Source organism: Acartia tonsa, chromosome 15 (assembly GCF_053477335.1).
Source record: "Acartia tonsa isolate MP-2025a chromosome 15, ASM5347733v1, whole genome shotgun sequence".
NCBI lineage: Eukaryota > Metazoa > Arthropoda > Copepoda > Calanoida > Acartiidae > Acartia > Acartia tonsa.
In genome coordinates, this window is record NC_137274.1 from 27,785,214 (window position 1) to 27,840,107 (window position 54,894).

General features: G+C 35.8%; 2 protein-coding genes across 2 annotated transcripts; both read left to right on the plus strand.

The window, feature by feature from the left end:
- The first annotated feature begins 6,211 nt into the window (after window positions 1-6,211).
- Window positions 6,212-29,942, plus strand: LOC145307054 (uncharacterized). The gene is made up of 8 exons (XM_080149394.1): window positions 6,212-6,325; window positions 25,651-25,734; window positions 26,376-26,453; window positions 27,629-27,703; window positions 28,377-28,436; window positions 28,610-28,644; window positions 29,555-29,690; window positions 29,841-29,942. Exons 1-8 carry the CDS (start codon window positions 6,212-6,214, stop codon window positions 29,940-29,942), a joined length of 684 nt encoding a protein of 227 aa, XP_080005520.1.
- Window positions 29,943-30,320: 378 nt separating this feature from the next.
- Window positions 30,321-36,097, plus strand: LOC145306766 (uncharacterized). Its single transcript, XM_080149061.1, has 4 exons — window positions 30,321-30,393; window positions 30,477-30,592; window positions 34,954-35,016; window positions 35,512-36,097. Exons 1-4 carry the CDS (start codon window positions 30,366-30,368, stop codon window positions 35,830-35,832), a joined length of 528 nt encoding a protein of 175 aa, XP_080005187.1. The 5' UTR covers window positions 30,321-30,365; the 3' UTR covers window positions 35,833-36,097.
- The last annotated feature ends 18,797 nt before the right edge of the window (window positions 36,098-54,894 follow it).

A 54,894-nucleotide genomic window follows, 5' to 3' on the forward strand; every position in this document is an offset into this window, starting at 1 on the left:
ACATTCTATACTTTCTTAAACAAGAACTATTATTTTATAAGTAGTGCAGCAATACCAAGCTATACCTTCCAATACAAGAATAATTAGAATATAAGTAGGGCAACATAACAACTTAACAAGCATACTTTCTTAAACAAGAATATTAATCCTAATAAATTGGGGGTTTTACTATCTGTTTTACTATCTGTTTGACAGTCTATCTAAATGTCTGTTAATATGTTTGTCTATATTTACATCTGTCTGTTTGACTGTCTGTCCATCTGTCTGTTTATCTTTCTGTGAAAGGTAAATAAATATTTTTTTTAATGTTTAGAAAAAAAGGCATCAAGTTTTCAACTCCACCAATTTAAAATATTTTTTCAATGCTCTCATGTCATTTTGTCTGGTCTTTGGGACATCTCAAAATTTGTCTGTCTGTTTGTTAGTTTGTTCATTATGTTTATTAGGGTGGGTTCATATTGGCAATTTATCTGACACCAAAGCAGGAACTTACACTTAATTTATATAACTACAATACACCTCTGGATGAATTTGATTCATCTTAAGTCTAAAAACTGTTGGTTACCACACATTCAATTGTATAGCTATTTGTGAATTGTCATAAGCTCTAGTTTTTGGATATGTAAGAACTATTCCTGAGCTAAGTTTAGTATAGGAGCTACATGGTAAAATGTTCCACCCTACTCAAAACTTTTCAACTTTTTTCTCACATTTTCAATGTAGCTCCTAAACTACAAATAGCTGAAAAAACTGGTATTCAAGGCTCAATAATAATCAAAATGTTTTAAAGTTTTCTTTAAAAAGTTTTACCCTAAATTAAAATACTTTTCTTGAAATTTATTCAGGTTTATTAACAAACAGGCATTGGAATATTATTTGTTTCTATATTTGATGTATTTTATTAGTATTTATTGTTATTAAATGTTGATAAAAATTCTTGAATGTTAAATTGGAAATTGTTAAGAAATATTTCTATGTAATCCTATTTAGTACATTTGAATATATTTTGTTTGTCTGTAATTATTTTTCATTAGATTACTTCAGTGAAGAACACAAACTTATCACCTGAAAAATAATAGGGGGCATTTAGAATCACTTTAAAAATAGATTGTTGTTTTTTTTAATTCAGTCTGTTGTTAAAGTGGTTTTGCTGGAACTCCTATAGACTTCATTTAATCAGAAACATCAAATTAATTTGTATCAACTTGAATAAATTTTCATCAGAGTCTTTTGTATTATAAACAAATATATAAAATAATTTTTAAAAATGTTTGAGCAAGTTTATGTGAGGTTTTAGTAGCTCAAAAGAAAGGTAAGTAAACATAAGATAGCTGGTGTTCAAGTACATATTTCACAGTAAAAAGGTTGAATTAAAGAAAGCATAAAATAAATAAATGGATGATTTAAGTAAGCAATCAACCCCAAAAATGTCTTATTTAAGTAAGGGTTTTGCAACAAAAATGGATGATTTAAGTAAGCAATCAACCCTAAAAATGGCTTAATTAAGTAAGGATTTTGCAACAAAAATGGATGATTTAAGTAAGTACTCAACCCCAAAAATGGCTTATTTAAGTAAGGGTTTTGCAACAAAAATGGATGATTTAAGTAAGCAATCAACCCCAAAAATGGCTTAATTTAGTAAGGATTTTGCAACAAAAATGGATGATTTAAGTAAGTACTCAACCCCAAAAATGGCTTATTTAAGTAAGGATTTTGTAGCAAAAATGGATGATTTAAGTAAGCAATCAACCCCAAAAATGGCTTAATTAAGTAAGGATTTTGCAACCAAAATGGATGATTTTAGTAAGTAATCAACCACAAAAATGTCTTATTTAAGTAAGAGTTTTGCAACAAAAATGGATGATTTAAGTAAGCAATCAACCCCAAAAATGGCTTAATTAAGTTAGGATTTTGCAACAAAAATGGATGATTTAAGTAAGTACTCAACCCCAAAAATGGCTTAATTAAGTAAGGATTTTGCAACAAAAATGGATGATTTAAGTAAGTAATCAACCCCAAAAATGGCTTAATTAAGTAAGGATTTTGCAACAAAAATGGATGATTTAAGTAAGTAATCAACCCCAAAAATGGCTTATTTAAGTAAGGATTTTGTAGCAAAAATGGATGATTTAAGTAAGCAATCAACCCCAAAAATGGCTTATTTAAGTAAGGATTTTGCAACAAAAATGGATGATTTAAGTAAGTACTCAACCCCAAAAATGGCTTAATTAAGTAAGGATTTTGCAACAAAAATGGATGATTTAAGTAAGTAATCAACCCCAAAAATGGCTTAATTAAGTAAGGATTTTGCAACAAAAATGGATGATTTAAGTAAGTAATCAACCCCAAAAATGGCTTATTTAAGTAAGGATTTTGTAGCAAAAATGGATGATTTAAGTAAGCAATCAACCCCAAAAATGGCTTATTTAAGTAAGGATTTTGCAACAAAAATGGATGATTTAAGTAAGTAATCAACCCCAAAAATGGCTTATTTAAGTAAGGGTTTTGCAGCAAAAATGGAGGATTTAAGAAAGCAATCAACCCCAAAAATGGCTTGTTTAAGTAAGGATTTTGTAGCAAAAATGGAAGATATAAGTAGGACATTAATCACAAAAATGGCTTGTTTAAGTAAGGATTTTGTAGCAAAAATGGAAGATATAAGTAAGCAATCAACTACAAATATAGCCTAAATGGCTGAGAAGGGATTAAATTTTTAGGAAAAATAATCCGGATTAAAATCTTAATCTGTAAGACATTTACGTCAAAAGCGTCCGATTTGGCTGATTCTTATCAGCCACCCTTATTTTTGGGGATTTTTAGGGGTTTATAGGGCAATAATAGTTCTTCAAGTAAGCAATTAACCTACGAAAATGGCTCGTTAGTCCGATATTTCCGATTTAAGTAAGCCACTTTTGTTGTAAAGTGCGGACTTTCCCGATGTGAGCACGTCCTACTTAAATCTGACAAAAATGCTTATATAAGCACAAAAAAAGGTAAATTGCTGAGACAGAGATTACTAGGGAATATTTGTTGAAATTTTTATATCGTACTTGAGGGGGGGGGGGGTTGAAACTGCCCCCCCCCCCCCCCTTCTAAATATTTTTCTTCGACCATTGTAAAACTTTTCTGTAAGAGAGAGTGGACAAGGGTCTGATTATTACACTAGTCCCCAAAGTTTTCTTATTCATTAGCTTTGCAACTTTGGGGACTTTTATTAAATTTAGATTGGTTGCTTTATCAAGTTAAGTTTCCAAACGTTTCAACCACTAATTGTAATCTACAGAAGGGGTAATTATGTGTATTAACATTGGGTATGCTCATCAATGTATCCGCTGTTGTCTTATCCCTTTAGATTCTTGCCGTAACTTGTGGGACAATAAATACAACCATTTATGGGATCTTAAAGGACAGATAGATGGAGAGAGAGAGAGAGAGAGAGAAAAAAAGAAAGAAAGAGAGAGAGAGAGAAAGAGTGAGAGAAAGAGAGAGAGAGAAAGAGTGAGAGAAAGAGAGAGAAGGAGAGAGAGAAGTAAGCGAGAGAGAGGGAGAATGACAAAGTACGATAGAAAGAAAGAAAGAGAGAGAGAGAGAGAGACAGAAAGAGAGAGAGAGAGAGAGAAAGACAGAAAGAGAGAGAGAGACAGAAAGAGAGAGAGAGACAGAAAGTGAGAGATAGGGAGCGGGAAGCGATTAAGAGACAGAAAGAAAGAGAAAGTATGATAGAGAGAGATAAAGAGAGAGATAGAAGGAGAGAGATAGAGAGAGAGACAGAAAGAGAGAGAGAGAGAGAGAGAGAGAAAAGATTATGAATTAAAAATTATAATTGATAAGAATTCTACTTCCTTACATATCATACTTATCCTTATGATAAAAGATGTCTGCATGTCTGTTTGTACCGAAAGATCTCGCTAACAGGGTAGTCTCTCATAGGTCCCAGGAAGGTTTATAACTATTTTGGGGAAGGGTACCACCACCCTCCCGAGAGAAATCGCCCGTATACATTCACCCCCCACCAAAAAAAAAAGAAGCCCACCCTCCCAACATTTTTACTTTTTCTTTTAAATCTTAAGTAATAAATTGGGTTATCTAATTCGACTCTCCCCTCCTCAAATGCCCCTAGAGGCCTCTAGGGGGCGTATCCGCAAGTAATGAAATAAACTAGCGACGATTAAGCCCAATAACAATCATTTTTAAAAACGAGGTTTTTCTATAATTTGGGTTTAAACCTTCCGGGGACCTGTGAAAGCTACCCTGTAAAGGAGAACCCAATTGGTTCAGCGGTTAGCGAGATCTTTTGGTACAGACACACAGACAGAGAAACAAACACACATCCTGTTACTTTATTATGAGGATATTTATAGCTAGAAAATATTGAAACCAAGTAGTACAGGAAGTATGTGTTATCAATTTTAATACATTTTAATTTAGGCTCTTAATATACAGTTGATAAATTAAATTGTTAATATATACATTTCGAAAACATTTATTATACATAGTAATTGAAAAAATATAAAAACAAGGATGACAACATCCATAAAAGCGAAGCTCTGAAATGGAAGGACAATGAACAAGATTGTCTGAACTGAATTAGCAGAATATTAATGCATCAGTACAAACAATATTGTAAGTAAATTTGTTGCAAAACTGCATAAATAGATGATACTGTTTAAGGACATACTTACATTTTTGGGACTTGTTTATAGAGATGCTTCGCTAATATTGTACCTTGTTGTACTAGGAATCAGTTTTCAAAAAATCAGAAGAATCGGATTATTTTGACATACAAAGATTTGTTGTCAAAAAAGTTAAAATCGACATGTTTAAAATGTACGTACGGACATTCTGGTATTGATTATAGAGTTGCTACGCTTTCTAAATTTTACCTAACTACTACAGGAATCATCATGCAAAGTTTGGAATCGATATGACGTTTCTAACCTGTTTAAATTAACGAAAAGAGCTAACTGTGACGGACGGACCGACCCTAATTATAGAAAAGCTTCGCTTTTATAAAAGTTTACATATCCAGTGGGATTACATTATATGCAACATATCTAGAGTGTGAGAGTGGACATTGGACAATGGGCTGTTTATTACAATAGTCCCAAACGTTTTATGAGAAGGGGTAATCTTGGAGATGTCCATCAATTTATCGGCCATTGTCTTATCCCTTTAGATCCCTGAATATTTGGGAAAATTTGCTGCCTCCCTTAAAAAAATGCCTAAACTAGTCCCTGGAATGTTTATTAACTGGTGTAAGACTGCCACAAGTTGACGCAATAACAAAAATTTGAACTGAATAAGCAGAATACAAATATACAAGTCTAACAAAATTGTAAGTAAATTTGTTGCAATAGAAATTGGTATTCCAAAAATCAGATGAATAAGATAATTATATCATAACTTTTTTTTTAAAGTAAAAATCATCAAGTTTTAAATGGAAGTAAGACTTTCTGGTAACGATTATACAGTTGCCACACTTCCTAAATCATATCTAATTGTTATAGAAATCTTCATGCAATCATAGGACAATTCTAAAATGCTTGAATTAACAAAGTGGGCTGACCTTTCCGGACGTACGGACAGATCGAACCTAATTATAAAAAAGCTTATATAAAAAGTTCTAGACATCTAATAATGACATTGTAGGGACTTTTAGGGGGGGGGGGGGTGATTTCCTCTCTCCCGCCCTCTCATTTTAAATGACCCTAGTGGCCTCTAGCTGTGTAGCCACTAGTGAAATATATACATTACTAGCGGATGCGCCCCTAGAATCTAAGGTATATTGAAGGGTTAAAAAATGGCCTAAAACCATACCGAGACTTATTTGTAAAACAAAATAGCCTAAAACCATCTCAGGACCTATAAGAAGCTTCATTGTAAAGGAGAACCAGATCGGGTGTGCAGTTACCGAGATCCTTCGCTACAAAGAAAAAAGCTTACTACTTTATATAATAGGATTACATAATGAATACATAATATAAATTTATATCCATAGCGCTTATCAGTATGGCTAAAGTTGATTTTGCACAAGTTCTACATATTGGGTGTTAGCAGCCTTTAGAGTTCATAGATTTTATGAGATAATCCTTACCAGGAACATTTCAATGTAAACTGCACTAGATATTCTTCCATAACAAACTAATTAGAACTTAATTTTTATTCCTCTCAACTCTTTCATAGTAAAATAAAAGTTTAAGAAAAGTTTAAGATGGATAAGGATCCAGGTGATCCAAAACCCAAGTTTTCTGCTTGGATAGAAGATGCCACAGTGCAGTTAGATAACCTGGTTGTGGAAGCAGAAGAGAAATTCAGATATCTTCAGGTATGAGTAATCAAAGTTATTTTAAACCTGTGATCATCGCTTTACATGTAGCGCATTTGCTTATCGCCAGGGAGGTGCTAGGTTTGAATCTTGGTCCGACACTGCATAATAACCAAAGATGTTAAAAATGGTTCCTACTTCTGCTATGTCAGGTGTGCAACAAGTTGGAGAAGGGACAGGCACAACTCATTACCATGCACATTAGGACTTCTCAGACATTGGTCTTGCAGTCAAAGGGTTGGTTGACTGTTAAATGTTACTTAACCTAATATCCACCAGTGGGTGTTAGAGTATTGCATCCCATTACAAGCAGATGAATCAATAAAGAATCCTACCCCAATTAGGTAATAATAAATCAAAGCTATTTTGATATATATATTTCATATATCAATAAATAGGTGTAATGGTGTAATTTATGCATATGTTGCTCAGGAAGGACAATCACAACAAGGATGACAACATCCATAAAAGTGAAGCTCTGAAATGAAAGGACTAACAAACATTACACTTGTACAGTGTCAGAACTGAGTTAGCAGAATATTAATGTTAATTAACATTGTAAGTAAATTTGTTGCAAAACTGCATTAATCGATGATACTGTTTAAGGCCATACTTACATTTTTAGGACTTGTTTATAGAGATTCTTTGCTTTAATTATTATACCTTATTGTCCTAAAAATCATTGTTCCGAAAATCAATACAATACGAAAATATTTCATACAAAATAAATGTTGTAATAAGATGGGACAATTCTAACATGCAAAGAGAGCTTACTGTTATCTATGGCTGCAGGGGCGTCCAAGCTTTTTTTATTTGGGGGGAGGGGTTAAAATTTTTCAATGGGGGGTTAATTTAATAATGTAAAAAGGTACTAACAAACAACAAGGATTACAACATACATAAGTAGCGAATCTGTTTGATCAAAGTGGGTTATTGAGCAGATGTGGACAAAGATATTACAAACAAAAAATTAATGAAACCTTTTGGAGCCTAACCAACAGACAGACGGAATTAGAATAGAGGCTGAGAGGAATGTACACAGAAAAACTCAGACATCTACCTTAATTAGATGAGATGTCCCTGACATATGGACATACGGACAGACACACATTTTAAATTGTTGAGTAGCTTGGCTATATGGCATGTCTTAAAGACTATAGTCAACCTAAATTCTGAAATGTATGTAAAATCCGTCAATATTTTAGGATTAACCAACATGTTTCAAATTGACATAAGTTTGTCATTTTTCAACCTTTTTTCACATTTTAAGTTGCTAAAATTATCTTCATTACCTAAGGTTTTTGATTTTTGAAAAATCATTAATGAAAATGGAATTTAAAGCATATTTTTTTTTAATTTTAGATGAAATTTTAACTTATTAAATTGTTTTTGGGCCGGAAATGGCCGGAAACCGGTGAAAAGACCGGATTTTAAACATTTGAGGAATTCAGATCACATATTAAAGCAAAAATCAATATTGGGGCGTACCCAGGAGGGGGCTTGATATACAGATACCACCTAAAAACCGGAAAAAATGTTTTTTTTTACATAAAAATCACGGCCGGTTTTGACGGATCCGGCTCAAGAGAGAGAGAGAGAGAAAAAGAGAGAGAGAGAGAGAGAGAGAGAGAGAGAAAGAGAGAGAGAGAGAGAGAGAGAGAGAAAGAGAGAGAGAAGCAAGCGAGAGAGATAGGAGAGTGACAAAGTACGATAGAGAGAGACAGAGAGAGAGAGAGTCAGAAGAGAGAGAGAGAGAGAGAGAGAGAGAGAGAGAGAGAGAGAGAGAGAGAGAGAGAGAAGTAAGCGAGAGAGATAGGAGAGTGACAAAGTACAATAGAGAGAGAGAGAGAGAGAGAAAGAGAGAGAGAAGCAAGCGAGAGAGATAGGAAAGTGACAAAGTACGATAGAGAGAGACAGAGAGAGAGAGAGTCAGAAAGAGAGAGAGAGAGAGAGAGAGAAGTAAGCGAGAGAGATAGGAGAGTGACAAAGTACAATAGAGAGAGAGAGAGAGAGAGAGAAGGAGAAGGAGAGAATTAGAGAGAGAGAAAATAGATAGAGAGAGAGAGAAAAAAAATTTTATGAATAAAATTGATAAGAATTCTACTTCCTTACATATCTTACTAATAATTATAATAAAGTAACAGGATGTCTGTCTGTTTGTATTTATTTTTAAAAGCGAAGCTTTTCTATAATTAGGGTCGGTCCGTCCGTACTTGCGTCCGTCCGTAATGGATAGCTTTTTTCGTTAATTTAGGCATGTTAGAATTGTCCTACTCGATTTCAAATTTTGCATTGTGATTCCTGTAGTAGTTAGGTACGATTTAAAGCGTAGCAACTCTAAAATCGTTACCAGAATGTCCTTACGTCCATTTCAAATATGTTGATTTTAAATCTTTTTTTGAATTCTGATTCCTATTACAACAAGGTACAATGTCCAAAAAATATAAGTATTGCTTCTATTATAGAATTGCATCTTGTTGTAATGGGAATCAGTTTTCCAAAAATAATATGAATAGGATTAATTAAACATTTGTGAAAAAAATATAAATAACTTTCTGGTAAAAGTTATGGAGTTGATGCGCTTTCTAAGTCTTACCTAACTTTTATTGAAATCATCATGCAAAGTTTAAAATCAATATACCAATTCTAACCTGTTTAAATTAACGAAAAGAGCCGTGGCGGATGGACGGGCTGACCCTAATTATAGAAAAGCTTCGGTTTTAAGAACACTTTTTTACAGTTTGATAAGGATTTATAAAAAATTAGTATAATACATTTTGTTATCAATTTTTAATAGTTATTTATCGCATCGTATTGTAGACAGCTTTCTGCGGATATTAAAAAAATGCAATTATTAAAACCAGTTTTGTCAGCCCCGAGATATCAAGCTAAAAAATGGGTACTTGCTTACATGTGGTAGACTGGAGCACCGAAAACCCCCCCCCCCCGCTTAGTTTTGACAAAAATCAAAAATAAGGGGGGGGTAGTTTTTAATTTTGCGCAAAATTAAAACCTTTTACTGGCCAAAGTCAATAAATAAGGAAATTATGCCCCAAAAAATGAATATCCCTGTAATAAGGTTTCCCCTCTGGTTTACTGGATTTACTTGATTTACCTCACTCAACTTTCTGGCGCGTTGTACAGTGAAAAAACTACCCCCCCCTTATTTTTGATTTTCTTCAAAATTAAGGGGGGGGGTTAAAAACTACCCCCCCCTTATTTTTGATTTTTGTCAAAACTAAGCGGGGGGTTAAAAAACTACCCCCCCCTTATTTTTGATTTTTGTCAAAACTAAGCGGGGGGGGGGGGTTTTCGGTGCTCCGGTCTTCACATGTAAGCAAGCACCAAAAAATGGTTTTAATTTTATGATTATAAATTTTTACATCCGCGGAAAGCTGGATATAATATGATGCTATGCATAATTTTTCAGTATGGCTGAGAACCGGTTCCTATCCACCGGATATTAATCGGTTTCAAAGCTATACTGAGCTGGATCTTTAAATCATTTTAGTTGTGAGCCAGATCGGGGTGCACTGAATTCCAGCCAATCACAGTGCGGCATTTCGTAAAATGCTGTGATCTCATTGGTGAAAAGTTGGCTCACCCCGATCCAGCTTTGGAATATTTATTAATTAATGTGAAAAAGTTAGAAGAAAAAATAGTAAGAAGCCAAGGTGTCTGGTTTTGATCCAAAGTAGAACGCTGTCTGTTTGTCTGTCTGTATAAAGCCTAAGATCTCGCAAAAGGATTGCTTTTTTCGGTAGCGAAGCAATTTATAACTCACAAGGTCTGTCCGTTCATCAGTCAGTCCATAACGCTATGGAGTAAATGAGATTTATTCAGCCGCTATTAAAGCTAAACCTCTGCAAAAAAATGTTCCATCGATAAACTATTTTATGTATGTTGTAAATGTAATAAATACAGACAGATAGTGTGAGGGATCCTAAGATTTATAGAACAATCATTACATTTTGGCCAATGCAATTATATTGAAGTTCCAGTATGGTTAGGTTATAGGCTAGAGAGCCGAGCGCTGCGGCCAGAGTTCATAGTTCTGTCGGAGGGGGTATGGGGGGGGAGGGGGAGGGTGGTACACAAGTTTTCAAAATTGAAAAAAAAATTCTAAGAGGATATTACCCATTTTTCTTTCTAATATCCACGAAAAGCTGTCTATGATACGATGCGATAAATAACTATTAAGTATCTTTATCTTTTAAAATAAACAAATTGAATAAAGCTGTTTCTAAGATAAGTGTCGCATCACAGTGTATACACTAACAATACTAGTTCTTATCTTATTGTGAAACTATAGTGTTAAACTTTATAGAAACAACCACTTCTCGGGATGTACTGAATTTTAGTTTCCGAAAGTGTACCTAGCTTCCGCCTCCTATCTCAATATTTACTTCTAGCTTCAAACGTCCAAAAAAATATAAAAATTTGAAAAATTAAAATTATGAATGTATAATGTATAAATCGTATATACATTCAAATTTTTCCCTTTGACCAGAGTAGCTGAAAATAGCGTTTGCAATAATTGGGTTATCTGCTGTACAATTTCGGAAATTAGGCAAGAAATAGGCAATACATTTTCAGCACATCCTTCTCGGACACTCAGGGATCTTTAGGGATAAGACAATGGAAGATAAATTGATATACATCCCCAATGAGGATAAACAAAATTATCCCCTCTGTAAATAGAAATCATTTGTAGGTTTTAACCAAGTAAAATGAAAAAATGTCTCCAAAGCTTTTGAGCTAACAAATATGATAACTTTGGCTATGAATGTAATTTACAGTCCAATGTCCCCTCCCTCCCTGCAGGCACTAGTGTTCTGATAAATATTAAATGTGGGAATGTTTATTAGTAGCAAACTTTCAAAATATTTTTTTCCCATTGTTATGAGCATCTTTTATGTCGCCATCATACAATATAAAACAAGGTTTCGTGTTTATTTTCTAAATAAATCTATTCTTGATATTAAAAAAATACACTTTAAATCTACTTGTACACATTCCCATCCAGGATTTTTAATGCTTCGCTACTTATGGATGTTGTCATCCTTGTTTAAATTAAATTAAAAGTATAAAAATATTGTCTTTTTAAAAGCGAAGCTTTTATATAATTAGGGTTGGTCAGTCCGTCCGTATAACAGTCCGTCCGTATGTCAGTCTGTCCGTCAGTCCATCCGGAACGGGTAGCTTTTTTTGTTAATTTAGGCATGTTCAAATTGTCCTATCGATTTCAAACTTTGCATGGTGATTCCTGTAGTAGTTAGGTACGATTTAGAAAGCGTAGCAACTCTATAATCGTAGCCAGAATGTCCGTACGTCTATTTTAAACATGTTGTTTTTTTTTAAACTTTTCAACGACAATTTTTTATGTGATAAAATCATTTTTCGATTACTGATTCCAATTACTATAAGGTACAATATTTTGGGCGAAGCATCTCTATAATCAAGTCCTAAAAATGTCAGTATGTCCTTAAACAGAAATCTGTATTTAAGAAATTTTGCAACAAATTTACACATAATTTTGTCAAAACTTATAGATTCTTATTTTGTATATTCAGTTCTGACTCTCTACAAGAGTTAATGTTCTTCTGTCATAACGTTTCCGCTTTTATGAATGTTGTCTTCCTTGTTATGTGTGTATATGAACGCTTATTTTAAGGAAAAAGATAAGAATTTTTTACAAAAAATAAATAGTTTAATTCTTATCACTTTAATGTAGCAGTTCAAGTTTTTTGTTGTTGTGAAAAGTATATTTTATTATCATAAAACAGTGAATATAATTATAAATAATAAGCATAAATATAAGTTCTATTTAACAAGGATGACAACATCCATAAAAGCGAAGCACTGAAACGGTATGACATACGAACATTAACTCTTGTAGAGTGTCAAAACTGAATATACAAAATAACAAGGATGACAACATCCACAAAAGCGAAGCACTGAAACGTTAGGACAAACGGACATTAACTCTTGTAGAGTGTCAAAACTGAATGTACAAAATAACAAGGATGACAACATCCATAAAAGCTGAGCACTGAAACGGTAGGACAAACGGACATTAACACTTGTAGAGTGTCAAAACTGACAAAATTATGCGTAAATTTGTTGCAAAACTTCTTAAATACAGAATACTGTATAACCCTTACAGATCGGGCCCCAATTCCCACCTTAATAGATTGGGGGGGGGGGGGTCTTAATAGATCTCGGCTCCTGTTACAGTTAGAGACATAAAAATTTTTTCTGGTGGTTCATGTGTATTTTTAGCTTTAGCCAGCCGCTAAATGTTACAACAGCTGTAGAGCGGCCAATTTTGCAGCTAGGATGACCAAATTTTAGGACCAACTTTTATTTTTCATAACAAAAAAATTACTTTTTCTGATCATCGCCGAAAAACGGCAAATAACGGAAACCGCCATTTTCGGCTGTTACGGCGGTAAAACGGCGGTTGGCGGCGCAAATTAATATTTTTATCTGTTTATTGTTGCTCAAGGATTTACCAAAAAAATTTATAGGTCTCTAGCTGTAATAGAAGCCACGATATTAATGATATATGTCTGTAGTAAAAGCCGGACAAAAATCGGTCATAAAGTCGGTCAGGGAGCGGTCAAACGGCCATAACACCACTTTTCTCAGAAGGTCATTGATATCTAAGTATTCACGAAAAAAAATTTTAGGTTTCTACCTTATACACATAAGTCATAATGTAGAAATTAAGATTTATTTAGAATTTTTTCTAAATTTGGTGCCACCTAACCGACTTTGACCGGACGCCACGACCGACACAGACCAGATATCCTTATAAGATCAACTCTTGCCGACGTATAATTACTAAACTTAAAAAGTCATGAAGTCACAACTCTCTATCTTACCTACAAAAAAATGACTTTGAAAAAACAAGAGGGGGGGGGGTCAATATGACCCCCCACCCCGATCTGTAAGGGTTAAGGACAAACTAAAATTTTAGGGCTCGATTTATGAGATGCCTTGCTTATATTATTATACCTTATTGTAATAGGAATCAGTACTCTAAAAATCAATCGGATAATTAGATCATATAAAAATTTGTTAATACATGTTTAAAATGGACGTACGGCCATTCTGGTAATGATTATAGAGTTGCTACGCTTTTTAAACTACTAAAGGAATCACGATGCAAAGTTTGAAATCGATAGGACAATTCTAACTTGCCTAAATTAACAAAAAAAGCTATCTGTCTTGGATGGATGGACATACAGACAGACGGACGGACGAACGGACCGACCCTAATTATAGAAAAGCTCCGCTTTTAAAAATTATCTGTTAGATAGTTGACCTACCAAAATGAACAATTTTGACTAAATCAGCTGTTTTTAGGGACTTAATTAGATTTTATTTGAACTAAGAGCAATATTTTTCAAAACGGTTTTCAGATTCGTAATCAGCATTTCAATGCGGTAATTTTGATATGCAACATGACTGTGTTTGAAGGAATCAAAATTTTTGGTTTTATAGGGGGGTGGGTACTTTTTATACCCCCCACGTGCCGGCAGCCAAAAGAGCCAAGTCACGTTTGAAACTTGAATGGGGCTTATCATACATATAATATAGGACTTCCACAACTTATGATAACAGTAAAATCTAAAAAAAGGGAGAAATGGGCCCACCCTAATAGACATGCTATGCTAATTTTATATTTTATTTTGTTCTATATCAATATTTCACAACAAGGATGACAAAATCCATAAAATCAGAAGGAAGGACAAACGAACAATAATTTTTGTAGAATGTCAGAGCCTACTAAGAATATTTTTTATAAGTCTAAACAAAATTGTACATTAATTTGTTGCAAAATAATGTAATTATAGGATACAGTAAAAGGACATACTCTCATTTTTAGAATTTGATTATAAAGTTGCCTTGCTTTAAATACTTTACCATGTTGTCCTAAGAATCATTATTCCAAAAATCAGATGAATAGGATAATTATACAACACACAAAAAATGTTATAAAAGATGTAATAACATTCTAGTAAAGATTATAGAGTTGCTACACTTTCTAAATAGTTCCTAACTGTTATAGGAATCATCATGCAAGTTTGAAATTGAATCTGTTACACAAATAGAGCTAACCGTTATGTACATTCCAACGGACCAACCCCAATTATAGAAAAGCTTCACTTTTAAATACAAATTACCTATATGGGGGTGGGAGAACAAACATAGTTTCAAAATGAAGGGTGAGCCAAAAAAATGCGTAGATTTTAAAATTAAAATTGCACAGCTTGCGTTAACGGTAGAAAAAAGGTATGCATAACATTAGAACCACTATAAACTCTAGTTTTTGGAAATATATAGACGATTCCTGTGGTACCCATCGTTTAAGAGCTACGTGTTAAAATGTCCCAACTGACTTAAAACTTGTCCTGCGAGTAAACCATTAAAGGTTTAAGTAAAGGGTTTGCAAAAAAATGCATACAATTTAAAATTTTAATAGTAGAAAAATATTATGCATACCGTTAGAATCGCTATAAGCTCTAGTGTTTGGAAATATAAGATCTATTCCTGTTCTATGTATAATTTATGAGATACGTGGTAGAATGTCCAAACTGACTTAAAATGCAACAGTTTCAATTTTCAACTTTTCTCATATTTTTTACGCATTTTTTTGCTCACCCTTTAATAATTTTTCTAAAATAGTTATGCGATTTTTGTATCAATATTTGGGGTTGTTTGTTTGTCCTTTAAGGTATCTTCAATTGCACCATAATTTTTTGTAAGGTTACATAAGGTTAAAATGAAAAAAAATCCTGAAATTTGATTTTAAAAAAAATTTATGCCATTTTAGTATTTATTTTTTAAAAAAATATGCAGCAAACAATCTTTTACATTTACATTTTTAAATCCAACTTTTGATTTTTATAAATAAAAAATATGTACAATTTTCCCCTCAATAACATGGTTGGATTGTTCCAATGTTTGTGAAGTGTACTGAGTTCGAGTGGCGGATTCACTAAGACCTAGTTCTGTAGAGAAGCTTCACTTCAACCAAATAACATAGGGTACAATTATATTTTGTAATCCGCAAGGGATTACAGACGTTCGCCCATACAGTGCGGCTACAGTGCGGCTACAGTGCGGCTACAACTGCAATGGATAGTTAATAAACATACAAATCATAATATAACAAGGATAACAACATCCATAAAAAAAAGCGAAGCACTGAAACGGTAGGACAAACGGACACTAACACTTGTATAGTGTAAGAACTGAATAATCAGAATATAAATGTATAAGAGTCGAAGCAAAATTGTAAGTAAATTTGTTGAAAAACTGCTTCATACAGAATAATGTTTATGGACATACTTACATTTGTAGGATTTGATTCTAGAGTTGCTTCGCTTATAATATTGTTCTTTGTTGTCCCAGGAATCAATACACCAAAAATTAGATCAAACGGATAATTAGATCACATAAAACATTGTTGTTAAAAAAGTAGAAAAATCAACATGTTTAAAATGGACGTACGGACATTCTGGTAATGATTATAGGGTTGCTATGCTTTCTAAATCGTACCTCACTACTATAGGAATCATCATGCAAATGTTTGAAATCGATAGGGCAATTCTAACTAGGGTTGGGTCAGATATACGGCCATTTTCAATATCCGGCTGGATACCGGATATTGAAACTATCCGGCCGGATATCCGGCTATATAATCTTTTATATTTTTTAACAAAAATCTCTGTTTTTTTAAATCTTAAATGGCTGTAATTTTCTTATTATTGAAGCTAAAAGAACAATTTTTTCTGAATATGTTTATCTTTATGTTTTTTGTTTATATTATAAATCTCAAAACATAAGTTTTGGCGGTGGCAGCAGAACTTGACAGCTGCCAGCCGCAAACCGACGGTTGGCAGGTAAACGGCAACGGATTTTATGAAATTGTAATATGCCATGAAGATATATAAAAAATTTGAAATCTTCAAGTAAAAAATTGCGGTCACAGGAACCGTTTAAAGATTTCTGGCGACCTGGAGGTTCAGTACTTGCAGGATTTTACCTGAAACCTGATATCGACTTGAATACCTATATTATATATGAGGATGTACGACTATGGGATATTTTAGTATTAGATAACATGAAATGCTTTGTTTAAGTAAAAAAATATTTTTACTTTTTACCTGAATGACCTTACCAGACTTGCTGGCATCCTGTGCCCGCCAGTAAGGAGGTATTAAAAAAATTTCAACTCTCAGTTATGTGTCATATCCAAGTTTCGAAAGTATCTCAGTTATAGCCCTCTACCTTTTATACACAGTAAATGGGATAGAAAAAAACAGAGGGGGGGGGGGGGCAGGCATTCAACGCCACCTCCCCGCCCATCCTCTAACCGTTAGGGGTTGATATTACAGATTGAGGGTATTAATAGTTAATTAGATTTATTTGCTAAGAAGAAAGATCATTTTATAGTTACTTAATTTTTAAGTTTTAACCTTAATTTTATCCTATTATATAAACAGTAAGCTTTTTTGTCTGTAGCGAAGGATCTCGCTAACCGCTGAACCGATATGGTTCTCCTTTAGTGTGAAGCTTCTTATAGGTCCCAGGGTGGTTTTAGGCTGTTTAATTTTTATAAAAAAAAGTCGTTGTAAAGTTTTAGGTTATTTTTCTTCACTTTCATGTCACTTCTAATATCCCTAGATACTAGGGACGCAGCCGCTAGTATAATATAAAACACCAGTTTATGAAGAAATTTTTTTTGCGGGTATAGTCCCTTTCGTGGCAACGCCCCTTAAGGAGCGATTATTTGTTTTTTTTCACAGTAGCTTTCCTCCTTTTTCTAGCCCCTCGCAGGGGACTCTAACCTTGCAGGGCCAATTGCCTAACCCTGCGGGGCAATCACTTAACCAAATATAACCTAACCTAGCCTAAAATAACCTATTAAAAGGAATTTTAAAAATACAACGAATCGCCCCTTAAGGTGCGTTGCCACGAAAGGGACTATATCCTTTTTTGATACTTTAATATGTAGTAATTTGGCCGGATATCCGGTAATTTGGCCGGATAACCGGATATTTGACGGATATCCGGCCAACGCCGGATATCCGGCCGGATACCGGATATCCGGCATTTGAAATCAGCCGGATATCCGGTATCTGGCCAAAAAAATATCCGGCCCAACCCTAATTCTAACATGCCTAAATTAACGAATAAAAGCTATCTATCTCGGACGGACGGACGGTCCGACCCCTAATTATAGAAAAGCTTCTCTTTAAATTACAATAACATAGCAGGGTGTGGAGTGTGAGCCTCTATCCCTGCCATGTAGGCAACACATGGAGAACTTCCCCACGGCGGCAGCCAATATCATTTTCCCTTACATCTAGCAGCAAACATAATTACATCTAGCAGCAAACATAATTACATCTAGCAGCAAACATAATTACATCTAGCAGCAAACATAATTACATCTAGCAGCAAACATAATTACATCTAGCAACAAACATAATTACATCTAGCAGCAAACATAATTACAAATCAGAATTAGATAAACAGGTTTAACAGATCTATATATATGTATTCATTTGACAAGGCCTAAAGAGCGTAGCCCCTCTATACCTACGAGGTCTGTCATTACTACATTTACATGTTTATTTTACATGCAAACACAAACAATCCTAAATTAATTACATATTTACACATTATATGTTACTAGCGGTTTCGCCCCTAGCCTCTAGGGGCTTTGCCCCAAGAGGTTTGATCAAACCAATTTTTTGTAGGTGTGGTAATACGACACCCAGACGGACAGGCCGTTTGCAGAGTTGCTTCGCTGTGACTTATGATAACAAACCCCCTGCACTAATCCTATTATATCACCATCTATCTCATGACCGCTGTTGACCCCGCACCCAGCGGTCAAACTAGCCTGCCTAAATGTGGGGAGGGGACTCAAACATGCAACTATCACGAGTCCCTCACGCGCTTATATAATCGGGAGGCGTTGCCTCCCCTTTTACCACCGCTGCCCCCACAGCCTGTCTACCGTCGGGAGCTAAGCCCTAGCGCCCCACACCCCCTTCAAACCTAACCATTGTTATATTTTGTTGTATATATATAGTAAACATAACTTGTAAATATTATTCAGTTTAAATATATAATTTCTGTATGATTGAATCCTGCTTGTTTGTTTGGTAGAATACTTAAAGGCTAGGGCTCGTTGAATCCGAACTCGTTACCCCGTGGGCCGAGAACGCTCGGCTTACCAGAACTTGGTGTCAGCGTGTTTCAATCGAGCCTTACAGAAACTAGCCTATTCTACCTCTGATTGGACCCTTTGGCAAGTAAGGGGACAATCAGCCGCCAACTGACCCGTGAGACGGCCTTTTTAGGTCGAATTTCCATCATTTTGAACGCAATATGTGGGCCTCTGGCCTACGGCAAGCAGATTTAGCCTGCTAAAAGCGCCAGTTAAGACGCTTTTTCCGTGTCGTGTAGGAGTAGCGCTAGGTGCGCAGCCACGGCAATCGGATAATTTAGCTCAGACGGCTACAGAACTGAGTCTAAATTGGCAAGTGTAGCTGGGACAAGCCCCAGGACACCCAGGCCAAACCTACGAGACAGACAGCTGGGTGCTGGTCTCCCTAAGAAGGCAATGTGTGGCTGCGAAGCTTCAGCACACAAGTAAGCCCTACCACTGCGACGGATAGCAGATTTTGAGCCACAGGCACGGCAGGACGGGACATTCCCTGCCGCTGCCTCCCAGGATTCGAACCCGAGGCGCTGCAGGACGGGCCATTCCCTGCCGCCATTTTCGGGATTCGAACCAGCGGCGCTGTAGGACGGGTCATTCCCTACCGCCGTCACCCCTCTGAACCTTGCAGGACGGACATTCCCTGCTGCCAGTGCTTCCAGAATCGCACCTAGAGCTCCTAGTGATAACAGCACATAAGTGTGTATAAATGTCAACCAAGTGATAAGAATAAATATAAAATTGTTGACCAAGTGATAATTAATAAGCTCTAGTGATTCGAAGCTACAGTCTAAGCCACCATGGTAAGCGATACCACCATAGCTGCGGTTCGGCCACCACCAAAGTTTCTGCCAACCCCAGCCGAACGAGAGGCCCCCTTGTCTCAAGGGCAGGACCTCCACTTCCCCTGCCATGTCAGGGTGAGGTTTCCTACCCCTGACCCTGCCCAGCATGTACAGGTTGATGCCATGATTGATTCTGGCAACCGTGTACCAGGGTCTGCTGTAATTTCTGAACACCTCATGCACGCGATGGGCGTGCAACGTATGTTGATTCCGGACAACACCCAGATCCTGACTGCTAATGAGGAAGGTCAGCCCCTCCAGGTAATAGGAAAGTTAAAAGAGTTATATATGGCAGTCTCACACACTCTTATCCTCCATCTATACCACGTGACTGTGGTCCGGAACCTCTCACACCCTCTGAACCTAGGAGGGTATTTTCTCAAGGAGTTCGGAACTAGGCTCTGTTTCGACATGCAACCACCTTGCTTGTGGGTGCGTGGGGAGTTTATCCCACTCCGTGGCGTCCCCATTGACCGGGAGACAGCCGAGAGAGAGCTAAGCTATGAGGGGCCCCTGCCAGGCCCTCTGCCTGAGCAGCCGCGTGTGGTTGAGAAAGGCACACACTGGGTGGACGCTGAGCTCAACGCACACAAGGGAGCTAACCTGCTAGCCATGGGGTTGCCCCCAGTGCCCAAGGTGCCGAGGGAGAGCCTGCCAACAACGTTTCCTGAGATTGCCAGCCCTCCAGAACCAATCTTCTCCGCCGACACCTTTATCAACGGCCAGCCGTGTCCACCTGGCCCCCTCTACCTGGGACCTCCAGCCAGTCCACCAGCCAAGCCCGAGTCCAGACCCGTCAAGTCGCGGTCTGATGTACCCGGAGCCACACTCAACTCTCAGGCCCCAGCCTCTCCCGACGCCATGCCCGTCAAGTCGCGGCCGGACGTCCACGGAGCCAAAGCTGGACCCAGCACTTTGGCCTCTCCCAGCGCCGAGCCCGTCAAATCGTGGCCGGACGCCCTCGGAGCCACACCTGGCTCCGACACGTCAGCCCCTCCAGAAGCCGAGCCCGTCAAGTCGCGGCCGGTGGGTCCCGGAGCCAAGGCTGACCCCGCACCAGCCACGTATAGGCTAAGCGCTGTCACCCCAACTGATGGCCAGCCACCCCAGCTCCGCACAGCCAAGCGGGTGGTCCTGCCTGGCCGCGGGGTTATGGCGGTCCCTGTTGAGCTAGTAGGCCATCGCACCAAGGATGCCATTCAACTAGCTGCCCCAGAACAGAGGTTTGGGGAGGATCTTGTTATTCCAGAGGGCCTGTATGCCCACAGGCCTGGCTCTGCCACTGTGTTTAGAGTACTGGTGGTCAATGAGGGGGAGGTGCCCCTCTTGCTGGATGCTGGCCTCCCAGTGGCAGGGGAGCTGGTCAAACCTGACATTCTAGAGGTCTCTGATACGCCTCCCCCGCGTCTCCACTCGTTCCAAGAACCTGCTGAGCCTATAGACATGCAGGAGTTGTGGGAGGCCCTGGAGATGGAAGATAATGAGTTCCTACGCAAGGACCCCTTGCTCAAGAAGGAGGTCTGGACTATGTTGTCAGAGTACAGGGACGTCTTCTCCAATTCTACCCCCGGCTGCACAGATGTGGTTGAGTTGCAGCTGCGCCTCAAGCCAGGGACCCAGCCGATCCGCCAGAGATTTAGGGATCTGAACCCGCGGCAAGAGGCTGAACTGGAGAAACAACTGGACACCTGGCTACAGGAGGGAGTTATAGAGCCGTCAGACTCCGCCTGGAGCAGCCCCCTGGTGCCCATCAAGAAGAAGGACGGGAGCACCCGCTGGGCCGTCGACTACAGAGCCCTCAACAAGTGTCTGGAGCTGGACAGCTACCCCCTGCCTAGGATCCAGCAGTTGGTGGAACGAGCTGGCGGGCACCGTGTCTACAGTGCTTTAGACGCGGTGGCCGCATACTACACCATCCGTGTGTCCGAGGACAGCCGGCCCTGCACCGCCTTCACCACTCCCAGGGGCTTGTATCAATGGAAAAGGATGCCCTTTGGCCTGGCTACGGCACCGTCTGTCTATTCCAGGTTTATTGCAGGGGTCCTAAACCCACTAGGCACAGCCAACCTCCAGTCATACCTTGACGACGTCCTGACCTTCCACCAGGATACCTGGGCCCACCTGGCCAGGCTCCGAGAGGTCTTGGAAGCCCACCGCAGGGGAGGGATCCGCCTCAAGCCAGCCAAGACCAAGCTGTTCCGATCCAAGGTGGATTATCTGGGCCACACCCTCAGCCGTGAGGGGATAGCCATGCAAGAGGACTATATTGACCGTATCTTGGACTGGCCAGCCCCTAGCACCCCCAAGGATTTGCTGGCGTTGCTGGGGTTCTTTGGATACTACCGCCTGTTCATCCCAGAGTATGCAGACCTCACCTACGAGATGAATCGGCAGAAGACGGCCAAGGCCCTAACCTGGACGCCTGAGATGGAAGCCCAGCTGCTGCAACTCAAGGACAAGTTCCGCAAGGCCCCCATCCGAGCGCCGCCCAGGTTTGATTTGCCAGCGGTGTTCCAGCTCACCACAGATTTCAGCAGCCGCGCCATCTCTGCCATACTGAGTCAATGCCAGGAGGGCAAGGAGAGGCTAATTGCCGCCGTGGGGCGCAAGACAACCGACCCTGAGACGCGCTACCCGTCCTGGAAGGGAGAGATGGCCGCCATTATGTATGGGATCCGAAAATTCCACGGCATCTTGTCCTACCGCAGCTTCCAGATCAACACTGATTCCTCTGCCTTGCTACAGATGAAATCACTGAACACATCCACAGGGATGGTGGCCCGCTGGCAGGAGGAGCTAGCGGCCTTAGAATTTACCGTCTGCCACAGGCCTGGCACCCAGAATACCAACGCCGACGCCCTCAGCCGCCGGGAAGATGCCAACATGCCAACGGCTAGCGCCGAAGAATTAGCAGAGCAGGCTGAGTATATCCACAACCTTTGCCAGCTAGGGGAGTCCGCAGCTAGCCGGCCTCCTGCCGCCCGACTGGATCCAGCTAGAGTATTGGAGGCCCAGACACAGGACCCCCTCCTGCTCCGTGTCCGCCAATGGGTGGATGATGGCAAAGCCCCAACCAAGGCTGAGCTGCGTGGCAAGGAACGAGACGAGCAGCAGTACGCCAGCCGCTTCCCAGCCCTGGGGCTTGACGAGCATGGCTGCCTCACCACCACTGACCAGACTCTGACAGGAGAGAGGACAAGATACCTGCTGCCTTCGGCCCTCCAGCAGGACGCGTTCTTTCTAGCCCATGGGACCCCCATGGCTGGGCACTTTGGGATGGACGCAACTATCGCCCGCGTTGCCATGCACTTCTGGTGGCCCAACCTGGCCCGTGACGTCCGCCTGATGGTACAAACCTGCCCTGAGTGTGTCCAGAAAGTCACCAAGGAGAGGCTGAAGCAGGGGATCCACGTGCCCTCCCGCCAGGGGTATCCACAGCAAGTCCTATTCATCGACCTGGTGGGGCCACTGCCAGAGACCCCAGCTGGGAACCGCTACATCCTCACCTGCCAAGATGGATTCAGCCGGTTTGTCAGCCTCTACGCCATCCCCAACAAGCGCACCCTCACGGTGGCTGAAGCCCTGTTGCACCGCCACCTGGCCACGTTCGGATGCCCCCTGAAGATCCATTCCGACAATGGAATGGAATTTACCGGCCAGGTATTCCAGGAACTGGCCTCCAGGCTTGAGATTGGCCTGACGCATCCACCACCCTACAACCCGCAGTCCAACCGAGTGGAGAGGTTTCATAGGACGCTCAACACAGGCATGCGCCTGTTCCTAGACAGAGACGATAACAACTGGGAGCCACACCTGCCTGCCATCGCCTTTGCCTACAACACCAAGGCCTGCAGATCCACTGGCGTGACTCCGTTCCTGGCCTTCTTTGGGAGAGAGGCCAAACTTCCGGTGGACATGGTACTACGGCTGCCAGAGACCGAATACACTTCAGTTCCAGCCAACGTCCAAGCCCTCTTGCAGCGCTACTATGCAGTGTATGATGCCATCCAGCAGAAGGAGGAGGGAGCCATCAGGAGGAGCGCGGCAGCTTACGAAGGCACGGCCAAGTATGAGGTTGGAGACTTGGTCTGGTACCTGGCCCCCCGCCTGGTGCCAGGGAAGGCAGCCAAGTTTACCAAGAGATGGACTGGCCCCTGGAAAGTAGTGAGGAAAGCTACAGAAGTCCATTATGTCATTAAACCTGCCTCTCCAGTAGCCAGGATCTCAGAAGTTACCGCGCATGTAGGCCGACTGCGCAAATACACTGGAGATGTGACTGCCCACCAGATTCCAGCAGACATCCAAGTTGACATGGACGGCGACGAGGATGCCACCGAGCTGCCAGTTGGAGCGGCGGCGCCCGCAGCTAGCAACCCAGGAGAGCTCCCGGTGCACCAGCCAGCCGCAGCCGCCCCACAGCCTAGCGGCCAAGATCATGACCCAGTAGAGGAGAACCTGCAGGAGCAGCCCAACGAACCACCGCCGCCGCCGCCCGCTCCAGAGCCACTCAGAGATGCCATCTGGAACCCTGACGCGGACATGGAGAACCTGCCAGCCAGCAGCGAGCCTGTAGGAGAAGAGCCAGCCACTGCAATGGAAGAGGCCGCCCCAGAAGAAGAAGAAGAAGCCATGTGCCCCCTGCTGATGACAGCCATCCCCATCCGGGTAGGAGCTAGGAGACCCAGCAACCTGAATCAAGCAGGCGCCCCCATGGAGTTCTATGCACCCTTTGCCATCACCATTCCACCCTTAGGGACCACCAGAGTCTGCCTAGGCCTCCGTGTCCAGCTACCAGCCGCGACGGAACTGATCCTGCAGACGAGGCAAAATTTCCAGCGGCGAGGCTTGGCCGTCGCCAACCCACGCCTAGAAGCCAACCAGGAGCTGACAATGCTGATCACCAACCACAGTCAGACCGAGCAACGAGTGTCCCAGGGAGCCTGTGTAGCCCGAGCTGTCCTCCATCGAGCTGTGCCCCAAGAACTGCCTGTCCGGCGCAGGCATAGGCTGTCGTATCCCCAGGTTCAAGGCCTGGTGGCTCAGGAGCCACGCAACCCTTGAAGGGGAGGTTGTGGTAATACGACACCCAGACGGACAGGCCGTTTGCAGAGTTGCTTCGCTGTGACTTATGATAACAAACCCCCTGCACTAATCCTATTATATCACCATCTATCTCATGACCGCTGTTGACCCCGCACCCAGCGGTCAAACTAGCCTGCCTAAATGTGGGGAGGGGACTCAAACATGCAACTATCACGAGTCCCTCACGCGCTTATATAATCGGGAGGCGTTGCCTCCCCTTTTACCACCGCTGCCCCCACAGCCTGTCTACCGTCGGGAGCTAAGCCCTAGCGCCCCACACCCCCTTCAAACCTAACCATTGTTATATTTTGTTGTATATATATAGTAAACATAACTTGTAAATATTATTCAGTTTAAATATATAATTTCTGTATGATTGAATCCTGCTTGTTTGTTTGGTAGAATACTTAAAGGCTAGGGCTCGTTGAATCCGAACTCGTTACCCCGTGGGCCGAGAACGCTCGGCTTACCAGATAGGTATTTAGATTTGAAAGAATAAATCTAAAAAAAAAATTTATGGGGGGGGGAGTCGACCGCACTATTTGAATTTTATTTTTAAAATTAAATTTTTTTTTTTTGGAGGGGGGTTGGGGGTGTCCCACCCCCCAAGAAAATAGTTATAAACCTTTCCGGGACCTATGAGAAGCTACCCTGTAAAGGAGAACCTGATCGGTTCAGCGGTTAGCGAGATCCTTCGCTACAAACAAACAAACAGACATACAGACATCGTTCTACTTTGAGATAATGGGAAGGAATTGTAAGTAATTGATAATCCTAATGAATCTACAAAATATTAACAAGCAAATCTTTATCCAGAGGAGCATAGCTACTCTATAATTTAGTCTGACCCGCAACATATGTCTGAGATGCCTAGAATAATTATTTCTCGCATCATATCATAAACAGCTTTTAGCGGAAATAAAATATACAATTAAAAGATTAAAACTTGTTTTAATCTTGTAACTAAACTGGATATAATACAATGTTAGACCTAAATTTTTTTGGATGGCTGAGAACCGGTTCTAATTTACCAGACATTAATCGGTTTTGATTGAAACAGAATGTTGTTTAAAGGCCGCAAGGTTGTGATCAAACAGCCTGAATTGTACAGAAATCCTACTATTTTTTATGATGAATATTAATATTTGCAGATGGATAAGGATCCTGGTGGATCCACTCAGATGATGCCAGTGATACTGGAGCTAAAAGAAAGATTAGCTGGGAAATCTGTACAGGTAAACAATCAAACAACGATGACAATAGTCATAGAAGCTAAGCTCCTAAATCAGACTGTAGGACAAACAAACAGAAACAGTGTCAGAACTTAATAATCAGAGTATAAATTTATAGGACTTAATTATTGAGATACCTTGCTTATTATAGTGTACCTTGTTGTTATAGGAATCATCATTCCAAAAATCAAAAATTTTAAAAATTGGAAGATTTTCTTTTAAAATTTGGAACTTTTTTTATTTTTGCTAGTAGATTTTTTTAAATAAGTCCTATTTATAGTATATTATTTTTCGCGGTATTTTGCGGTTTTTTTTGCAGTTTTGTTACATTCACAGTTTTTTTATTTTTTGCGGTTTTTGTAATTTTGTGGTTTTGTAATATTCGCGGTTTTGTATCCACTCCCTTTAGCTCCAATAGGATCTGAGATATTAAGGTGGGGCATTGAAAGCCTCTCCCCCCCCCCCCCCCACCACCCCGACGGATAAAATAAAGGTGCGGCAAGTGGCCTGACTTTGGCATCTCGGGGCTAAAAAAAACTGGTTTTAATCTTATAATTGTACATTTTATATCCGCGGAAAGCCGTTTATAATACGATACGAGAAATAACTATTATAGCATTTTTCTTATGTTTTTTATTTTATAGGAAAGAAAAGAATCAGACACTGAAGATATTGGACATGAAATTGAAACTGTTGAAAGAAACTCTGTTTATGTGGAAGATGTAAGTTCTGCTTTTTAAGTTTAAAAAATGACAAAAATAACATATTTATGTTACTAATATATAAAGAATAGAGGGTGAAGGTTCAACTTTGAAAAAAAAATATTTTTATTTACTTCCCTTTATAGTTAGGTTAGGTTTGAAAAACCTTTTGTGTGCTTTAGAGTTTAATTGGTAAAACAAAAATTCTTGAAGTGCAGAAACTAAAAAAATGGCATGTTCTAATTTGAACTATAACTATAGAGCTACAGATTGGATTGGAATTGGAAAAGGGTCTATGGGCTTTGGTTATGTATACCATTGATCCCCTTTAGCCCCTATAGGCCCATTGGGTCACTTGAGGAGGAGGGAGTTGAATTTGATAACTAAATTTTTTATTTTAGATTTGAAAAGAAAACAGAAAAACATCTTGTTACTTTATTTAAGAATTTGATGTGTTTCTTGAAAGGTGGAAAAATTCCAAACCAACTTAAAAGAAAAAATACACCCCCCCAAAAAATTTTTTTTTATAATTTTTTTGTAATTTATTGCAAAACCAATTTGTCTTCACTTTTCTGATAATATAGTTGTCTTGTGGTGGTTTTAAGCTAATTTATTAGGTGAAGGGACACCCTCAACCCCCCCCCCCCCAAACAAAAAAAATCTTCAATCCAAATAATTTTGTTTTGTATAGAAAAAGAGACACCTTCACCACATCATTGGGCAAAAAAAATTTACCACCCAAAATATTGAGGCCTTTTGTAATTTTAAAATTGGTATTTGTGGTAAAAGTTGTGGCACATACAGGTATTAAGTAAAATTTACAGTTGTCGTAAAATAGTTATCATATACTATGCTGGTTATAACATGTATAAAAACAATTTGGAAGGGAGTTCCCTTCTTGTCTTGGGTCAAAGATGCTAGTAAATATTTTGAGTAGGGGAAATGCCTTCGACCATACAAATGCGCAGCTCATTACCTTACACAGTTAGGAAGTTCTCAGACAAAGGTAGTGCAATCAAAGGGTTATTGCCTATTGGAAGTTACTTAACCTTATATCCAGTATCACATCTCATTACATTGAAATGATGCTCTGAATTCTCTAGATGATCACTTAAAAATATAATGAGAATCCCGCCCTTACATGGTGAGTTGGTGCTTCTATATTTCATATTTTATTTAACTTGATCTGTTATTAGTTGGAGAACCATGGTGAAATAAACAATGTTTCTGCAGCATTCAGTACTGCAGAGGAGCAAGATACATTTTTGAAGGTATTATTATCTATAATAGATAAAGATCTAATTTCATTTATTGAAACTTAAAAATATTTTTATTTAACATTTGTACATCAACCATGTTTTTTAATGAAAAACTGATTTGTGTTTCATACAAAAATATGCTTAAAGGAAGCCTGTAAGAAATACACCTCTCTAACTGCTGAAAGATTGTCACAAGTAGACCCAATATCCAAAATGTCAAGCCTTCAGATTCAATAACTAAAAAGTTAGAGGCATGATCAAAATGACTATTTTAGTTATGTGAAAAGTTTTAAAGTTTCCCATTGCTCATGATAGAAATTTCAAATTTACTATGAAAATGGGTATTTCATTGAAATATGTATTTAGTTACAGGCAACCTAACTTTCTGTTGAAAATAAGCTTTTGATTTTGGTTCAAGGCAGCGTAATTTAACATTGAAATTTGACAAAGAGCAATGGAAAACTTTCAAGATTTACATACACTTTAAATTTTATTTTAAAATGCCTATAACTTTTTTTTGTTATTTAAGCTAAAGACTTCAAATTTATGGTACTGTGTCTACCTGTGGCAGTCTTTGAGCAGTTAGATCTGTGTATTTCTTGCAGGCTTCCTTTAATGTAGGGAAAGTGTAAATCTTGAGAAAACTTGATTTTTAGCTTATATAGTTATAATGTTCACATTTTAGAAAGATAAAAAATCTAGCAGCTCAGATTGTGGAACTGAAGATGGTAATGATGTTGATATGGTAAATATTTTTTTTGTTCCCTAACATATCCTAAAAATTAATACTTTTTATACTCCATGTAAAAATGCTTTTAAATTATTTAGCAACCTTAAATCTAATATTATGCATGCAATCAATAAAAACTATAAATTTCAATAACAATTAATTTCCTTAATTGTTTATAATTATTTTAGGCTAAGGAAGGATTCCTCACAAAAAGATGTCCATGGTAAGCATTTATAAAAACAAAACAAGAATTTTTTTTGTAATGTTGGGTTGTTTCTGTCTGTACTTTATTAATGTATTTACTATTTATGAGTTTATATAAAAGGACTAAATTTAATTTTATTTTCCTAACTTTGTTATAAACATGAATTTATTTTTTTGGTTATTTAATTTTTCTTAAATTTTTCCATGCTATGTAGAAAAAACATTCAAATTTATTCAATGATATTATGATAAGTATTTCACAAAATGAGTTCTTTCATTAAAATATTGTTGTCAAAACTATATAATCTTTAATTTTGCTTTCTTTTTAAATCTTTCTATCTCCTTCTTCTTTGAATCTTTTTAAAATTTTCTCTGAATGTTTATCTTGTAATTTTAAACAGCTGCTAAGAAATTATTTTTTTTGTATTGCTACTGAAACTGTTTTTAACCTTTTTTTAAAAAGCTATATCAAAAATATACTATGACACCAGTAGAATCATACTGAAGAGCTAAAAATATGAATAGGCCTCAAAATCACTATTTTGGGGGATTTTAAAGTTTATTTTTTACTATGGACTGAGACAGTTTTTACAGACCAGCAGGTTTTTTTTTATTTTGGGGTAAAATTCTTTGCTTTCATAGTGTTTAGAATCATGAATATTGTATTCTAGTATAGAGTAAAATTTCTTTTGATTTCATCTATAAAAATTCATAAAAAAAAATTAATCATTTATATATACATCAATGTATTACCATAAACATGTTTATGTTCTATTACCCATTTTAAAAAAAAATTGGCTGTAAAGGGTTAAATATGTAAGATAGGTTAAAAACAATTTAATTTATTATTGTCAAGAAGTTTTATTAATTTTGTTAGTGGGCTTAACTTATTATACTACAGGAAAAGAAATCTTTGTAAATAATTTTAGTTTTCTGAAGCTATGGCAATTGTTGACTGGGGCAAATTTGATGTTCTTGCTTCTTGATGTATGTTTGCCTGCCTGGGATTTCACAAATGACCTCATGATTACCACCAAGTACTGGATGAAGGCTAGTTTTGAGTGGGTAAAATCTTTTAATAAAATTATATCATGATGAAATGAAATATTATCTAAAGATGTGTACCTGCTAAATCTGAATCTAAACAAAAAAAACATTATATATATGTAAATATTTGAAATTGCAATATTCAAATATCTTTTTTGTTCGTTTTAGAATGAATATGTAGAGTATACTCAGCAGACAGGAAACAATCAAATTATAATTTTTTCATATTTCAGCCAAATTTATAATTTTTTTGTAACTCAGTTTCTATAACTTATGTTGGTCCATTAGTCCATTCTCAGAGTGGGTTAAACTATTTTGTCATCAAATAATGAATTAGTAAAAATAATTTCATTAGAGGCTCTTTTATCTCTTGCCTGAAAATCCCCTTAGAAATCAAACCAAAAACACCTAAGATATGTGAAATAAGTTGTAAAATAAAACAAAACCAGCTTATAGCAGTTCTACATTAATGTTGTATGCTTAAACATGCTACATAATAAATGCCAAATGGAAATATTATTTAATATTTAACCTAATTATATCTAACCTATTAATAATAAGAATTTTTTTACTTCCCTCATCTTTTATATTGCCAGAGACAATATTAAAAAAAAACAATTGTATAATTTGTTTACTTGACAAACAGAAGTTGCCAACTACACATACAAATATACAAAGTTTGGAAAAGAGCAGATGAATTCAGTTGGGTTTATTGTATCAGGTTCTTATCGTTTTTTATCTACAAACTTTATTTTACTTTATACAAATTTTGAAATTATTGTTATTAACTTATATCTTTTTTAGTTGTCATACTAGTCCTACCCAGCATTGCAATGATGATTGATCTTGTGTCGAAGAGAAAATGGAGTTTCAAAGACTTATTATTGGCATTTTTTTATCAGCTTGTGATGTTGTACAAGGTATATATGACTGAGAAACTTAAAATTTATTATGTCAATATTAAACTTGCAAATTCAAGGTTATTAATTTACTATATTGCATAACTAAACTTAATGCATGTGTTTTAAATGTGTTTTAATATTATATTAGAGAAAAATATTTGATGATTAAAAATATTCTGTCTATTATGTACACTAGCCTGTCCCAGATTTGAAAATTTTGTTAAAATTCTGACCACCAGCTAAAATATGGTTGATTTGTGCAAAAAAATGACCCTTGCAAAATATTTTTTTTCTGTAATTTTAAGGCCCACCTTATGGAGGTTAAATCATCATTCCTCAGTACTATGGCTTTATGGGGCTCCCATGAAACGCCTTGAGGAGTAGAATCAGGACACTTTGTCCTTTTTAAAATATCTCATTCCTAGCCTTAGAAATGACTAAAAAACCACCATCCATTTTTTTAGAGTTTATTGAGAATTGTCCAATGTTTAGAGATTTTTTTATTTTTTTTTGATCTTTTCTCAGGCTAGGAATGAGACATTTTATTTTTGAAACTGACAAAAGTTCCTGATTCTACTCCTCAAGGCCTTTCCTGGGAGCACTATGAAGACACAGTTTTGATGCAATGAATTTTTGACCTCCATTAGGAATGGCCTAAAAATTTCAAAGTGTTTGTACCATTGCAATTTTTGCATTACAGAAAAAATATTTTGCATGCATCATTTTTTTTTGCATAAATCAACCATATTTTGGCTGGGGGCAAAAATTTTAACATAATTTTTTGAAATCTGGGATAGGCTAATGTACACAATTGAAAGTACCAATGTCTTTTGAAATATAAATATGTTCTTTTGCTTTTTTGCTCTGAGTTCTAACAGACTTGATTATTTAGATAATTAAAACTTGCATTTTTTAAATTTTCTCAAAATCCATTGAAATAGGATTCAATCATGAAATGCAGTTGAAACATTAAAGTAATATAGAGTGATAAATAGTTATGAAACCATTTTCCCTTTTTAAAGACCCATGACGTTGCAGAAGGTTGTTTTTAGCTAGAAATTTTGCTTTCTCACTTAGCTGCTAGAAAGCTCATAAGCTGTCATTGGAATAAGATTTGAAGGAACTTTACTAATTAATCAAAACCACCATATATTTTGGTATAAGGATTTAGGGGACCTTTATTATTAATTAAAGTCATGTGACCTAATGTACAAGAGTTAAAACAATGAAATCAAAAGATTTTAGTGTAAAACTATTTGTAAATAAGAGTATAAAAATAAGATATTGTTATCAACAACAAAAAATAAATGTTTTGCCTAGTTTTTGTAAAAATTTAGAGCATATTTATCATTTAAAATCAATGCTATCTTTTCAAGAGTGTTTCCATTAATTTAATTGTGTTTTGTAAGCAAAACCTGTTTTTTATTATTTGTACTGTGTATTTTTATTTGAATATTTAATTCAAAGATAGCAATTTAAAAAAAAATAACCGAAGATGAATGTCGGAATTTTCTTACTAAACATATTAATGTATATATAATTAGAATAGTAAGACCTTGAAAATAAGCAAAAAAATATTATATGATAATTATCAGTAAATCTAACAGAATATAAACATAATTATTAAAAAGCTAGCTTCAAAAAATAATAATACATTTTTTATTCAAATATTATAGTACATTCTAACAAGGATGATGATATCAAGTTTAGCAACATTTAACAAATATGTCTTTCAAAAATCAGTTGATTTATTGCATGAAATATTGAAAATGTATATAGCAGTTTACAGATTTTTATGATTTTCAGGAATTTAAAATAATTACATTCGTTTGGTAACTGTAAAAGCTGAGTATAGCATGTATAGTGTCATAGATGAGCTACAATTTGAAATAATTTACATATATTTATTAGGATGTAAAATCCTTTTATAAAAGGCAAATACATATTGATTTTAATTACAAATTCATTGAAAAAAAATCCAGACTGTCAGATAGACAGACAAAATGAATTATAAAGTAGCTTCGCTACTAAATATGACATATACACAGACATGCGCACTGGTTCAGTTTACATTGCTATGGACAGTTAAAATATTTAGGAAAGTTGTAAGGAAGAAAGTTATCTATGTAGTACTAAGACAAAGATTTAAAAGCCTCCTAAAAAAAAGATATATATTTTTAAAAACAAATTAAATCTATAGTGCTGTTAACATGAACTTTAATATTGTTATTATAAAAGATGGAAATAATTATCCAGATTTTTACGATTTTATAATTTTTTTGTATTTTAAAGTTAGTATGTTTTTCAACCTATTTTTTAAAAAATACACTATTCTAAGACATGAAGATAAATTTCGATTTTAGCAATCATTTTCAATTCATTTTGTCTAAAAAAATGTAGGTATGAGACAACTGAAAAAGTTTGAAAAAAAAGATTAAAACATTAGTTTTTTAAATAGGAGGAGTAGGGAATAATTCTTGGCCTTGTTTGAGTTATTGAGCGGGGCATAGTTTTTATTAAAGGAATTTTTGGGATGGTTAAGAAATAGGCGGAGTTTTAGATAGGTGAGTTTGGTTGAAGGCGAAGACAGAAAAAAACTGGGAGGAGATGAAAAAGTGGGGGGGGGGTTGGAAAAAGGTTGTGGATTTATTTTTGTCCTTGGTTGTGCAATTGCATGGGTGGAGATTTGGATTTTGAAATCTGTTAAAAAAATGGGTGGAGTTATTCCTGAGATGGGAAAAATGTTGATCTTTATGATAACCTGCTTTGTTTGGGTTTTAGGATGGAGGAAGAAATGGTGTTCTTTTTAAATAACCAAAAAAGTGAAAAAATGTGTACATTTTATTGATGAAACATGAAATGAAAACTACTTGGTATAAAATGTTGACTTATTTGAGATTTTTGGAAGTATAATTTGATGATGCAAACAATTGATTTGTGTTTAAGGATAAACTAAATATCAAAGAAGCTTAATCCTTTGAAATGTTAAATGTGTTTTAAAAGGTTTTTCTTGACAACGCCAAAATTATTTTTTTTTTACTTTATTAATTTTAATATATATGCATTATCTATAAAGGACAAACACAAATACATAATAAATTTTATAGTTAGGGTATTGTTTCTAAAAATGAAAAACTCTGTATAAAACTCAGCCATTTTAGAAACTAAGCTGTCAAATTTCTTGAGCAATGGGATTGTGTTGGTGTAGGTCTTTGCAATAGTTCTATATAGTCATGTACCCTTGCTCCCTCTATTCTCTAACTTTATTGTTGAAACTCGCATTAGTCAAATTTCAACTCAAAAGTTATAAATTTTGTGAAATTTCTCATGAGAGGCTGTTATGAAAAAAAGTGGAATGTATATGGAGATGTGATAAAGAAAAGGGGAAGGTTTTTCAATTCTTAATTCTTTATTTATATATTTACTCAAAAATCACAAAAAGAGTGGACATTTTACAATAATGTTTTCTTATTCCTTGGTGTAATATTTTTGAAGACTTTTTTAGAATTTTAACTTGATTCATTCAGTTGAGTGCTCAAATGTTTCAACCAATAATTATAATTTACAGGAGAGTTAATTTTGAGTATAATCTTTTGGGATATACATCCATTTATCAGCCATTGTCTTATCCCTTTCAATCCCTGATGATACCCATTTTACAACATCCCATACCTCAATAATAACAAAAGATTTATTGCTCTAGATGGTCATTCAGAAAACTAATTGTACAAATAAGAAAGAATTTTTTAGCTGACGAAGATATTGTCATGATTTGGTTGAAAACTGCCTACACTATTTTCCTCATTGGTATAATTAAGGAATTGTTCATCTAAACCTATTATGTTTATTGTCACCTCCACATTTCCTAACCCCTACTTTGCTATTTTGGGGATATTGGGATTTTGAATGTTCTTTTAAAACAGCAAAATAATTTATACACAAAGGTTTAATATTGAAGTTAAATAATCTAATTATATGTGCATAGAAACGTTTTAATTATCTCAGCTGTATTAAAATTGAATTGACATGTATTTTTAACACAAAATTGAAATTGTAAAAACACTTTTATCTACCCCTTTCAAGGGGTATGGCGGATTTCTCTTGAATTTGCTTGAAATTTGACACATTTTTAAACACTAAAAAGGATTTATTTTTGTAAAAAACTTGCATGTGTCAGACGCTTGTTGAAACACAAAAGTATTTTTGAATTAAAACTCAAAAATTGCTAGAACTTGAATGAAGCAAGTGAAATACATGATTGAAAACAGGATGCAATAAAAATCTAGATATTACTCAATGTTCCATGTTTTTTATTGTAAACAATAGTATGGTCTTACAATTTTTGTTACAATATTCTAAAAGAAAATATATCTATTTAGGGATTTCGGTGTTTTTTGAAGCCACAGGATGTTGAACAAAAGAAAAAATACCTAACAGATAAGGTAACTCTATTCAGTACAAAAAGAATTGTCAAATATCTTCAAAAAGCATATTAAGTATGGATATTTATCTATATATGATAACTGATCAGTAAAATAGATATCTTGATTCATGATAAACTAAGAAATGATTAGATTTTTATTATTTATGTAAAACAAATATTATGATGCTTAGTTGTCATACTATAAATCTTCAAATACAAAAATAAGCCTTATAAAAAACCTAACTACTGTTAAAATATTATGCCATAATCAGAAAATTTTAGATTTTGAGCTCTAATTTTAGATAAAATAGGAGTTACAATTTTAACCTCCTCCCATACCAAAATAAAATTCTGATAGAGGCAGACATAGCTAATTAATTATAAACGTTAAAAAAATAAATTGTTTTTAAATTTTTTGTTATTGAATTCAATAACAATTTATTTTCTTAACATTTATAATTAATAAGCTATGTGTGAATAGAATATATTATCAATATAATCTTTTTTATTTTAGATGTATGAAGTATGCATTGAATCAACAATGCAACTCTTTCTTCAAACTGGAATACTTTTGTTCAATGTTTTCCTTACAACTCCTGGCACTTATGAATTCCAGGATGACAGCAGTTATATCCTGGATATCATCAGCATCACCACATCCATATTTTCACTTCTCTGGGGCCTCAGCAGCTTCAAGATAAATGTGACTCAGAAAGAGCAAAGGATATTTGACAAGTTTGTACTAATGGTTAGGAGCTCAGTAGATATTATTGCAAGGTATGATCACTTTACCTTAAAATATTATCATCACTTATTTACTTCTATCCCTTTTTAGTGTGTTAAATATATGCATCAATAATCATAATGTCAGTCAGTAAGTAAAAAGACACTTACAGAAATGACAAACCATTAGTCCTTTGTTTTCTAAGGTTTCCAAATAAATGGATCAAAGAAGAAAAATTTATTTTGACACTTAATTAAGAGAAGGGGGAAATGAAACTCATCTTGTAAACACAAATATAATTACAATACAATAAAAGATGATTATGATTCTTTGGGATAATCCTACTTTAAGAGTGGAGATACCCGGTATCATATAAATTAACCCCCCCCCCCTGGGGGTATCTTCAATTTTGACACCTGGTAAGTGTCAAAATGGATATCCCCCGTATGCAACATTTTGGACATCTGATATATGTCAAAACGGACACCCCCCTCTATATTGACCCCCCCCCCCATATGTGTCGGTTTTGACACCCAGTAATTGTCAAAACCAACACATACAAGGGGGGGGGGTGTCCGTTTTGACATTTACCAGATGTCAAAACCGACACATACGGGGGGGGGGGGTCAATATAGAGGGGGGTCAAAATGGACCCTATCAATATTTACCCTTTCATTGGGAGGTGTCCTTGTAGGTCCTTCATCGCGCGAATTTCCTCTCGACTAATATTCATCTTTAACCTCAAATCTATTTCAAAGAGGGGAAAGGGTTGGCTAGGAGTGGTTAATACCTTGTTTAGGACTAGATAGAAGTAGCAGGAGGCTCTGATCACATATAAAAGATGATTAAAATGATAAAAGTATAGGATAAAATAGTTTGGCCTTTGTTTATAAGTGTTTGTTATGTGTTTTTAATGCCTGTATGGTCATATTGTTATTTGACAAGTCTAAGTTTCCTTAAAACTTGGAGACATCTATGTGTGGATTTTTAAACTAAACAGATATTTTAACTTTTTCTTGATTTTACTCCCAATAGATGTAAGTCCCTAGATAGAGAATTAATACAGACCAATAGGTTAATAAAAAAACGTAATTTTTAACATTTTTTTGACTATACTTTTAAAGTAATGTAATGGCTATAGAATAACGGCCTTTTTTGCCGTTTTCAACGTTGTTTTAACGTTAAAATTGTCAAATTTAATGCTATTTTTAAGCTAATTTAATAGGTACAGATAAAAATCAGTTTTGAGAGAGTTTATAATGCTGTTTTCTTATCGTTTTTAGTGCCTTTTTTACGAAAGCAATAACTTTTTTCGTATTGCTTTGATATTAATAATATTTTTTGTGTGTACTAGGAACTACTTAAACTAACTATGTTTAAAAACTACCGAGTTAGGGCCATTCAAAGGGGGATCGTGATTTGAGGAGATATTTTTAGTGTCATTTAGTACCTACGGACAAACATCGCATAATTGAAGGATTTTAAAGTTAAAAATCGAGCACAAAGCATACAATAGCGGCGATTCTCATTTGTTTGAGGAATCTACACAAAAATTTTCAGACTCCTATCTTTATTTTAAGTGGTTTTTTTTGCAAAAAAAGTTAACGTTAATTTTGTTGAAATTTAATTGATACGAAATTTAAATGTAAATAACCTACGGACAAACATCGCATAATTAAAGGGTTTTAAAGTTAAAAATCGAGCACGAAGCATAAAAGAGCGGCGATTCTAATTTGTTTAAGGAATCTACACAAAAAATTCAGACTCCTATATTTATTTCAAGATAAAAATGGCTTAAATATCCGCTAGATTAGAATCGGTTCTCAGCCATACTGAAATGCATCATATTACAGACAATTTTCTCTTGATTAATAAATCTGTAATGAGTAAGGCTAATTATATTAACAGGACTAATTGGTACCCAAACTTTTATAACCATTAGTAACCATTGGACTGTAAGTTACATTTGATACCCAAAGTTTTATAACCATTAGTAAACATTGGACTTTAAATTATATTGGGTACCCAAAGTATTATAACAATTTGTAAACATTGGACTGTATATTACACTTGGTACCCAAAGTTTTATAACCATTAGTAAACATTTCACTGTAAACTACACCTGGTACTCAAAGTTTTATAACTGATATCTTTACACCTAGTCTCATACAGGACTTACTCTAAATATTGTTTTATTTAGATATTAATTTTGATACAAAATTGTTTTTTTTTCTTTGTTAAATATATAATATAAAAAATTCTTTTATTGATTGATTGCTATTCTTTTATTGATTGATAGTTTATTTTGACCTAAAATATCTACAAAGACGACATTTTTCACACAACCTCTCCAAATCACACAAATCCGATGATAATACTTTTTGGACGGAACAGGGGTATAGGCGTTTAAACTGTTTTTAACCTATTTTTGAATGGATGGTCAAAAATATACTAGGATACCTATAGAATCAGACTGCAGAGCCCAAATTTGAATTAAGTCCCCAATAAACTTTTTTTGGGGGATTTAAAGGTTAATTTTTAATGTTGCTCTGGTGATTTTGACTAGAGCAAAAAGTCTTTTTTACTCGGGGTAATATTGTTGCTTTTAGAACAATTTATACAGGGCGTTTAAAAAAAAACTGCGTTTTCCAAATTTGGGAAACAACCATTAGGAGTACAAAAAAAATAATTATATGTCAATATTCTCTATAAAAATATGCATCAAAATTGTTACAGGTGTTTTTTAATATCTCTGAAAATAACGGCGCATTTTAAAGCATAAATATTTCAAAAGATGCATATGATGCTTTTTTCTGGTAGAATTTTGTGCCTTAAAGTTGGTTTTCAAAAATTTATTCACTTGAAAACAACATCTTAAAGAAAGCCTGCAAGAAATACCACGCTTTAACTGCTGAAAGACTGCCACAAGTAGACCCAATACCCCAAATTTGAAGCCTTCAGCTTCTATAACTAAAAAGTTCTAGGCATTTCAAAATGACATTTTATATACAATGATAATTTTAAAAGAATCTCAATGCTAATGTTAGAAATTTTGAAATTAAACTACGTGGCCTAGAAACAAAATTATAAGCTTATTTTTGCCATAAATTTCGGTTGCCAGTAACTAATTATATTTTTACAATAAAAATACCCATTTTTATAGTCAAAATCATTAAAAGAAATTAAGTTTAACTTGCGTTGCACCGAGTGTACTGTAGCCAATCAGAAGGCTGAATCAGCTTAGCAACCAATCACAGCTGAGCTTGTTTTAGTTTTTCCCTTTGTTTCCGCTATGATTTTTGTTCACAAATGCAATTTAAATCGAATTTTTTTCATAGATTTTGACTATGAAATGTGGTGTTTTTATTGTAAATATGTAATCAGTTACCGGCAATCTAAATTTCTGACAAAGATAAGGTTATAATTTAATGTCTAGGCAACGTAATTTAATATTGTTTTTTCTTTTATGAGCATTGTAAATCTTTCAAAATTTTCATTGTACATGAAATGCTATTTTGAAATGCCTAGAACTTTTTTGTTATTGAAGCTGAAGGTTTTAAATTTGGGGTATTGGGTCTACTTGTGGCAGTCTTTCAGTAGTTAAAGCGTGGTATTTCTTGCAGGCGTCCTTTAATACGGCCAATACAATTTTCTACCAATTACACTAAAATTTCATTTAAAATTCCCTCACTGAAAACAAATATTCAGTTTTTCTTTTTGTATACTTAAGAAACATGACCTTAAAAATTGCTCATGTTCGTAAATCCCCACCCCTTATTTATTCCTATTATCCTTTAATTTCATTGACAGGTTAAGATATCAACTCATAACTTATCCATAATTTGTAATTAAATGCTTTAATAAAAAAAATTCAAACTTCAATAACTTTTTTGTCTTTAGAGATTTTTTAGTGAAATAAAAAAGAGTTTTTTTTTTATTTTTACTATAACCTACATTATTAAAAAAGATTCTTTTACTGCAAATGCATCACAATCAAGAAATGTGAAAAAATGACAAATTGCAGTTTCTTAAAAATGCTTTTGTGAGGAGCTAAAAGGCATTTCACCTTTAAAACTTATTAGGGTACTTTTCTTATACCTTTTTCTAAATTAATATTGAAATTCTACGATTTTTTTTATACATAATAGAAGAGTTATTTTAATTTTTCTTGCACAACATTTTTCACATAAAGCATTTTTGGAAACTATGTACCTATCATAGAGGCCGTATTTTTAGAGATAATGAAAAACACCTGTTATAAATTTGATGTACTTTTTTACAGAGAATAAGGACATATAATCGTTTTTTCTGAATTCCTTCTGGTTGTGTCAGAAAAACGGAAAACGCAGTTTTTTCTGAAACTCCGTGTATAATTCACTTTATATTGATACAATAAAAAAACATTACTCTGTTCAACGGAAATATTTTTTTTTCTAAAACAATTAATTTCATTGAAAAATCTAACATATACAATAAAACATATAATTCTGAAGTCTGAACCAATAACAAGTCTTCTTCCATTTCAATTCTTTACATTTCAAAAAAAAAGTGTTTTCACAAAGTGACTTATTTCCAATGTAGTTAAATAATTTTTATTTTATTAAAATGAAAAGAATAAAAACCATACACATAAAGGATACATACTTTTAAAAGATATTTAAAAAAATAAGTTTGAATAATCTTATATTATATCATATTTGTATATGTGACAAAAATAAATTTGTTATATTGCATAAACATTTGTTGTCATCTTACAGCATCTTTCACAATTTTAACCCGTTACAGCCAATTTTTATGTGTTTTAAATAAGTGATAGAAAACAAACATGATAATGTTAATTCATTGATATGTTGTAAAGAATTAACTTTTTAATGAATTAATTTAGATAAAATCAAAAGGCCTAATTTTACTCTATACCAGAATACAATATTTAGGAAACAAAACACTCTAAAAGCTATGAATTTTAACCAAATAAAAAAAGAACTTTTGCTCTGATCAAAAAGGACCACAGCAACAGTAAAAATTAATTTTTAAATCCCCCCCAAAAAGTTTATTGGGGACTTAATTCAAATTTAGGCTCTGCAGTTTGATTCTGCTGGTGTCATAGTATATTTTTTATACAGTATGACCCTCAAAAAAGTATTTTTTAGCATCTGCAGCCCTTATTTCTCAATGAATCATTAAAAAATGTATATGTCCTTGTTCTCTAAAGATTTCCACATAAGTAAATATACAAATTTAAATTTTACCTCCATTAACACCGGAGATTTTTAGAGCCAAAGTTTTGAAAAAGTGACTGAGAAAAAGAATTTTTTTTGTTTCTCATAATTATTGGATACACAAAGAAAAACAAGTTAACTAATTATTTCTTTTTTATTACTCCAAAAAATATCAATTTTTTATGGCAAAAAATACTACTAAATGAATTGATTATTTGCAAATTTTAGGTTATTTATGTACCCTTATTTATGAAAAGAATAAATTATGACAGTTGCTCCGACATCTCAATCATTTAATAGAGGGTTGATTAAGCTTTTAATACTAAAAATTCATTATGTTGAAATTTTATTTTCTTTATAACTTTTTTGTTATTAAAGTTAGGATTATGAAACAAAAACAATTTTCCTGCTTTATTCATAAAGATTTGCTTGGTTTTTTAATTTAAAACAATTTTGCCTAATAAGTAAGTTTTTCAAAACATCATTAAACTAAAAAAAATCAAAAAATATGTGTAAAAAAATGCTTTTTTCTCAAAAACTAATTTTTTTATTTCGTTTTTTGTATAAAGTTTCTGCTAGTAACAAAAATAAAAGGTTTTCTACCTTAATTTTGCTAAAAAAGTCGTTTCATGTTAACAGTTTCTTTTTCCTCAGTCAATTTTTCAAAACTTTAGCTCTAAAAATCTCTGGTGTTAATGGAGGTAAAAAAAATATTTTTATATCTACTTATGTGGAAATCTATAGAGAACAAGAACATATACATTTAATGATAATTCATTGAGAAATAAGGGCTGTAGATGCTCAAAAATACTTTTTCAAGGGTCATACTGTATATGTTTTAAAAATAGGTTAAAAACAGTTTAAAGAAACCATGCCAGAAATATAACGCTTTAACGCTGAAAGACTGCCACGAGTAGACCCAATACCCAAAATTTGAAGCATCCAGCTTCAAAAACAAAAAAGTTATAGACATTTCAAAATCTTATTTGTGGTACAATTGACAATTTTGAAAGTTTTTCATTGCTAATAATATAATTTTCATTATTAAAATAGGTTGCCTAGAAAGAAAATTATAAGCTTATTTTTCGCAGAAACTTAGGATGCCAGTAACTTATAACATTTTTACAAAAAAAGCACTATTCTTTATAGTCAAAACCATTAAAAAAAATTCAGTTTAATTTACATTGTATTGAGAGTACTGTAGCGTTAGAATACCAGCCTCTAGGATTTCCAGCCAATCAGAAGCCTGAGTGCGCACAAAGTCCGCTGAACAACCAATAACAGCTGAGCATCTGTATTTCTTACAAAATTTAATATTGAAATTTTCTTTTAGTCCATTGAAAATCTTTCAAAATTTTCATTGTACTAAAAAAATCATTTTGAAATGTCTGTAACTTTTTTGTTATTGAAGCTGGAGGCTTCAAACTTTGGGTATTGGATCTACTCATGGCAGGCTTTAAGCAGTTAAAGCAGGGTATTTCTTGCAGGGTTCCTTTAAGAACATATCCGTCCTTCTTATTATTGAAACTTCAATTCATTAATTTAAATTGAGGGGGGACTCAACCAACAACCTCCCCCCACATACTACTCTGGGGTAAAAGAAGCGTTAATTTTTGACCCCCTATCTTTAAATTTGCACCCGGTATGCTTGAGTTTAGACCCCCTATGTATTGTTTATTACCTTCTGCATGTTTTATATTTTCAAAAGAAAAAAAACATTTGAAATTAGTCCATAAACAAAAAAGTTAGGTTTTTAGGGAGGTTAGGGGTCCTCCCCCCCCCCCACACAACTATTAATTTTGACCCCCTATCTTTGAATTTGCACCCGGTATGCCTGAGTTTAGACCCCCTATGTATTGTTTATTACCTTTTGCTTGTTTTTAGGGAGGTTGGGGGTCCCTCCCCACCCTCACAACTATTAATTTTGACCCCCTATCTTCGAATTTGCACCCTGTATGCCTGAGTTTAGACCCCCTATGTATTGTTTATTACCTTTTGCTTGTTTTATCCTTTCAAAAGGAAAAAAAAACTTTTGAAATTAGTCCATAAACAAAAAAGTTAGGTTTTTAGGGTAATTGGGGGTCCCTACCCCCCATTACAACTATTAATTTTGACCCCCTATCTTTAAATTTGCACCCGGTATGCTTGAGTTTAGACCCCCTATGTATTGTTTATTACCTTTTGCTTGTTTTATCCTTTCAAAAGGAAAAAAAACTTTTGAAATTAGTCCATAAACAAAAAAGTTAGGTTTTTAGGGTGGTTTGGGGTCCCTGGGTCCCTACCCCCCATTACAACTATTAATTTTGACCCCCTATCTTTAAATTTGCACCCGGTATGCTTGAGTTTAGACCCCCTATGTATTGTTTTATTACCTTTTGCTTGTTTTATCCTTTCAAAAGGAAAAAAAACTTTTGAAATTAGTCCATAAACAAAAAAGTTAGGTTTTTAGGGTGGTTGGGGGTCCCTACCCCCCATTACAACTATTAATTTTGACCCCCTATCTTTAAATTTGCACCCGGTAATCTTGAGTTTAGACCCCCTATGTATTGTTTTATTACCTTTTGCTTGTTTTATCCTTTCAAAAGGAAAAAAAACTTTTGAAATTAGTCCATAAACAAAAAAGTTAGGTTTTTAGGGTGGTTGGGGGTCCCTACCCCCCATTACAACTATCATTTTTGACCCCCTATCTTTAAATTTGCACCCGGTATGCTTGAGTTTAGACCCCCTATGTATTGTTTATTACCTTTTGCTTGTTTTATCCTTTCAAAAGGAAAAAAAAATTTTGAAATTAGTCCATAAACAAAAAAGTTAGGTTTTTAGGGTGGTTTGGGGTCCCTACCCCCCATTACAACTATTAATTTTGACCCCCTATCTTTAAATTTGCACCCTGTATAATTGAGTTTAGACCCCCTATGTATTGTTTATTACCTTTTGCTTGTTTTATCCTTTCAAAAGGAAAAAAAACATTTGAAATTAGTCCATAAACAAAAAAGTTAGGTTTTTTGGGAGGTTGGGGGTCCCTCCCCCCCTAACAACTATTAATTTTGACCCCCTATCTTTGAACTTGCACCCTGTATGCCTGAGTTTAGAGCCCCTATGTATTGTTTATTACCTTTTGCTTATTTTATCCTTTCAAAAGGAAAAAAAAAATTTGAAATTAGTCCATAAACAAAAAAGTTAGGTTTTTAGGGAGGTTGGGGGTCCCTTCCCCCCCCCCCCCCCCCACCCGACCTCACAACTATTGATTTGACCCCCTATCTTTAAATTTGCACCTGGTATGCTTGAGTTTAGACCCCTCTATGTATTGTTCATTATCCATTTGCCTGTCTTATCCTTTCAAAAGCAAAGAAACTGGGGTGACCAAATTAATACATACCGGGTGTCAAAATTGATACATACAGGGTGTCCAAATTGTTGCATACCGGGGGGGGGGGGGTATATGTTTGACCCTTTATCTTTTTACCCCCTGTATCTTTAATTTTGTACCCTGTATGCTTCATATTGGACCAACTATGTATTGTTCATTACCTATTTGTCTATTTTAAGCCAAAAAAATTGGGGTGAGCAAATTGATACATACGGGGTCCAAATTGATGCATACCGGGTGTCAAAATAGATGCATACCTGGGGGGGGGTATTTGTTTGACCATCTATCTTAATTTTGTTGTGTCCAAATTGATGCATACCAGGTGTCCAAATTGATGCATATGGGGTGTCAAAATTGTTGCATACTGGGGGGGGGGGGGTTATATGTTTGACCCTTTATCTTTTTACCCCCTATCTTTAATTTTGTACCCTGTATGCTTTATTTTTGACCCACTATGTATTGTTCATTACCCATTTGTCTGTTTTAAGCAAAAAAAAATTGGGGTGACCAAATTAATATATACCGGGTCAAAATTGATGCGTACCGGGTGTCAAACTAGATGCATACCGGGGGGGGGGGGGGGGGTATTTGTTTGACCATCTATCTTAATTTTGTTGGTGTCCAAATTGATGCATACCAGGTGTCCAAATTGATGCATATGGGGTGTCAAAATTGTTGCATACCGGGGGGGGGGGGGGTTATATGTTTAACCCTTTTTCTTTTTACCCCCTATCTTTAATTTTGTACCATGTATGCTTTATTTTTGACCCACTATGTATTGTTCATTACCCATTTGTCTGTTTTAAGCAAAAAAAATTGGGGTGACCAAATTAATATATACCGGGTCAAAATTGATGCATACAGGGGGGGGGGGTATATGTTTGACCCTTTATCTTTTTACCCCCTGGAGGCTTCAAACTTTGGGTATTGGATCTACTCATGGCAGGCTTTAAGCAGTTAAAGCAGGGTATTTCTTGCAGGGTTTCTTTAAGAACATATCCGTCCTTCTTATTATTAAAACTTCAATTCATTAATTTAAATTTTGAGGGGGGACTCAACCAACAACCTCCCCCCACATACTACTCTGGGGTAAAAGAAGCGTTAATTTTTGACCCCCTATCTTTAAATTTGCACCCGGTATGCTTGAGTTTAGACCCCCTATGTATTGTTTATTACCTTTTGCATGTTTTATATTTTCAAAAGAAAAAAAACATTTGAAATTAGTCCATAAACAAAAAAGTTAGGTTTTTAGGGAGGTTAGGGGTCCTCCCCCCCCCACACAACTATTAATTTTGGCCCCTATCTTTGAATTTGCACCCTGTATGCCTGAGTTTAGACCCCCTATGTATTGTTTATTACCTTTTGCTTGTTTTATCCTTTCAAAAGGAAAAAAAAAAATTGAAATTAGTCCATAAACAAAAAAGTTAGGTTTTTAGGGTGGTTGGGGGTCCCTACTCCCCATTACAACTATTAATTTTGACCCCCTATCTTTAAATTTGCAACCAGTATGCTTTAGTTTAGACCCCCTATGTATTGTTTATTACCTTTTGCTTGTTTTATCCTTTCAAAAGAAAAAAAAAACATTTGAAATTAGTCCATAAACAAAAAAGTTAGGTTTTTAGGGTAATTGGGGGTCCCTACCCCCTATCTTAAAATTTGTACCCGGTATGCTTGAGTTTAGACCCCCTATGTATTGTTTATTACCTTTTGCTTGTTTTATCCTTTCAAAAGGAAAAAAAAACTTTTGAAATTAGTCCATAAACAAAAAAGTTAGGTTTTTAGGGTGGTTGGGGGTCCCTACTCCCCATTACAACTATTAATTTTGACCCCCTATCTTTAAATTTGCACCCGGTATGCTTGAGTTTAGACCCCCTATGTATTGTTTATTACCTTTTGCTTGTTTTATCCTTTCAAAAGGAAAAAAAAACTTTTAAAATTAGTCTATAAACAAAAAAGTTAGGTTTTTAGGGTAATTGGGGGTCCCTACCCCCCATTACAACTATTAATTTTGACCCCCTATCTTTAAATTTGCACCCGGTATGCTTGAGTTTAGACCCCCTATGTATTGTTATTACCTTTTGCTTGTTTTATCCTTTCAAAAGGAAAAAAAACATTTGAAATTAGTCCATAAACAAAAAAGTTAGGTTTTTAGGGAGGTTGGGGGTCCCTCCCCACCCTCACAACTACTAATTTTGACCCCCTATCTTTGAATTTGCACCCGGTATGCCTGAGTTTAGACCCCCTATGTATTGTTTATTACCTTTTGCTGGTTTTATCCTTTCAAAAGGAAAAAAAAACTTTTGAAATTAGTCCATAAGCAAAAAAGTTAGGTTTTTAGGGTAATTGGGGGTCCCTACCCCCCATTACAACTATTAATTTTGACCCCCTATCTTTAAATTTGCACCCGGTATGCCTGAGTTTAGACCCCCTATGTATTGTTTATTACCTTTTGCTTGTTTTATCCTTTCAAAAGGAAAAAAAACTTTTGAAATTAGTCCATAAACAAAAAAGTTAGGTTTTTAGGGTGGTTTGGGGTCCCTACCCCCCATTACAACTATTAATTTTGACCCCCTATCTTTAAATTTGCACCCGGTATGCTTGAGTTTAGACCCCCTATGTATTGTTTTATTACCTTTTGCTTGTTTTATCCTTTCAAAAGGAAAAAAAACTTTTGAAATTAGTCCATAAACAAAAAAGTTAGGTTTTTAGGGTGGTTGGGGGTCCCTACCCCCCATTACAACTATTAATTTTGACCCCCTATCTTTAAATTTGCACCCGGTAATCTTGAGTTTAGACCCCCTATGTATTGTTTTATTACCTTTTGCTTGTTTTATCCTTTCAAAAGGAAAAAAAACTTTTGAAATTAGTCCATAAACAAAAAAGTTAGGTTTTTAGGGTGGTTGGGGGTCCCTACCCCCCATTACAACTATCAATTTTGACCCCCTATCTTTAAATTTGCACCCAGTATGCTTGAGTTTAGACCCCCTATGTATTGTTTATTACCTTTTGCTTGTTTTATCCTTTCAAAAGGAAAAAAAAAATTTGAAATTAGTCCATAAACAAAAAAGTTAGGTTTTTAGGGTAATTTGGGGTCCCTACCCCCCATTACAACTATTAATTTTGACCCCCTATCTTTAAATTTGCACCCGGTATGCTTGAGTTTAGACCCCCTATGTATTGTTTATTACCTTTTGCTTGTTTTATCCTTTCAAAAGGAAAAAAAAACATTTGATATTAGTCCATAAACAAAAAAGTTAGGTTTTTAGGGAGGTTGGGGGTCCTTCCCCCCCCTAACAACTATTAATTTTGACCCCCTATCTTTGAACTTGCACCCTGTATGCCTGAGTTTAGAGTCCCTATGTATTGTTTATTACCTTTTGCTTATTTTATCCTTTCAAAAGGAAAAAAAAATTTTGAAATTAGTCCATAAACAAAAAAGTTAGGTTTTTAGGGAGGTTGGGGGTCCCTTCCCCACCCCCCCCACCCAACCTCACAACTATTGATTTGACCCCCTATCTTTAAATTTGCACCTGGTATGCTTGAGTTTAGACCCCTCTATGTATTGTTCATTATTCATTTGCCTGTCTTATCCTTTCAAAAGCAAAGAAACTGGGGTGACCAAATTAATACATATCGGGTGTCAAAATTGATACATACAGGGTGTCCAAATTGTTGCATACCGGGGGGGGGGGGGGGGGGGTATATGTTTGACCCTTTATCTTTTTACCCCCTGTATCTTTATTTTTGTACCCTGTATGCTTTATATTGGACCCACTATGTATTGTTCATTACCTATTTGTCTATTTTAAGCCAAAAAAATTGGGGTGAGCAAATTGATACATACGGGGTCCAAATTGATGCATACCGGGTGTCAAAATAGATGCATACCTGGGGGGGGGGGGGGTATTTGTTTGACCATCTATCTTAATTTTGTTGTGTCCAAATTGATGCATACCAGGTATCCAAATTGATGCATATGGGGTGTCAAAATTGTTGCATACCGGGGGGGGGGGGGGGGGTTATATGTTTGACCCTTTATCTTTTTACCCCCTATCTTTAATTTTGTACCCTGTATGCTTTATTTTTGACCCACTATGTATTGTTCATTACCCATTTGTCTGTTTTAAGCAAAAAAAAATTGGGGTGACCAAATTAATACATACCTGGTCAAAATTGATGCATACCGGGTGTCAAAATAGATGCATACCGGGGGGGGGGGGGGGGTATTTTTTTGACCATCTATCTTAATTTTGTTGGTGTCCAAATTGATGCATACCAGGTGTCCAAATTGATGCATATGGGGTGTCAAAATTGTTGCATACCGGGGGGGGGGGGGGTTATATGTTTAACCCTTTTTCTTTTTACCCCCTATCTTTAATTTTGTACCATGTATGCTTTATTTTTGACCCACTATGTCACTATGTATTGTTCATTACCCATTTGTCTGTTTTAAGCAAAAAAAATTGGGGTGACCAAATTAATATATACCGGGTCAAAATTGATGCATACTGGGGGGGGGGGGTATATGTTTGACCCTTTATCTTTTTACCCCCTGGAGGCTTCAAACTTTGGGTATTGGATCTACTCATGGCAGGGTTTAAGCAGTTAAAGCAGGGTATTTCTTGCAGGGTTCCTTTAAGAACATATCCGTCCTTCTTATTATTGAAACTTCAATTCATTAATTTAAATTTTGAGGGGGGACTCAACCAACAACCTCCCCCCACATACTACTCTGGGGTAAAAGAAGCGTTAATTTTTGACCCCCTATCTTTAAATTTGCACCCGGTATGCTTGAGTTTAGACCCCCTATGTATTGTTTATTACCTTTTGCATGTTTTATATTTTCAAAAGAAAAAAAACATTTGAAATTAGTCCATAAACAAAAAAGTTAGGTTTTTAGGGAGGTTAGGGGTCCTCCCCCCCCCACACAACTATTAATTTTGACCCCCTATCTTTGAATTTGCACCCGGTATGCCTGAGTTTAGACCCCCTATGTATTGTTTATTACCTTTTGCTTGTTTTATCCTTTCAAAAGGAAAAAAAAAAATTTGAAATTAGTCCATAAACAAAAAAGTTAGGTTTTTAGGGTGGTTGGGGGTCCCTACTCCCCATTACAACTATTAATTTTGACCCCCTATCTTTAAATTTGCAACCAGTATGCTTGAGTTTAGACCCCCTATGTATTGTTTATTACCTTTTGCTTGTTTTATCCTTTCAAAAGAAAAAAAAAACATTTGAAATTAGTCCATAAACAAAAAAGTTAGGTTTTTAAGGTAATTGGGGGTCCCTACCCCCTATCTTTAAATTTGCACCCGGTATGCTTGAGTTTAGACCCCCTATGTATTGTATATTACCTTTTGCTTGTTTTATCCTTTCAAAAGGAAAAAAAACTTTTGAAATTAGTCCATAAACAAAAAAGTTAGGTTTTTAGGGTGGTTGGGGGTCCCTACTCCCCATTACAACTATTAATTTTGACCCCCTATCTTTAAATTTGCACCCGGTATGCTTGAGTTTAGACCCCCTATGTATTGTTTATTACCTTTTGCTTGTTTTATCCTTTCAAAAGAAAAAAAAAACATTTGAAATTAGTCCATAAACAAAAAAGTTAGGTTTTTGGGAGGTTGGGGGTCCCTCCCCCCCCCTCACAACTATTAGTTTTGACCCCCTATCTTTGAATTTGCACCCGGTATGCCTGAGTTTAGACCCCCTATGTATTGTTTATTACCTTTTGCTTGTTTTATTCTTTCAAAAGGAAAAAAAAATTTTGAAATTAGTCCATAAACAAAAAGTTAGGTTTTTAGGGTGGTTGGGGGTCCCTACCCCCCATTACAACTATTAATTTTAACCCCCTATCTTTAATTTGCACCTGGTATGCTTGAGTTTAGACCCCCTATGTATTGTTATTACCTTTTGCTTGTTTTATCCTTTCAAAAGGAAAAAAAACATTTGAAATTAGTCCATAAACAAAAAAGTTAGGTTTTTAGGGAGGTTAGGGGTCCTCCCCCCCCCACACAACTATTAATTTTGACCCCCTATCTTTGAATTTGCACCCGGTATGCCTGAGTTTAGACCCCCTATGTATTGTTTATTACCTTTTGCTTGTTTTATCCTTTCAAAAGGAAAAAAAAAATTTGAAATAAGTCCATAAACAAAAAAGTTAGGTTTTTAGGGTGGTTGGGGGTCCCTACTCCCCATTACAACTATTAATTTTGACCCCCTATCTTTAAATTTGCAACCAGTATGCTTGAGTTTAGACCCCCTATGTATTGTTTATTACCTTTTGCTTGTTTTATCCTTTCAAAAGAAAAAAAAAACATTTGAAATTAGTCCATAAACAAAAAAGTTAGGTTTTTAGGGTGGTTGGGGGTCCCTACTCCCCATTACAACTATTAATTTTGACCCCCTATCTTTAAATTTGCAACCAGTATGCTTGAGTTTAGACCCCCTATGTATTGTTTATTACCTTTTGCTTGTTTTATTCTTTCAAAAGAAAAAAAAACATTTGAAATTAGTCCATAAACAAAAAAGTTAGGTTTTTAAGGTAATTGGGGGTCCCTACCCCCTATCTTTAAATTTGCACCCGGTATGCTTGAGTTTAGACCCCCTATGTATTGTATATTACCTTTTGCTTGTTTTATCCTTTCAAAAGGAAAAAAAACTTTTGAAATTAGTCCATAAACAAAAAAGTTAGGTTTTTAGGGTGGTTGGGGGTCCCTACTCCCCATTACAACTATTAATTTTGACCCCCTATCTTTAAATTTGCACCCGGTATGCTTGAGTTTAGACCCCCTATGTATTTTTTTATTACCTTTTGCTTGTTTTATCCTTTCAAAAGAAAAAAAAAACATTTGAAATTAGTCCATAAACAAAAAAGTTAGGTTTTTGGGAGGTTGGGGGTCCCTCCCCCCCCTCACAACTATTAGTTTTGACCCCCTATCTTTGAATTTGCACCCGGTATGCCTGAGTTTAGACCCCCTATGTATTGTTTATTACCTTTTGCTTGTTTTATTCTTTCAAAAGGAAAAAAAAATTTTGAAATTAATCCATAAACAAAAAAGTTAGGTTTTTAGGGTGGTTGGGGGTCCCTACCCCCCATTACAACTATTAATTTTAACCCCCTATCTTTAATTTGCACCTGGTATGCTTGAGTTTAGACCCCCTATGTATTGTTATTACCTTTTGCTTGTTTTATCCTTTCAAAAGGAAAAAAAACATTTGAAATTAGTCCATAAACAAAAAAGTTAGGTTTTGAGGGTGGTTGGGGGTCCCTACCCCCCATTACAACTATCAATTTTGACCCCCTATCTTTGAATTTGCACCCGGTATGCCTGAGTTTAGACCCCCTATGTATTGTTTATTACATTTTGCTTGTTTTATCCTTTCAAAAGGAAAAAAAAACTTTTGAAATTAGTCCATAAACAAAAAAGTTAGGTTTTTAGGGTAATTGGGGGTCCCTACCCCCCATTACAACTATTAAGTTTGACCCCCTATCTTTAAATTTGCACCCGGTATGCTTGAGTTTAGACCCCCTATGTATTGTGTATTACCTTTTGCTTGTTTTATCCTTTCAAAAGGAAAAAAAACTTTTGAAATTAGTCCATAAACAAAAAATTAGGTTTTTAGGGAGGTTGGGGGTCCCTCCCCACCCTCACAACTATTAATTTTGACCCCCTATCTTTGAATTTGCACCCGTTATGCCTGAGTTTAGACCCCCTATGTATTGTTTATTACCTTTTGCTTGTTTTATCCTTTCAAAAGGAAAAAAAAACTTTTGAAATTAGTCCATGAACAAAAAAGTTAGGTTTTTAGGGTAATTGGGGGTCCCTACCCCCCATTACAACTATTAATTTTGACCCCCTATCTTTAAATTTGCACTGGGTATGCTTGAGTTTAGACCCCCTATGTATTGTTTATTACCTTTTGCTTGTTTTATCCTTTCAAAAGGAAAAAAAACTTTTGAAATTAGTCCATAAACAAAAAGTTAGGTTTTTAGGGTGGTTTGGGGTCCCTACCCCCCATTACAACTATTAATTTTGACCCCCTATCTTTAAATTTGCACCCGGTATGCTTGAGTTTAGACCCCCTATGTATTTTTTTATTACCTTTTTCTTGTTTTATCCTTTCAAAAGGAAAAAAAAATTTTGAAATTAGTCCATAAACAAAAAAGTTAGGTTTTTAGGGTGGTTTGGGGTCCCTACCCCCCATTACAACTATTAATTTTGACCCCCTATCTTTAAATTTGCACCCGGTATGCTTGAGTTTAGACCCCCTATGTATTGTTTATTACCTTTTGCTTGTTTTATCCTTTCAAAAGGAAAAAAAACTTTTGAAATTAGTCCATAAACAAAAAGTTAGGTTTTTAGGGTGGTTTGGGGTCCCTACCCCCCATTACAACTATTAATTTTGACCCCCTATCTTTAAATTTGCACCCGGTATGCTTGAGTTTAGACCCCCTATGTATTGTTTATTACCTTTTGCTTGTTTTATCCTTTCAAAAGGAAAAAAAACATTTGAAATTAGTCCATAAACAAAAAAGTTAGGTTTTTAGGGAGGTTGGGGGTCCCTCCCCCCCCCTAACAACTATTAATTTTGACCCCCTATCTTTGAACTTGCACCCTGTATGCCTGAGTTTAGAGCCCCTATGTATTGTGTATTACCTTTTGCTTATTTTATCCTTTCAAAAGGAAAAAAAACTTTTGAAATTAGTCCATAAACAAAAAAGTTAGGTTTTTAGGGAGGTTGGGGGTCCCTTACCCCCCCCCCCCCCCCCAACCCGACCTCACAACTATTGATTTGACCCCCTATCTTTAAATTTGCACCTGGTATGCTTGAGTTTAGACCCCTCTATGTATTGTTCATTATCCATTTGCCTGTCTTATCCTTTCAAAAGCAAAGAAACTGGGGTGACCAAATTATTACATACCGGGTGTCAAAATGTTGTATGTTTGACCCTTTTTCTTTTTACCCCCTATCTTTAATTTTGTACCCTGTATGCTTTATTTTTGATCCACTATGTATTGTTCATTACCCATTTGTCTGTTTAAGCAAAAAAAATTGGGGTGACCAAATTAATATATACCGGGTCAAAATTGATGCATACCGAGGGGGGGGTTTTATGTTTGACCCTTTATCTTTTTACCCCCTATCTTTAATTTTGTACCCTGTATGCTTTATTTTTGATCCACTATGTATTGTTCATTACCCATTTGTCTGTTTTAAGCAAAAAAAATTGGGGTGACCAAATTAATATATACCGGGTCAAAATTGATGCATACCGAGGGGGGGGTTTTATGTTTGACCCTTTATCTTTTTACCCCCTATCTTTAATTTTGTACCCTGTATGCTTTATTTTTCACCCACTATGTATTGTTCATTACCCATTTGTCTGTTTTCAGCAAAAAAAATTGGGGTGACCAAATTAATATATACCGAGTCAAAATTGATGCATACCGGGTGTCAAAATAGATGCATACCCCCAGGGTAGATATACCACACTTTTCTGGGATCTTGCCAGATCAAGTATCAACTGTGGGGAATACCAAAGGATGACTCCATGCAAAATTTGAGCCGGATCCGGCCAAAACCGGCCGGGATTTTTATAAAAAACCGTTTTTTTTAGGTTTTTAGGGGGTATCTGTAAATCAAGCCCCCTCCTGGGTAGGCCCCAATGATGATTTTTGCTTTAAGGTCTGATCTGAATTCCTCAACACTGGATATGACCCCTAGAGTTGAAAAAATGGTTAAAATCCGGTCTTTTGACCGGTTTCCGGCCATTTCCGGCCTAAAAAAAAAATTTTTAAAATCAAAATTTCATCTAAAATTGGGTTGGGGGTCCCTCCCCCCCCCCCCCCCCCCCACCTGACCTCACAACTATTGCTTTGACCCCCTATCTTTAAAATTGTTGCATACGGGGGGGGGGGGGGGGTATATGTTTGACCCTTTATCTTTTTACCCCCTGTATCTTTATTTTTGTACCCTGTATGCTTCATATTGGACCCACTATGTATTGTTCATTACCTATTTGTCTATTTTAAGCCAAAAAAATTGGGGTGAGCAAATTGATACATACGGGGTCCAAATTGATGCATACCGGGTGTCAAAATAGATGCATACCTGGGGGGGGGGGGGTATTTGTTTGACCATCTATCTTAATTTTGTTGTGTCCAAATTGATGCATACCAGGTATCCAAATTGATGCATATGGGGTGTCAAAATTGTTGCATACCGGGGGGGGGGGGGGGTTATATGTTTAACCCTTTTTCTTTTTACCCCCTATCTTTAATTTTGTACCATGTATGCTTTATTTTTGACCCACTATGTCACTACATACCTGGTCAAAATTGATGCATACCGGGTGTCAAAATAGATGCATACCGGGGGGGGGGGGGGGTATTTTTTTGACCATCTATCTTAATTTTGTTGGTGTCCAAATTGATGCATACCAGGTGTCCAAATTGATGCATATGGGGTGTCAAAATTGTTGCATACCGGGGGGGGGGGGGTTATATGTTTAACCCTTTTTCTTTTTACCCCCTATCTTTAATTTTGTACCATGTATGCTTTATTTTTGACCCACTATGTCACTAT

Bases quoted from the DNA above. Each gene is read 5' to 3' on its own strand.
- LOC145307054 (XM_080149394.1), top strand. From the start codon at position 6,212: ATGGATAAGGATCCAGGTGATCCAAAACCCAAGTTTTCTGCTTGGATA. The intron at 6,326-25,650 runs GTATGAGTAATC...TAATATTTGCAG, and splicing joins AGAAATTCAGATATCTTCAG to ATGGATAAGGATCCTGGTGG. The intron at 27,704-28,376 runs GTATTATTATCT...TTCACATTTTAG, and splicing joins AGCAAGATACATTTTTGAAG to AAAGATAAAAAATCTAGCAG.
- LOC145306766 (XM_080149061.1), top strand. From the start codon at position 30,366: ATGAATTCAGTTGGGTTTATTGTATCAG. The intron at 30,394-30,476 runs GTTCTTATCGTT...TATCTTTTTTAG, and splicing joins AGTTGGGTTTATTGTATCAG to TTGTCATACTAGTCCTACCC. The intron at 30,593-34,953 runs GTATATATGACT...ATATCTATTTAG, and splicing joins AGCTTGTGATGTTGTACAAG to GGATTTCGGTGTTTTTTGAA.